The sequence below is a fragment of the Myotis myotis genome, unplaced genomic scaffold (assembly GCF_014108235.1).
Source record: "Myotis myotis isolate mMyoMyo1 unplaced genomic scaffold, mMyoMyo1.p scaffold_m19_p_5, whole genome shotgun sequence".
NCBI lineage: Eukaryota > Metazoa > Chordata > Mammalia > Chiroptera > Vespertilionidae > Myotis > Myotis myotis.
The window spans coordinates 32,381,408-32,453,496 of NW_023416357.1; positions in this window are offsets into that span (position 1 = coordinate 32,381,408).

A 72,089-nucleotide genomic window follows, 5' to 3' on the forward strand; every position below is an offset into this window, starting at 1 on the left:
TTGTTCTTGTTTCCTAGGTCCCATTTCTTCTGTCTTGGTTTACTGTCTCGTTCTAGTGTCATGCCATCTTGGGTGACTTTCTAAAAAATTAATGCATAAGAGGAAACCTGAGGCCTTGCACATTCCAAAATGCCTTTAGCCTAAAATGCCTTCACCTTTGATCAGTGGTTTACCTGAGTATACAATATTATGGTTGAAATAATTTTTCCCTCAGAATTTTGAAGGTATTCCTTCATTTCCTACTAGTTTCCAATGTAAATTTTGAGAATTCTGATGCCAATCAGATCCTTGATCTTTTGTAAATAAATTGTTTTCTTTCCTTAAAAACTTTGATCTAATCTCTTATTGTTGGTATTCTAAAATTTTGCACATGCTTTATTTGGGTCTTGGTCTGGGCACTAGATGTATTCTTTAGATCTGAAAAAATATGTACTTTAGTTCTTAGAAATTTTAAAAATCATCTTACTTTGTTCTTTCTTTTTCAAATTCCTGGTATTGAGATTTGAGCATCCTGAAATGATCCTCTAATTCTCTTTAACTTCTCTCCAATCTTTCTTACATTTTTATAATTCTTCTGAAAGATTTACTCAGTTTTATCTTTTAACCTTCCACTGAGTTTTTGTTTCTTCTAATATATATTTTATTTCCAGGAACTCTTTTGTTTTCTCTGATTTTTTCCTTTTTTTATGCCATGTTATTCTTGTTTCAGAGATACCATATCTGTTTTTATTTCTCTGAAGAGATTATATGTTTTTCAGGTTTGCAGGTCTATGCATGGTCTCTGTTTCCTACACATTGCTTTTTTCTAGTGGTTTTGGCCTCTGTCTTTCACTTTATAGACAGTCTTCCAATGTCTTGTGCTCCTTGTCTATCCTCTTTAGGGATTTTCTCCTGGACTGCTCAGATTCCCAGGAGAACAATCTTCCAGAGTGAAAATTCTCTTTTTCTTCAGTTTACAACCTCTGATCTATATAAAAGCGTCTAGCACCAAGTCAGGCACATAGAAGAAACACAACCATGAGATCCAGTATATTTTCATGTTGCCTTGGTGCAATTTTGAAGTTGGTTCCATCAGGTACTGATGGTAAGAACTCAAGAATTAGAAGCTCCTCCAGACACCATAGAAGTGGGGAGATTTCTTCCCTGTGAAGCAGGAATTCTCAATAAAGTAGTTTCACCTTTGGGGTTGAATTCTGCAATATCAGCAATAAAAATTCAAAGTTGTGTCAAATTTTGAACATATTCTATAGTGTCACATGTGTTATTTATTTTATAAACATGATCTATATCCTATGCCTTTCTCTCCACTTGTTATTTTTGAGTCACCCCTTTCCCTTTTGGTTTTTACTGTGAAGGTCTTTTTGTATTTGTCTCCTTCTTCCATCTATGGGCTTGTGACTTCTTTGTAAAACTCTCTGGTTTTCTTTAAGAAAAACACCATTGGGGGCTAAGGGGTAATGTGGGAATAAGGACACATCTGTAATAACTTAATCAATAAAGAAATAAAAAGAGAAAGAAAAACACCATTGAGAAAGTGTTGTGACTAGTCAATGACCAGTGACACAAAAAATGTGGCTGAAAAAAATGCTGATCCATTTAACAAATGTATACAGCTATTACACATTCAGAAGATTCCAATAGCCTCAAGACTTCAGGAGCTGAACTAACTTTTCAGAGTCAGTGTGAATATTGGGATAAAAAATTCTCTGAGTAAGCTAGCAAGTCCCTTGAAGCCCTCGCCATAAATTAGGTTAATATTGTTTTAAGGGAAATGGCCCAGCAAGATGACACCCAAAATTAGACTCTCTATAATAAACCAAAGGCCATTCATTATTCTAAATACTCTTAATGTTAAGTGAAATCTAAGAATTTATTAATCAGGATCATTATTATTTTTTAAATGTCCCATCCCTCTATCACTAGGAAGCTAACTAGAGCTTAAAATTATATGCCTGGGTACAAAGTTTGTGTACCCTTAATGACTATACTTACATGTCATAATTATATTGTCCTACCTGCTCTCATTATCTAGCTAATGACCTTACCACTCCATTGAAGTTCCCAATGTCTGTCTCTACTAGGCCTAGTCTGATTTCTTTGCCTAAAAAGTTCAAAGGAACTTGTTCTTTCAACAATATGTCACACAAGATACATTCAGCCATTCAACAGACATTCACTCAACAAACATTTATTGAGCACTTCCATTCCTCTAGCACTGTGAGAGGTACCAGGGCTACAAAAGTGAGCAAAAAAAAAAAAAAAAAAAAGACCTAAGTGCCACTTTTATGGACCTTATAGTCTAGGGAAATGTGGGCATTAATCAAATACTCACAAAACTAAATGTATCATTATAAAAAATATATAGTTGTTCAAGGGCACATCATTAGGGAAACTGTGCTAGGTTAGGAGAATATCATAAAGGAAAAATTTGGAAGGTTATTTGAAGGAGATGTAGGTGGACACTAGGCAAGGGAAAGGAAGAAGACCAAATGAAAAAGAAATGTCTCAGTACAAAGAACAATCTGCCGGGAGCAAGTATGCACTTTTGAGGAACAGAAGAAAGGGCAATAAGGCTAGAACACAGAGCCAGGGAAAAAGTTGAGGCACAACTGCAGTGGTGGTCAGATGGTCATCACCAAGGAGGGCTTTGGAAGGCAAAAAAGGACTTTGGTCCTAATCCAAGAGACTATGGGAAGTCATTGAATTGTTTTTCACAGGGAATGGTGCGACATTAAAACATTACATCTCGCAAAGGTCCCTCTGGCTCACTGAGGAGAGCAGATTGAAGAGTGAACGCAGAGACTAGTTAGTGAGCTACTGCTGTGGTCGAGAAAATAGCGATAAATGACAATGGGAGCTGGGACCAGTGTGATGGCCATGATGGAGTCGATGTAAGGAGAGAAAGGGAGATGACATCTTCATTTTTGTATTGTAGAACTGGATAGGCACTGGTGTCATTTACTAAGGTAGGAAATACTAGAAGAGGACATTTTGGTTTGGACAGGCTGAGTTTCAAGTATCTTTGAGTCATTCAGTGTAGATTTTGATTGCCATTTTGATATATGGGTCTAGAACTCACAGGATGCATTTGGGACATGGATAGAAATTGGAGAAACATAGTATCATGGTCAAGAAAGAGACTGGTTAATCCAATGTTTCTCTAGGCATATGAAATACCTACATTAGAATTCCCTGAAACTCTCTGATTAAAATGCAGATTTGAAGAGCCATCTCCAAACTATGGAATCAGAGTTGATGGGAGTATAGAACCCAAATCTTTATTTTTGAACAAGTGCCCCAAATGATTTCTCAAGTATCTATATTTGCAATCCATTGACCTAGAGGCAGAGCTGCCCTGAGGAGCTCCATTTACTGCCTCAGTAGAAGAGGGGGAGCCTGCAAAGAGGTACTTCCATGTGTTTCATTCTCCTTTACTTATTAAAAACAATAAAAAAATAAAGCTTGGGTTTCCATTTAGAGCTGATTAACTTTCTAGATTAATCTCACAATTCACATAAAATTAAAACTCCAGCTTCCCAAGGTCCACAGGAAAGTCAGCTCCAACTCAGCTAACTCATGCTGGTTACCATAGCATGGGCCCTTGTTCTTTGTCTCATGGGCTCCCTTCCCTCTCTCTCCTGAGTACTGACCTTCTGACTCTTCCCTTTCCCTAGAAAGATAACATTTCTAGTGAGCAAAATGTCACATTACCTTTGCTGAACAGGACATTTCAAATAAAATATTAGCAATAACAATTACCTCTAAGCCACTAATCCCTCAGAAGCTACTTTAAACCACCAAAGGATTTAAGGCAATTCCTTGAAAATATCTCAGGCTTAATAGATTATGGTGCTGGGCGATGAAATATATTGGCTCATGTTGCCTTAACTTGAATTATGTGGCATTTTCACCTATAAAAAAATTCATGACACAAACTGCTTCAGCAACTATTTAATGTAAAAATCAGGTTATAGAAATATATATAATAATGACTATGATAATAATAATGATGGTGATTATTGTGATGATCCTGCAGCACATATCACACTGTGGGTATGGCTACTTCTATAACCAGGGTATTATTGGCAAGAGAAACCAGTAGAAAACAAAACAACTACCCAAATGCTCATTTCCTCACATTTACCAGAGAATTTTGAAAGAATACTTTTCCCTGGCAGTGCAGGAAGAGCATGGATTAGAACAAATGTTCTTAACTCTGAGCTTTCATCACTCAAGCTGGTTTTCTTTGCCACAGCTGAGTTTCTGAAGACAGGCCATACCACATGCAAACAACAAGCTTTCGGGGGGAGCGGGGGAGAGTAGTATGTAAGATCCTCACTCTTAGAATTACTTTTGTGTATTTATTTTTAACTAATTTAGCAAATATGCAGTGCATGCTTCCCATTACCAGGAACTGTGCTGGGAGCTGCAAATTGAAAGAGAAACAAGATACAGTACCTGATCTCAAGGAGCTCACATTCTAGAACAGCGGTTCTCAATCTGTGGGTCGCGACCCCTTTGGGGGTTGAACCACCCTTTCACAGGGGTCACCTAAGACCATCAGAAAACACATATATAATTACATATTGTTTTTGTGATTAATCACTATGCTTTAATTATGTTCAATTTGTAACAATGAAATTGGGGGTCACCACAACATGAGGAACTGTATTAAAGGGTCGGGCGTGGCATTAGGAAGGTTGAGGACCACTGTTCTAGAAGGATAGACAAGGGAGCAGAACCTATCAGTGCAACAGTCAGGGCTATGAAAAATCTAAGGAGAGGAGCATGAGAGCAGATAGGAGGGGCACCTAACCCATTCTGGGAAGGTCAGGAAAGGCTTCCCAGGAAAGTGAAATATGGACCTGGGTTTCTCAATCTCATCCCTTATTGACATTTGGAAACAGACAATTCTTTGTTGTGGGGGTCTTTCATGTGAGGGTCATTGTAGGATATTTAGCAGCATCCCTGGCCTCTACTCACTAGATGTCAATAATATCCCCACCCAACTGTGACAATACAAATGTCTCCATGGCCAAATGTCCTCTGGGGGACAACATCACCCCCAGTGGGAAACCACTGACCTATACTAAGACTACAGAGAAATAGAATTTATTAGGAAAACTAACTTAGAGAGAAAGACATTAGGGATGCCTGCCAAGCAGAACCAAGACCATATACAAGAACTCAGAAGCAGAGGGTGTCATTAGACTGTAGAGATAGAAGAAGCTCACCAGGGCTGTACCGGAAAGACTCAGGGAGGAACAGAAAAAGATGAAGCTGAAGGGGAGGGAGGCCTGTCCTGCTACTGGGTTTGACTTTATCTTCACACCAGTGATGAGTTCCAAATAATGGGCTATAAGGAGGGTTAATGTGTTGTCAGAGGTGAGGGAGAGAGATGTCAAGCAGTCACTTCAGTTTTTATTTGATCAATACTGTGGAGAGTTGATGAGATGATGACTATAGGAGAAGGTGCAGAAGCTGGATGGACAGAGAAGTTAACCAGCTCAGTCTGGACTGTTGGTTTTGAGAGTCTATAGTCATCCAAGTGACTGCAAAATACAGGTTTTTGTGCAGTGTGTTACAGGGAAGGGGTGCCAGAAGACACAACATATAAAGTATGGGTGAATGAGACTGCCCAGAGAGAGTGTGTGCAGAGTGAGGGAAAAATAGGGCTCAGGACACTGTTCTGAGAAGTATAACCATTTAAAAGGTAAGTCCAGACATAGCGTCTAAGGCCCAAAGGAACCTGGAACCAAACTAAAGTTAGTCAAGTTTGCCACTGGCTTCTAGAGTCTCCTTTTCCAACACATGCCATCCCCATGAACACATCATTATGTATTTCCTCCCTGTCCCTAGTACATTTATGCCTTTTCCTCCCCTGCTCCTTCCTCCCTACAATATGCTCTCCAGGAATAACTTAGTAAGTCCATTCTCCCTAAATTAGGAAGCACAAACAAAGCTTTTTTTTTTTTTTAACTTATTCCAGATAGGCACATTTTTAAAGAAACAAAGCCAAAGAAATACTTATTTGTGAAATTTCAAGTTCCTAGAAAAAATATATTCTGGCCAGTTTTTATTGTGTAACAACATTGATATCTCCCTGGCTCACAACAAGTATTTATTTTGTTTGCTACTGGGTCTTCAGGCCAGTTCTGCTTCTGAATGCCAGCTGGGTTTAGATCTCTTCTGCAAGTCTCTCACTCTCCTATACCAGCAGCAAGAGGACTTGTTCTCAACATGAATGGCCAGAGTGCAAGACAGCAAGCGATATAATGCTAGAACACGTAAGGGTTCTGCTTCAGAGACACAGCCACCACAGATCAATGGCCAAGCCCAACATCAATGCAACAGAAAATACACTTGCCCTAGTCAGTGTGTTCAGTGGTTGGAGCATCAGTCTGTGTACCAAAGGGTCACAGGTTCGATTCCCAGCCAAGACATGTACCTGGGCTGCAGATTCAATCCCCAGCCCCTATCAGGGCACATGCAAGAGTCAACCAATCAATGTGTCTCTCTCACATCAATATTCTCTCTCTCTCTCCCTCTCCCTCTCCTCTCCCTCTCCCTCTCCCTCTCCCTCTCCCTCTCCCTCTCCCTCTCCCTCTCCCTCTCCCTCTCCTTCTCTCCCTCCTACTCTCTCTAGGAAAATCAATGGGAAAAATACCCTCAGGTGAGGATGAACAAACAAAAAGAGAAAATACACTTTGCCTACAGAGGAAGACACAGTAAGGTTACATGGCAAAGGGCTCACATGGGTCTTAAAAACAGGGGACATAATGCAATCTACCAAACAAATTGAGTATCATGGTCATTATTCCCCCTTTTCATGGGTCTTTCCTGGTCACACTGGGCTATGGTCATTCATGAGTTTTTTAGCTTTGCTTCAATCTACAAGCACAGGGTGTGTACTGCCGGTCAAAGGTGGGTGCCTGGCAGAGAAAGCGTGGATGAATTAGGGCAGACCCTTCTATGCAGTGGGTAGCCCACCCAACAGCCATATTCTAGTCTGTAACAAGTCAGTAGTGTCTATCGCCTTTGAGTTTGAGCAGCCTATGTAAATGGCATGGAATAAATACATTGTTAGAAATGGCCATTAAACTCAGTTCTGCCTTTTTTAGAAATGAATAAACCAACATGAATAAAGTGAAGATATTTGCCCAAAGACCCCCTAGTCAGTCAGTGAGAAGGCAGTACCCTTGCCCAGACCTCCCAGCCCCCCTCCATCATGCCCACTGAATCAGGCATAAACAGTGGCACATTTACGAGCTTAGACTTTTAAAACAGGCTGAAGGCATTGTGAACCCAGATCCACATCCTCTTGCAGAGGTACTTCTGTAATCTCTTGATCATGGCTCACCTAATGTTTATTTTCTTGGCAGCATAACATACAAATGAGTATCTCCTGCCACCAATTCTCCCAAGAGAAACCGAACCCAGCCCCTTGTGTCTCATCACTCACAGTGTAGTAAGAAACAGGGGAGATGGTTCAGCTACTTTATGTCCTTACATGACAGATGGGCAGCGTGCATCTTTCCTTGTGTAAAAATGTCACTGCGGCTACAGATATAGTTGGTGGCTGAAACTGGAAAATGATGCAGATTAGCTTTAACCTGGGAGGACTGACAGGAACTCGAGTGAAACACCCTGTCCCACATTCCAGGAGCAATTGGTCTCCAGTCCTGACAAGCAATTGACAAACAATGAAAGGAATATCTGGAGTACTTCCAGGTGGCTGATATTCAACTTGCTGTGATTGTTATGTATCCTAAAGAAACGGGCTTGAAGGCACTGCAACTTTTATAGATTTATATATAAAACAGATTGGCGAGATTATGAAAAAAAAAAAAATCACAATAACCAAAGGATAGTCACTGTCCCTTAATCTTTTCTAATAAAAAAATTTTAAAATATAAATACAGGCCCTAGGACTTTCCCTTTCCCGCTAATATAAAAGTATATGCATTTGTCTTTTCACATACTAAGTGATATATTTTGAGTGGCAATAATGAGTGAGAATAAAGATCAGTTTTTATTCTATATAAAAGAAACATTACATAGAAGATGGCGGCGGTATAGGCAGACGCGTCCCAGGTCGTGTCCCTGAGCAAATGGAGTGAGCAGCTGAAACTAGTAACATCCACCCCGAATTGGCGAAATTCCTCAGCTGGCGAGACAGTTTACAGCCGGGAAGAGCAGAACTCCCCTGGAAAGGTAAAAAAAACCAGGGATTTGGGCAGGAAAGTTTGCCAGACCTCTGAGCCCAGAGAGTCGGAGGGAGACCGCGTGGCAGACAGCCGCGTCCCTTGGGACAGGCACAGCCCCTGACGGGGGGAAAGGAGAACCGCGGGATTCCTGGCGCTGCCGGGGGAATTGAGAGCTCGGTCTGTGATCACAGAGGACTGAGCCTAAAGGGGGCAGCCTGAAGAGCTGATCAGACCATGCAGTCCCGGTAAGAGAAGAAGCTTACAGAAACCAAGCCTTCCCCGTTTCCGCGGCTGGCGTTTGTTTGTTTGTTTTCACTGAACCCTGTTCATGGGACATTTCGGATACAGACACTCACCTGTGCTGAAGAGAGGGAGAGTGTGCGGAGGAGTGGAATCTGGGGAGAGACTGAGGAGAGAAGGGGGGCCGGGAGAGGTGGCAGCGAATTGAGTGCTGAGACACCCCTGAGCCCACGTCTGAGGCAGCCATTCTCTCCGGAGAGTGAGACTCCTCCCCCCAGCCCCCAGGCAAGGAGCACAGCCACACCCAGATTCCACCCTGTAGGAGATCAAGGAGTAAAATAACCTGATCAGTCCCTGGGAGTTAACAGGGTCTGGCCTATAGAGGGATTTTCAATCCCAGCAACAACACAGCACTGGTAACTCTTACGCAGCCAGCTCTGGGCAGTGAACTTCCACTGGACAGAGAGGCCCTGTAGCCTCAGAGGCCAACCCCAGAACACTGCCACCCAGAGGCTGACCCACAAACTGACTCTTTGCTAAACACAAAATAAGGCAGTCTGGGAAACAAATGCGGCTTGCTTTAAAATAAGGACTGTGGTTTACAACACAGAGGAACAGTGTATCGCAGGGAAACTCAACACTCTCCTGAATACCTGGCAGGTCTAAGGCGAGCCACACTGAAGAATAGAAGAACCGAAGGACCTTCACTACTGCAATATTTTTTTTTTTTCTTTTTTCACCTTTTAACTAAGAAACCAATTTTTTTTCTTTTTTTTTCTTTTTTTTCTTTTCCTCTTCTTCTTCTTTTTTTTTTTTCTTCTTTTTTCCATCACCTGATTTTACCCTTTTAATTACTACCTTCTTATTTTTAACCAGTATTATTACTGCTACCATTTTACCATTTTTTTTTAAAGTGCCATTTTATTTTCTCTTTATTTTATTTTGGGATTAGTGTTCTCCATTCTATTTTCATCGTTATATTATTGGTTGTTCCTAGTTTGCATTTATCTCCAGGGAGCTGTTGCTGGAATTTGTTGGGATTAATGGCTGTTCTATAGGAGTATTCTCCTCATATAAAAAGTCTCTTCCCCTCTTCCACTTCATTCTCTCTTTTCGCTCTTTTTTTTCTTTTCCTTTCTTTTCTCGCTTTTACTTTCCCCCCTCCTTTTTCCCAATTTCATTTTTGCACTCATTTTTTTGGTCCCTAATTTTCTTTTCTTTTTTCTCTTTTCTCTTTTTCTCTTCCTTCTTCCTTATCCCCTAATTCTCTTAATTCAGGTGGTCACCTTTATTTGGGGTTATTAATATCGTGAATATATTTGTGTATAGTGCCTGGTACGTGGTGCCTTGTTGTGTTGTATTTTGTGCCTTTAAATCAACACAGCAGATCCAAGCAACAGCAACCTCCTGAGCACCACACCCTCTGCTGAGGAACAGCAGCTGTACGTGAAACCTCGCCCCACCAGCCAGAAGAGCCACCACAGCTGTGAACAGCACCCACCAGAGGAGTTGCTGCCAACTGAAGAGCAGCTGCTACCGCAACCGCCCGAAGAGCAACCGCAGACCAAGGAGTCACTGCCACCAAGGGAGCAGCCACTGAACGACTCAACGTCTAGATATGTCAGTGAGATCAAACATGGGTAGACAAAGAAACCCCCAAAGGAAAGAGAAGGAGGACTCTCCAGAAAAGCAGCTAAGTAATACAGAGGCATGCAACATGACAGAAAAAGAATTCAGAATAAGGGTCCTAGAGTGCATAAACCGGATGGAGGAAAAAATCGACAACCTCAGCAACAAGCAAGAAGAAACAGATGAAAAAATCGATAACATATGGAAGAAGCTAGAAGAAACAGATGAAAAAATCGATAACATATGGAAGAAGCTAGAAGAAACAGATGAAAAAATCAACAACTTAAGTAAGACCCAAGAAGATATGAAGAGTGATATAGCTGCAATGAAAAACTCCATTGAAAGTATCAACAGTAGACTAGGAGAAGCGGAGGACCGAATTAGTGATTTAGAAGACAAGGAAGCAAAACACACCCAAAATGTACTGCAATTGGAGAAAAAAATGAAAAGACAGGAGGAAAGCCTAAGGGAGCTTTGGGACAACATGAAACGAAACAACATACGAATAATAGGGGTACCAGAACAACAGAAGGATGAACAAGGATTAGAAAACCTATTAGAAGAAATAATATCAGAAAACTTCCCTGAGGTGGGGAAGAAAAAAGTCACACAAGCCCAGAGAGTCCCAAACAAGGTGAACCCAAAAAGACCCACACCAAGACACATCATAATTACCATGGCAAATGTTCAGGACAAAGAGAGAATCTTACAGGCTGCAAGAGAGAGACGGAAAGTTACATACAAGGGATCTCCCATTAGATTGTCAAATGATTTCTCAACAGAAACACATCAGGCCAGAAAAGAATGGACGGAAATTTACAAAGTGATGCAAAGCAAAGGACTGAATCCAAGAATACTCTATCCAGCAAGGCTATCATTCAAACTTGAAGGGGAAATAAGAAGCTTCACAGACAAAAAAAGGCTAAGGGAGTTTATCACCACCAAGCCAGCAATGCAAGGAATGCTAAAGGGACTGGTATAAAAATAAGAAATAAAAAGCTCAGAAAGAAAACAGCCACACAAAAACAGAAATGCCTACAAACAAGTACCTTTCAATAATAACTTTAAACGTAAACGGACTAAATGCTCCAAACAAAAGACATCGAGTGGCTGAATGGATAAAAAAACATGACCCATACATCTGCTGTCTACAAGAAACCCACCTCATTAGAAGGGACTCACACAGACTGAAAGTGAAAGGATGGAAAAATATCTTTCAGGCAAATGGAAAGGAAAAGAAAGCTGGGGTAGCAATACTTATATCGGACAAAATAGACCTCAAAGTGAAGGCCATAACAAGAGATAAGGAAGGCCACTTCATAATACTAAAGGGATCAATACAACAAGAAGATATAATCCTGGTAAACATATATGCACCCAATGCAGGAGCACCCAAATTCATAAAAAAACTCCTGGAAGATATCAAAGGAGACATCGACAACAATACAATCATAGTAGGGGACTTTAATACACCACTGACAGCACTGGATAAGTCCTCTAGACAAATAATCAGCAAAGATACAGCAATCCTAAATGACTCACTAGATCAGATGGACTTAATAGACATCTTCAGAATACTTCACCCGAAAGCCAGGGAATATACATTCTACTCAAATGCTCATAGGACATATTCAAAAATAGACCATATATTGGGTCACAAGCAAAGTATCCCCAAATTCAAGAAAATTGAAATCATAAAAAGCGTCTTCGCAGACCACGATGGCATAATATTAGAAATAAACTACAATAAAAACAACCCAAAATACTCAAACACCTGGAAGCTGAATAGCATGCTATTAAATATTGATTGGGTTACCAATGAAATCAAAGAAGAAATTCGAAACATCCTGGAAACTAATGACAATGAAAACACAACAATCCAAAACCTATGGGACACAATGAAAGCAGTCCTGAGAGGGAAGTTTATAGCTCTACAGGCCTATCTCAACAAACAAGAAAAAATGGTAGTAAATCATCTAACTCTACAACTCAAAGAATTAGAAAGAGAGCAACAAGAAAACCCCAGAGTGAGCAGAAGGAAGGAGATAATAAAGATTAGAGCAGAAATAAATGACATAGAGACCAAAAAAACAATACAGAAAATCAATGAAACCAAGAGCTGGTTCTTTGAAAGGATAAACAAGATTGACAAACCTCTAGCCAGACTCACCAAGAAGCAAAGAGAGAGGACCCAAATAAACAAAATCAGAAACGATAGAGGCGAAATAACAACAGACCCCACAGAAATACAAATGATTGTTAAAAAATACTATGGACAGCTCTACTCCAACAAACTAGACAACCTGGAGGAAATGGACAAATTCCTAGAAAAATACAACATTCCAAAACTCAATCAGGAAGAATCTAAAAATCTCAACAGGCCAATAACTATGGAAGAAATTGAAGCAGTCATCAAAAAGCTTCCAGCAAACAAAAGCCCAGGACCAGACGGCTTCACAGGGGAGTTTTACCAAACATTCAAGGAAGAACTAAAACCTATCCTCCTCAGACTACTACAAAAAATTCAAGAGGAAGGAACACTTCCAAGCTCATTCTATGAAGCCAGCATCACCCTAATACCAAAACCAGGTAAAGACAACACAATGAAAGAGAATTACAGGCCAATATCCCTCATGAACATAGATGCCAAAATCCTCAACAAAATCTTAGCAAATCGGATCCAGCAGTACATCAGAAAGATCATATACCATGACCAAGTAGGATTTATCCCAGGGATGCAAGGATGGTACAATATCCGCAAATCAATAAACGTGATACATCACATAAACAAATTGAAAGAAAAAAACCACATGGTCATATCAATTGATGCAGAAAAAGCATTTGACAAAATTCAACACCCATTTTTGATAAAAGCTCTCAGCAAGGTGGGAGTAGAAGGATCATATCTCAACATAATAAAAGCCATATATGACAGGCCCACAGCCAACATCATACTCAATGGACAAAAACTAACACCATTTCCCCTAAGAACAGGAACAAGACAGGGATGCCCCCTCTCACCACTCCTGTTCAACATAGTACTGGAAGTGTTAGCCATTGCAATTCGGCAAGAAGAAGAAATAAAAGGCATCCAAATTGGAAAAGAGGAAGTAAAACTGTCCTTATTTGCAGACGACATGATATTATACATACAAAACCCTAGAGACTCCATCAAAAAGCTACTGGACTTAATACATGAATTTGGCAATGTAGCAGGATACAAAATTAACCCCAAGAAATCCGAGGCATTTCTATACACCAATAGTGAACTTTCAGAAAGAGAGATTATAAAAACAATCCCGTTTACCATCGCACCAAAAAAATTAAGCTACCTAGGAATAAACTTAACTAAAGAGGTAAAAGACCTCTACTCAGAAAACTACAGGACGTTGAAAAAAGATATAGAGGAAGACATAAACAGATGGAAGAACATACCGTGTTCATGGATTGGTAGAATCAACATCATTAAAATGTCCATACTACCCAAAGCAATCTATAAATTCAACGCACTTCCCATTAAAATACCAACGGCATACTTCAGAGATCTAGAACGAACTCTCCAAAAATTCATCTGGAATAAAAAAAGACCTCGAATAGCTGCAGCAATCCTGAAAAAGACCAAAGTAGGTGGGATCTCAATACCAGATATCAAGATGTATTACAAAGCCACTGTTCTCAAAACTGCCTGGTACTGGCACAAGAATAGGCATATAGATCAATGGAATAGAATAGAGAGCCCAGAAATCGGCCCGAACCAATATGCTCAATTAATATTTGACAAAGGAGGCAAGAACATACAATGGAGCCAAGATAGTCTCTTCAATAAATGGTGCTGGGAAAATTGGACAGATATATGCAAGAAAATGAAACTAGACCACCAACTTACACCATACACAAAAATAAACTCAAAATGGATAAAGGACTTAAATGTACGACAGGAAACTATAAAAATTCTAGAAGAATCCAAAGGCAACAAAATCTCAGACATATGCCGAAGCAATTTCTTCACTGATACAGCTCCTAGGGCACTTGAAACTAAAGAGAAAATGAACAAATGGGACTACATCAAAATAAAAAGCTTCTGCACAGCAAAAGAAACCATCAACAAAACAACGAGAAAACCCACTGTGTGGGAAAACATATTTGCCAATGTCATATCCGATAAGGGCCTAATCTCCAAAATTTATAGGGAACTCATACAACTTAACAAAAGGAAGATAAACAATCCAATCAAAAAATGGGCAAAGGACCTAAATAGACACCTTTCAAAAGAGGACATTCAGAAAGCCAAGAGACATATGAAAACATGCTCAAAGTCACTAATCATCCGAGAGATGCAAATCAAAACAACAATGAGGTACCATCTCACACCTGTCAGACTGGCTATCATCAACAAATCAACAAACGACAAGTGCTGGAGAGGATGTGGAGAAAAAGGAACACTTGTGCACTGCTGGTGGGAATGCAGACTGGTGCAGCCACTATGGAAGACAGTATGGAGTTTCCTTAAAAAACTGAAAATGGAACTCCCATTTGACCCTGTGATCCCACTTCTAGGAATATATCCCAAGAAACCAGAAACACCAATCAGAAAGGATATATGCACCCCTATGTTCATAGCAGCACAATTCACCATAGCTAAGATCTGGAAACAGCCTAAGTGCCCATCAGTAGATGAATGGATTAGAAAACTGTGGTACATCTACACGATGGAATACTATGCTGCTCTAAAAAGGAAGGAACTCTTACCATTTGCAACGTCATGGATGGAACTGGAGAGCATTATGCTAAGTGAAATAAGCCAGTCAATGAAGGAAAAATACCACATGATCTCACTCATTCATGGATAATAGAGACCATTATAAACTTTTGAACAATAATAGATACAGAGGCAGAGCTGCCTCAAACAGATTGTCAAACTGCAGCAGGAAGGCCGGGGAGGGTTGCGGGGCAGGAGGTAGGGGGGTAAGAGATCAACTAAAGGACTTGTATGCATGCATAGAAGCATAACCAGTGGACATAAGACATTGGGGGATAGGGGAGGCTAGGGGACTGTCTAGGGCGGGGGGATAAAAATGGACACATATGTAATACCCTTTGTAATACTTTAAGCAATAAAAAAATAAAAAAAAAATAAAAAAAAAAATAAAAGAAAAAAAAAAAAAAAAGAAACATTACATAGATCTTGGCATTCCCTGGGAAAGTTTAATACCAGGATCCAGATGGGGGGGAAAGGGAGAGAGGAATAAAACCAACTAACATTTTTTCTACCTTCTTTTCCAAACCCCTATCCTTTAGCCATTTTCAGAGTTATTTATAAATAATAATAATTCGCATTGATAATAATGTCATTCAGCATTAACATCCTAAAGACAAGGTTTACTCACTTTATGCAGATAATTTATAGGGAAATTCTACTTCTGGGTGATACTTAGTGCTTTGGCAGTGTTATTTCATTATTTTCACTCACATTTATTGCTTCTAAGAGTAACTTGAAATATGAAGAAGAATATTAAATAAATTGCTTCTAAAGAGAAAATTGAAATATGAGCATGGTTATTATCAAAGAAAGCATAACAAATAGTCCAAGGTTTAAAAATGGGCAAAGGAAAGTACAGAGAGGAAGCAGTAAATAGGTAACTAAACAACAAGAAAATGTTTAAGCTCAGTAGGAAAGGCTATAGGGTATGGGGAGAATACGTCTATTTGGGAGCAGTAGAAACATGACCATACGCAATACTGATGTGGGAGCACTCGAACAACGCACTGCTGGGAAGGCTTCTAGAGACCAAGAGGCAGAGCTGGTTCAACCCATGCAGTCTAACCCTAAAGCCACACTCATGACTAGAGTGGGATGGAAAGACTGGGAAGATACTTTGGAATTAAGGTTAGTAGAACTGTGATAGATCAAGTGAGGGTGATGAAGAAGGAGAGGTAATTACAGAGTAAGGAAGGAGAGTCTGCAGTGACTCCCAGATTCATGATTCTGATCACAGAGTGGAAGGTGGTGTCATTAGGCAAGAAGGGAAATACAGCTTCTAATTTCCAAAGGCTTTCAAGTATCCCAATAAAGAAAACTACAAGGAAAAAAGCAAACTTTTAGAATGCTACCATAACTTGGCACGTGCATTTGTATTGCTTACTCATTTGGAAAGACTGCTGACAGCTATTTTAAATTTTCTCCCTCCCCAATACATTTTTTGTTATCCTGTTTCCCAATAATAATTATTCCCCATTACTCGGCTTTGGGAGTAGATAGTTTCAGATATCCACAATGATAAGGCAGCTCTCTCCCTCCTATGAAACCGGCCTCCACCAGACATTTCTAGATGACCAATGGAAGTATCACATGAGTGTTTACGAGGAGGCAGGCAGGAACAAGGATGTGAGAGTAGAAAAAAATCTGCTCCCATCAAATGGAGCCAACGGCTTATCTCTCTAAGCAGCAGGTTTCCTCTTCAGTAAAACAGGAATCTCCGTACATACCCCATAGAGAGTGATGAGGGAGAACAGTGCAGCAGAAAAGCATCCTCCATGTGCTTCATTCTGGGGTCAGAGATGACCTCTGCCGAGAGGTGAAGCCAATGGTTCCTGTGTGCTGTGTCATGTCTATGAACCTTAAAGCTCCCCAGTGCTCTGCCAAATCTTAATCCAGGATTAAATTGCCTTTTGCTACAACTTCCCATCTGAGCTGACAATTCAGACAGTTAACTACCTGATGGAGCATTTTGCTGAGTGGGTTGTGTTGCAAAATGAAGAACTGGGAACAATTTTGACTAGGTAGGAAGGAAAGCAAAAGGGCAAGTTAGCACCAAAGGGAAGATCATGCCCTGAAATATGTAAAAGCATGGCTCCATGGATGGAGATATATATATATATATATATATATATATATATATATATATATATATATATATATATATATAAAGTTCATTTGCAAAATTTGAAAGAATGTACAGAAATGAATAATATTTTGTCAATGTCTGTTTTCAAACTGATGACCGTTCTGGTCCAGGCACATGAAGCAATGGAATCGCAAACATCAAGAATTATTTTGTTCAGTATTTGTGTGCCCTCAATTCATAAACTGTTGCCAGTTTTGTATAGTAAACTTTATTTTTTATGTATTCCCATAAAAAAATCTAGTGGATAAATTTTCTTTGTTCAAAGCTTAATCTGGCTTTACCCATGATTTCAAATCAGTTAAAGGAGTGAAAATTAAGTGAGTTATCAGTTCTAAACTGTGTACACATTATTTTGGGGATATATAATCATCAGAGCACTTCTACTCAGAGTAACATTCTGCTCAGGGGAAACCTTTCAAATTAAAAGTACAAACTTCGGGTACTTTATAAACCTTGAGAAACATGACTATATAGTAGTAATGGCTACATTTTAATTATTAGCAAGTTATTCCATTTCACTTTGAGTCTTTAAACTTGTCAACTGTGTTGTTGAAAGTATTACAGATGTCTCCTTTTTTTCCCCATTGATCTTCTCCACCCCGCCCCCACCTCCCAACCTCCCACCCCCCGGCCTTCACCACACTATTGTCTGTGTCATGAGTTATGCATATATGCATGTAAGTTCTTTGGTTAATCTCTTCCTGCCACCTCCCAAGGTTTTCATATTTTTTGAAAAATTGGAAAACCCAGCAAAGCAGGAGGACAGGCTTGATTTCCAGTTCTATCCATGGCTTATGAAACTCAAAAAAGCTATTCAACTCTCATGTAACTCAATAGCTCAATTTGCAAAATAATAATAATAGAACTATGTTCTCTTGATTTAATGAGAGAATGTCCATAACTGTAAGCCCCTTATAGCAAAATGGGAAAATATAAAAAGCAAAATTTTGATTGTTATCATTGGAACTGGGGTCTTTATTACAGACTTGTATAAAATATGAAAGTAATAATCTCATGTTATTAGGTTATGTGAACAAAAGACTAGACATAGAGGGTCAAAATGAGCCATTTCCCACCTGTCAGGCACACTAAGAAGTTCAATTAGAATATGGCCTATAGACTAGGACTATAAGGGTGCTGACCTTTTTAAGCAGTTATCACACAGAGCACAGGATGTGATGCAGCTTCCATTCTGACTGGATAATTATATGAAATTTAACATCTCTCACTGTTTCCATGATTGAAGAGATTTGCAAGAATTTTCCAGGCCATAATTTCGACCTAACACAAACATTGGAGTTGCATGTTTTACTGCGCTTTTGGGGACCATTTCTAGGCTGAGTATTTACCAAGAAACATTGGGAAGTGTCTGGTCTTGCAGATCCCAGAGGAGATTAGAGCGTTCTTTCCTGACTTCCTCACCTCAGAACACTATTGCATTTCATATTGATTAATATTAGCAATATCTTATTAATACAACTTTGTTTTCCATTATGCTTCTACCCAAAGGGTCAAACACACTATATCAGTGAGTCTCATAACAGCTAGGAGAGAGAGAAACTATATTCTTGATTTATTTAAATAAAGAAAATGAGGCAGTAGAAAACAAGTTCCTTATGTATGCTCTTTACGTATTGATAAACATCATCGTGCTGGTTCTTTATGAAGTAGAAGGAGTTTCATAGTAAGAGAAGGATGCTGGAATAGCATTCTGGAAACTTGGTTCCTCACTCTGGCTCAGCCACAAGCTGGTCAGGTTCCTGAGGGCACCAAGCCAGACAGACTCATATGAAAGCTACAGACAGACCAAAACTGTGATGCTCCTTCAAACCTAGACCCTTCAAATACTTGTATAAAATTTAGGGGGAAGGCTGAGCACTAGGTATATAAAAGAGAGAAAGGAAAAATGCATATATCCTAGTTATCAAAACAAGAATGTGCAGTTTCTTGGTTCTACCCTCCTCAAAAGCAGTTTTGTGACCCTGACCTCCCAAGTATAATATAGTCTGCTTGACTATATTAAGAGACTTGGGGTAGATAGGAGAGGGGGTGGGAAATAAATGGAAAGATATAATGTCACACACTTCCCCCAACCTTTAGTTAGTCAGTTGGTCTCCAGAGGGTAGTTGTACATCATCCACTGGGTTGATCCCTTCCTAGTGCAGCAAGAAGAGAAGTGGGTGATTCCCTTCTGAAAACCAAGGAAAGGAGAGAAACGCTAAGCAAATGACTCAAATCACTCAATGCCTGGGCTTGACCATACAGGAACTCTTCCACTATCCTGAGGACTATTGAGCATCTCCACCTGAAACCACTGGGATGCAGAGCACCTGAAGCAGCTGGAGTATTTACAAAAACATGTTGAGGAGTAAATGCCAGCATTCCCACAATTAGGCACAGAAAAGATACACGAGTTTCCCCTGGGTAGTGTGGACACTATGGAAGACACCCGAGCCTAAGCCATTTAAATGGTATCCCTCAATACTCAAAAAAACTTTAAAATGGGCCATGTGGTATATAGTCTCCAATCATTCCTCCCATCTCCTTAAGCACCTCCCATCAACAGGTGAAGTCTATTTTCTTACTCCTTGAATCTGAGTTGGCTGATGACTTGCTCAGACAAAGAGAATGTGTTATTTTACACTTAAGTGAACTAGAAAAATAACAACAAAGTCCAAAGTGAGTAGAAGGAAGGAAATAATAAAGATCAGAGCAGAAATAAATAAAATAGAGTCTAAAAAAAAATACAAAAGATCAATGAAACCAAGAGCTGGTTCTTTGAAAAGATAAACAAGATTGACAAACCTTTAACCAAACTCATCAAGAAACAAAGAAAGAGGACCCAAGTAAATAAAAAATAAAAAAGGAGAAGTAACAACTGACGTCAACGAAATGCAAAGGATTGTAAGAAAATATATTACAAACAACTATATGCCAATAAATTGGACAATATGGACAAAATGGATAAATTCCTAGAAACATACAATCTTCCAAAACTGAATCAGGAAGAATCAGAGAATCTGGACAGATAGATTATACCTAGTGAAACTGAATCAGTAATAGAAAACACTCCCAACAAACAGAAGTCCTGGACCAGGTGGCTTCACAGGTGAATTTTATCAAACATTCAAAGAAGAACTAATACCTATCCTCCTCAAGTTATTCCAAAAAATTCAAGAGGAGGGAAGATTCCCAGCTCATTTTATGAAGCCAGCATTATCCTAATTCCAAAACCAAATAAAGACACTACAGAGAAAGAAAAATATAGGCCAATATCCTTGATGAGTATAGATGCTAAAATCTTCCTTTTCAAAAATATAATTTGTATTTTTTATTTTTCAAATTATCTTTTGTGCCTTTTAAGAGCACATAACATGTTTTTATATAGATTCTTAATACATTTCTTATTTGTTGCTATGCTAATGAAGTCTTCCTTTATTTCTTCTAATTGATATTATTTATACATATAAAGGGTATTTTTCTACCTTAGTTGTGTACCTACTGACATTTCTCATTTTTTCAAGTTAGAGTACAATGTAGAAATATAAATTAAGTTGAACTGGGAATCTTTCTCATGCATTTTCCAGTTTTCAATTATGACTTCACCTCATCTGGTTCTATCTCTGGGCATGAGAAAACACACTCTTGCATTTCATCCTAACCTTTACTGGGCTTGTTTTTTTTTCTTTATTTATTGATTAAAGTATTACATATGCATCCTTATCTCCCTATTGCCCCCCCCCCCCCCCCCCCCCGCTCATGCCCTCACTCCCCTGATGTCTGTGTCCATTGGTTATGCTTATATGCATGCATACAAGTTCTTTACTGGGCTTATTTTGAAGTGGCTTATGGACCAAATTTTTTGCTATACAGCGGAGGAGACCTCACTATGGTTTCTTCTATTTGCCACCCATTCTTTCTCATTTCCTGACGCTTCCTTTCTTTGCATTGATATTAAAATCTTCCAGGTTACTCACAGCTTAAATGGTTTTATCTTGGAATTTTAACCTTCTACAGCTCCCTTCATTGTCCCCAAATGTCTCATGTCTAGGTTTGCTCTCTGCCAATTCCAGAAAATGGCTTAGGTTGCCTTTGTTCTGGCTGCCAGAACCCATGTTTCCTGCACCTGCCAGGGAAAGAGAAACCACAATGACTGCCTCCTTGTTTACCTGCGGGTCCTCCCATGACTAGTCCCTCCCCACCCCCAAGAAGGAAGATATCTCATAAATGCCTTTTAAGTTCATCATTGGGCTCCCTTCCTTCCTCCAGAAAGATGCCTTGGGATCACATCCCTTGTTCAGAATCCAATTTTTAAAATAATAAAAACATAACTGGGTTTTAAAATAGACTTAAGACAGCAAAGTCTAACATATGTATGTGCTAGAAGTGATTACATATGTTATAATTTTTGAGGAAAAACAGAAAGCTTATCCATCCTCAACAGAACATTTCCTATTATCACCCCAAATCCTAAAATTCTGCCATTATTTGTGCACTCTATTGTGTTGGCATTACCTCCCCTCTGAAGATACTGTATTCCAACAGGGGTTACCTATTGAGTTCCCAAAGATCATAGTATGAATGAGTTTATCAGATCCTTTCTTCTTTTGCCAAGAACGATCAGAATAGTTTCAAATTATAGTACAAGACTGTATTAGTTACCTATTATTTATCAATTGCTGCATAATAAATTACCTCAAACCCTGGCAGCTTAAAATAGCACACATTTTTCTCACAGTTTCTGTGGGTTCAGAACTTGGCATAGCTGGGTCCTCATACGTTTTCTTATAGGTTGAATCAGGGTCTTGACTGGGATGTAGTTATCTCAAGACTTAGACGGGGAAGGACCCACTTCCAAGTTCATGTTGTTGGCTAGATTCAGTTCCTCACAGGTTGGTGGACTGCGGGCCTTAGTTCCTCCCTGGCTGTTGGCCAGAGACCACATTTGGTTTCTTACTACAGTGGGCCTCTCCAGCGTGGCAGCTTGCTTCATCACAGCTGCAAGATGAATGGGCAGTGGAAAGATGCTGCCTGTCTGGAAGTCACTGTCTTTGAAACCTAATCATGAAAGTGATACCCATCACTTTTCAGGGATTACACAGACATGAACATCAGGCAGTGGGAGTCAACAGGGGCCACCTTGAAGTCAGCCTCCTCATTTACCTGCAGGTCCTCCCAGGGTCCACACAGGGACAGTATGGATCCACTCAGTGCTCACCTGCTCACCATGAAGCTAGAGAGGCAGAGATCCCAGGTGTGCACAATTCCTAATTGGCTGTGAGGAAACCTGACTTAGAGACAATCCACAGGCCTCCCTTTATTTGACACATGCCCACTCTTCCCTCATTGACTAACAGGTAGTAACATGGCAAAGCTGTTGCTTTCTTTTCTTCTATTATCTCTGTCCTTTCTTTGGTGTAGGTGCTAATAAGCAGCAAAATCTCTCTAAAATTTAGGAGTCAAGGCCAATAAGGGAGCAAAGGGGCTAAGTAATTTATTTCATCAGCAGCCCTTGGATAATCTACATTGACTAAAATGTAATTCCTTTTTTTAAAAAATGAGAGCCAAGCAGACACCCCAAGCCTACTCAGAGAAATAACATTGTAAGAAAATACATCCTAATATATAATAAGCCAGGAGTTGTCATGACTGAAACAACCAAATGGACAACTGAACAGCAGGCTGCGTGGGGCGACCAGGCCGGCAAGGGGGGGGCAGTGAGGTATGACCACACGACTGAACAGCAGGCTGCGTGGGGCAACCAGGTTGGCAGGGGAGCATTGAGGGGCGACCAGGCTGGCAGGGGGGACAGTTGGGGGTGACCAGGCCAGCACAGGGGGCAGTTAGGGGCAACCAGGCTGGCGGGGGGGGGGCAGTTGGGGGTGATCAGGCCAACATGGGGGGCAGTTGGGGGTGACTAGGCTGGCAAGGGGGTGTTGGGGGTGACCAGGCCAGCAGGGGGGGGCAGTTGGGGGCAACCAGGCTAGAAAGGGGGGAAGTTAGGGGTGACTAGGCTGGCAGCAGGGGGCAGTTAGGGGTGACCAGGCAGGCAGGGGGGAGGCAGTTAGGGGAGACCAGGCTGCTGGGGGGGGGGCGGCAGTTAAGGGCGATCAGGCCAGCAAGCAGAGGCAGTAAGGGGCAATCAGGACAGCAGGCAGGTGAGCAGTTAGGAGCCAGTGGTCCAGGATTGTGACAGGGAAGTCCGACTGCTGGTTTAGGCCCAGGATTGGCCCTAAACCAGCAGTTGGACATCCCCTGAGGGGTCCCGGATTAGAGGGGCTGCAGGCTGGGCTGAGGGGACCCCCCCCCATGCATGAATTTCGTGCACCAGGCCTCTAGTAGATAATAATTTGCTAAGCTATTTATTACATGCCTGGCTACAAAGGACACAGACTATTTAATATGGAAAAGCAGAATGAAAAGTTTACATCAAACTTCATTCTAGCCACAAATAATGTCATATTCTAGACGTTCTCTAAGCTTTTATCATCCCAGATAATACACCCATCAGGAAAATAAAAAATTTTGAATTGAAATAGTTTCTAGCCCTTTAACAATTTTAATCAAATGTTTTCTTTAGAGTACAAAAGCTATACCTCAGATGGAGGCAGAAAAAAGAATATATTTATTATATTTGTACTTCCATCCATATAATTTTTTGTTTTCTTTGTGAATGATGTAACCTTCTAAAGATCCTTATTTTCCTCTACATGTGTTATGACAAGACTAGAAATAGAGTATTAGTTAATTCATTTCCCCTAAAAAGCACAGAACTCTCACACACTTTCTTGTTGAAGACCAATAGTATCTTCAATTTTCAGATGAAAGGAGAGACCTAGTGTCACCCAGTGAGGGAGGCAGAGGGCAGAAATTCTGACTCAGAGTCCTGGATGCAAGGCCTGGGCAGAGAGGCTGGTGGGCTAAACTAGACAACATAGATAAACCATCAGTAAAGGTGGGATTTGTATCTGACAGCAACAACTGTGTTGGGGGTGGAAATCGGGCCCATATATTTCCTGTTTCTCCTATTTGCAGCTTCTGATCACCTCTCCTGCATATTTAATGCTTGGAAAACTTGAAACCAGCTCAAACCTTCTAGTACCAGACCTTCCTTTTTTCCCCAAGCAGGAAGAGTGTCTGTTCACCCTTCCACTCCCTCTCAGCTGAAGTGTGGCTCCACCTTTTCCTCCAATGGATATATTTGCCCCACAACCTGATCTCTAGAAGATATATTATTATTCTAAATAAAGTTACCACCAACCTATTCCAATTCCATGAAACCCCACCCCACTCTGAGCCAAATCACACAAAAAGTTTATTGGAAAACAGTAGGCACTCTTGCTTGCACATCCAGAAAAAAATGGGGGAGGGGGGCAATGTGTTTTAAAACATCCAATTTGGGCACTGCTTAGTGTGTAATCTCATCTAAATGGTTCTCAATTTAACATATGACAAGATGGAAATTCAGGATTCTTTTCATTTCCCAAAGACATGCCTATTCTTTTGGGATACATTCCTGGTTTTCTTTTCCATAATCATTTCTGACATATTACTTATCAGACTCCCAAGTTCCCTCTAAGAATGGAATTAAATAGTCAGCCTCCATTAGAAATGCTATGAAGAACCAAACAATTTTAAGAGCCTTACTCTAGATGTCACAAAAGATATGTGTTGTAGAATCATTGTTTCAGGGTTTTGAAGTGTTACAAAGTCTAATTATCAATATAACTGAACATATAAATAAGACAATGATTATAAAATATTACCTATATAAAATAAAAGCTGTGTAATGCATTGCACAGAGATAGCATCTTTTACTAATAAGAGCAATTCTACTTATACACACACACATACACACACACAAACACAAACATTCACAAATCTCAAGTGGATTAAACAAGAATTCTTTGTAGAAACTCTGCAACACACTTTTTTTTGCACAGGCATCTCTAAATTAAAACTGTGGTTCTATTTGGATACCACCAAGTGGCCCCTTATTATGCTCTTTATTTTCTTTTTTTCCATAGAACTTACTTCTAATAAATTGTGAAGGGTAGCAAAATATACCATCCCCAAATATGCCACTTTGGCATAGGATTATTTTGAGCTAAAAGCAACTGAGGAGAAACAAATGTATGCAAAGCTATCTGCCCCCTCCCAATTTGCCCAAAAGCAACACATACAGGGGTCACCTTCTGTACCTCGCCCATCATCTTTGCTCTGCTCATGTCTGTCTAACTGCCCATCATAGTTAGCACTTAGAATTTGAAGTGGTAATTATTATGAAGTTAATAAAGAATTAAAAAACTGTAAGAGAGTATAGGAAGAAGAAGAATATTAAAATAAAGGCACTGAGATTCAACTGAGAAATGTAAGAAGAAGGAGAGAAAAGGAGGAGGAGAAGGAAAAATCACAGAAATGGGTGAGGCAAGTAAAGATTATCACCAGTTCTTGTTCAAATACTTTGGACGACTAAACTCTTCAAACATAACTCTCTGTATGGAGATAATCCTTTAAAGGATAAGTGAGCAAGAAAAATGAGGGTGAGCCTGGTAAATTATTTCAAAGCTCAAAAGCCAAATTTTATGGAAGAAAATCATTTGATGTAGATGGTCTGGGACTTTTTATTAAGTGCTGGCAAGAGCTGTTGCCCTGACAGCTAACAACACTCAGCCCGTGATTTATTCAAAGATCTGGTGCCGCAAAGATACTGGCAACTTGCACTTCATGCTGCCCAGCACTGATTTTAGTCCACACTGGAGGGCCACCTCCAGCGCTTAATGTCACCATTCATCATTCCCTCTTCACTGAGCTGCCTCCTTGAGTTCAGAGGCAGCAGGGTCTAGTATTGGTGAGCAATCCTGCTCTTTAAAATCTGTAGTTCAAGGTAAAAAGCCACATACTTTGTGACTAAGGGCGCACAAAGGTACTCAGCTACAATGATGGGCTTTCCAGCCACCAAACAACTCTACATGGGGAACTGGTGAGCCACCTTGGTCCTGAGGGTGACCTACTCAGTCACTATGCAATGATCAATTCTCAGTAGTTCCCTTAGTCTTCTTGAACTTACCCTGACCTTTTACCGTGTCCAGTTATTTTAAAGGACTGTCAGAAACTGTGCAGAAAATTAGAGGTAGTATTTATAGACTTTAAATGAGCTAATCTCTCCTTACTTTTATTTATTCCAAAACTAGGTAGTTCTGTGGTTCTTTCTTTTCCTTTATTGGGGCAGGGGGCGGGGGGGCGGGGGGCTTATTTTCACTTGTATGTATTTTTAACTGAAAGACCCAATAGTTTCTTTTTCTACTAACTCTCAGAAATGCATCAAGGGTATGAATAAATCTGAGCTCTGATCTGACCTTTATCTTTATGAGCACAATAATAATTTATAGGACTCGGTCCTAAGTGTGACATTTCAATGAGCCGGGTAAATATCATTACCTGAAGCCAGGATACAAACTGGGGGCAGGAGAGTGCGGGCATTTTCCCGAGGAGAATCATTAATCTGATGGTAGGAACAATCCTGAAATCAGCAAAGGTTTCACTCATCAGCATTATGTTGGTTAACAATTGACAATAAGGCAAAAACAAAACCAAAGGGAGAAAAATAGGCTTTCACTTGGCTAAAGAACAAGGAAATCTCTCATCTCAGGTTGATTGACCACTGAACAGCCCCGATGCATGAATAATCACTCAGGCTCACTTCCCTCTTTGTGCTTGTGGAGGGAAGGTCAAGGAGGCCAGACAGGTTATGAATGGAGCAAAATCCCCATGGGGATGAGGGTCAGAAGAGGGGGAAATTTGGAAAGAAGAAAAGGGAAATTAATTTATGGCTCTGCTTGTCTTCAGAGCCCAACCAACATATAAATCATGGAAGATACTTGCCATTCAGTGCTCTGGGAAGGCAAGATATCAAATGTCCTTTCTTCCTACCTTCCCAAATTCCCAATGGCACTTAAGTCTGACTTTTCTAGACAACATGTCTTGTTGCATGAGCAGCCTGAAGGAGCAGGTCACCAGGTGTTTTTTACCTTCCTCTTCTCTGACTTGAAGGAAACTCTAGACTTATAAGAACAAGTAAACAGCCCCTCAGCCTGGCTGGTGGTCATCAAATTCTTTTTTTATAAAGAATGAAGTGTAGCCCTAGCCGGTATGCTCAGTGGACAGAGCTTTGGCCTGCAGAACAAAGGGTCCCAGGATTTGATTCCGGTCAAGGGCAAGTACCTTGGTTGCAGTCTCCTCCCTGGCCTGGGCCGTGCTCAGGACTAGTGCAAGAGGCAACCAATCGATGTGTTTCTCTCACATCGATGTTTCTCTTTGCCTCTTCTCTTCTTCCACTCTAGCTCTAAAAATCAATGGAAAAATATCCTTTGGTGGGGATTAAAAAAATAAATAAATGAAAGAATTAAGTGTAGAAACCTTTGAGCTAGCTGGAAATATTTAACAGCTACATAATATATATGTTTCTTCCTATGTTTGCCTATTTTTGTTAGTGTAGGTGGCTAGTTAGTTATTAACCAAGAAAAGGAGCAAATGGAATTGGGCATTAAGTCTGACTAACTAGGAAGTTAAAGCATTCAAAGACTCTCCAGGAGACAGCTGCATCCTCTAACAAACAGACCTTAACTCCCAACAGGCAGGAAGAACCTGCTTTCTAGTCTCCTTGGGGGACACCCAACCTATTAGCTGTATTACCTGGAGGAAGAATAAAACTGTAGGTGAAATTCCTTTGCTGAGAGCATGGGCAGTGGAAGCCAGGATGGTGCAGGGGGAGGGCCTTCAACTATGAGGCATGCGCAGTAGGAGCCAAATTGATGACAGAAAGGGGAGGAGTCTAACCTGGGAAAATCAGGGGAAAGGATCAAATAGGATAAGGGCATGGAACCCAGAAGATCCAAGAAAGGGATTGGTTAAGCAGGGGTGGGCAAACTTTTTGACTCGAGGGCCACAATGGGTTCTTAAACTGGACCGGAGGGCCAGAACAAAAGCATGGATGGAGTGTTTGTGTAAACTAATATAAATTCAAAGTAAACATCATTACATAAAAGGGTACGGTCTTTTTTTTTTTTAGTTTTATTCATTTCAAAGGGGCCGGATCCGGCCCGCGGGCCATAGTTTGCCCACGGCTGGTAAGGAGAAGTCCCAGTATAAATCCATTAAGAATTAGGAAGAAGATTGGTTATTTTGAAAGGAAGCTTTCTCGTTCCCACACCCAAGGAAATACAGTCAAAGCTTCACCAAGGCCCGGGGCTGGTTGGTTTTCATGTGCTCTCTGTGTAGCAGCTGTGGAGGCCGGAACGCAGCCGGGAGCAACTCTGGACTACCAGAGCTGAGTGACGGCATCACAGTTCTGGATCCTGGCCCTCACCAGGCCTAGGACTTTCTCCACAGGAGACAGAGCCGAGCCACCTGGTTGTAGATGAGACATCGGGCACTGGGGGGCAGTTCTTTGTTTTCAATCTAATACAGCCTACCACTATGCCTCAAGTCCTCCTATGCATAGGTCTCCACAATGCATTTCCCATGACTCTGCGAAAGAGTTTCATTTCCAACGGCAACATTTTCATCCTATCACAAGAGGCACAGCGTCACTCCCATTTCCTGTTTCTTGTCAGTTTATCCTGTCTCTAGCAGAGAATGGAAGTTCTCCCTGTATTACACCTAAATGATGTACAGAAAGCAAATTCTCCAAAAACAAAACCTCTATTTTAAAAGAATGCTAAAAAATAAACAAACAACAACAAAAAACCCCACACATGATATGTTCTGATAGAAATTTGAGCTTTAATAGGGAAATTGCTCTCCTAGAGTCTAAAACCATCTTCATGTTGCAGAGTAACCTCCTTGGTTCAGTAGTTTCTGCCTCTAAAGCTTCCTTTCAAACTAGCCAATCTTCCTCTAAGCAAGCTCTGCCCCCTCCCCACGACAACTTCAAATATCATGCTTTGGTAGATTTCAGAAATATCTTGACCAAGTTTTCCTTTGTAGTGGAAGAAAAAGTTTGCTTTTGTGAAATACATTCATACACTTGTCTTGCCCATAACCAACAGATTAAATACACACATATCACTTGCGAGAGTTCCAGCTGTTTAGATTTTCACCCAAACATGTGAATAAAAACCGCAGGCAAAACAAGTACTGTCTCTCATACCTTTTATGGATTAACAAATAGCCCTTACCCTGCTGATGCCCGTTCTTAATTGGACTATGCTGTGAGGAGCAATTAAGCCTAAATGGCCACTTGCTGAGTGCTGGTGAACGAAATGCTGCAGCTTGAGGCATTTGCATTCTCCAAACAGAGCACATATGCTTTGCTTTGTGCCCATAAAGAAAGGACATTTACTTATTTTTGTGTGCTTTACAAGTGAAAGGGGGCCATTGTTTCATGCACTAGGTGGAAATTACTTAAGGAAATTCTTTAGGCATAAAATAATTTTTGTAACTTTTGTGCAAAAATAAGAGATGTGGCAATGAAAGAGCTTTGTTCCTCCATGAAAGAGCTTGGTAACTGTGTGAGAGAGGCCTCTCCCCTCCCTCCACTCCACGGTGTGTGCAAAGGACAGATCAGAACTGGCAACATGAAGCAATGAGACAATTCCCTGAACAAAAACAGACCCTCACCTAATTGGCATGTAATGGGGGAAGAGAAGTTTTAATAAAGAATATTCAGATGGATTATTTTTCATTGTGTGCTTGTTCCTGAAAATGGAGTAGAGCAAGAATAAAGAGGTTAAGATAGGTCTGATCTGCCTCTGTCAACAGAGAAAGGTTATTTCAAGTAGCCCCAAGATGTTTGAGAAATAGAGTGAAGAAATAAAATGGAGTCACTATAGTCAATCTGCCAAATAACTAAAATCAAGTAGGTTGAGGCATGATGAAATACTTATATTCTTGTTCTAACTAGTCAGAGAGTGCAAACTTTTGAACTTTCCAGTCCTGCATCAATGCCTGGATATACATCAGACCTCCAGATAACCCTCTGATTAACTTAAATGACTTGAAGATCCAGACCACCTGACATTCACCTGACATCCATTATCCAGACCACTGAACATGACCAGACCACCTGATATCTGACTGATAACTGTCCTGGACCAATCCTAGGGCTAAGAATGCAGAACTGACTATTCTCAAAAATATACTTTTTACTGTAAGTGTTAACGTTGAACAGCACCAGATGTTAGATCTCCATCCTTGAGTTCTGGCTAAGAAAGAATTCAGAGCCAAGACTCAAATACAAGTGTAAGTTTATTTAGAAAGTCCACAGAGGTAGAAGTAGTAAGCCATGGAAGAAGGGAGCCAGTGGGGCTGCATGAACTCAGGAAACAAGTTACAGAGGTGAAAGAAGGGCCCTTGGAGCTTAGGAGAAAGAAAGGATACAAGAATGTGCCTGAGGGGAAGGTGAGAGATGGGGAAAGGCACATGTGTGCTCAAGGGAGAGATAGAGCATATATTGGGTCCTTCCTCTTAAGGGCTTTTATCTGGAGGTCTCAGGGAAGGATCTCAATAGAATATTCATCAGCTTTCCAGGTGTGTCCTTTCAGGGTTATAGTCTCCACTGATTGGTCATCACCAGGGCAGGGGGTCAACAGTCATCATAACTGGTCCTGATGTCAGCCATGATGTTGCCCTTCCTGGCCCCTTGCTATTTTTCTGGGCCTGGAGCTAAAACAACTGAGGCCTCGATATTATCTCTAGGGCTTAATGCTTATGATAATGGTCGCGAAAGGGAGTCATATAAAGCTATTCTCTAGCCCACTTGTTCCTCCTCTAAGGGGGTCTACCACATCGATATGCTAGGGGAGGAAAGTAAGAGGAGGATCTGAACTGAATGACCAGAGATAAGAAAGGTCAGGTGTCTAAACCGCATGACCAGTGATATGCTAGGGGAGGAAAGATTACCCTGGGGTGAGAGCCAACCTTACAATTGTCCATTGCTAGGCATCCGGGCTTTTGCCCTGGTGACCTTCAGTAACTGGCCTATCATTCTGACTTTGCTCATGTCTGTCTAACTGCCTACTATACCATAAGAACTCGTAACTTTTCTTTCTTCTTTGGAACACTTCCGGAGTTTTGCTTAGTAGTGTTTCTGATTGCAAACCCTAAAATCCTTGAATAAATCTTTATCATTTATTTTTAGCCAAAGCCTCCAGACTCTTTTTGAGTTCATTCAACACATTCCTCAGCAATGGGAACACAAGCTTTTATTGGACTAGGTTACTGATATATGTGTTGTTTTCTTTTAGTATGGACAAGGGCCAGAGGAGATAAGCTGGTTCTCAATTGTGTTTAGCACAAAGTAATTCTTATGCCAAAGGGGCATACTTTGGTACCCATCATTCTGGTACCATAGGTGCCCAACCTTGGAATTGAAAGAAAATGAGAGTCAAATTGAATGTGAGATAGAAGAAGCTTTACTGGATTTTGAAGTGATGGGATCAGGCCAAGATATTATTGAAATAACAAGAAAATAAGATTTGACTGGGATGGTTTGAAGACTGAAGAATGTAAAGAAAGATTTTATATTTGGATTTTTTAAGTTCAACCCATTCAACAATGTGGTTACATTTATTTTGAATCATTTTCTGATCCATTGGATTTATATCTTCCAAGCACTCTTATATACTGTATTGCCTAAATTCTGGCATTATTGAGATTATATGTGCTTTTAAACTTGAACTTGCATGGTTAATAAATTATTTACACTTGGTTGGCATTGCTTCACCATCTTTTGGCATTGAATATTGCTATGAAGAAGTCTAAAGTCAGCTAGACTTTCCCCTTCTTTTTGACTTAAATTATTTTCCTTCATGCCCACATAAATCTTTCTTTATCTCATATTCAGTGACTTTCTAAGGATATCGCTGGATGTTGGTTGTGTTGTGCCAATCTTTACTGGATCATGCTTACCCTTCAATGTGCTTATTCAGGCTTTTATTGAAGAAAACTTTTATATTATTGAAATCATTTCTGTTCCATCTGTTCTGTTCTCCTTCTCAGAAATGTCAATTAGCATATATTGAACCTTTGCTTTTCTTCTATATCCAGTACCTTATCTGTAATCTTTTTTATGTCTTTGTTCTTTCCCATTTCATTTTAGGTAAGGTTGTCAAACCTACCACTATATATTTTTACTTTTCAGTCCCATTTATTCTTTCTGTGTTGTTTTTATATTCCATTTCTGTTGTTTTTGTTTCCCATGTTTTCCTATTGCCTTTTAAATTTTCTCTGAGATTTTCTATTGTTCTTTGAAATCTTTTTCTGACTATAATATTTGTTTTGGGTAACTTCTTTGAGACTCTAGGAACAATTTCTTTGTACCCTTTCCCCAGTTCTATTGGCAATTTTTCTCTGGTGTATGTTTTACATCAACTTTGTTTCTCTCTTTCCCACTCCATTATTATTATTATTATTATTATTATTATTATTGCAGAATCTATCCACAGGGCTTCAGTCTGATTATTAGTAATCTTTGAATCATTGAATAGCTTGCTGGTTCTGTGTTAAAAAAATGAAATCACCTGTGATTTTGCTAGAAAATGTGACTCTCACTCAAACTTTATTTCCTATGCCCTGGGGCACTTCTCTCAGCTCCAGGCCAACAGGAACTTCTGTGGGGCATTACTCTTTTCTTCACCTCACCTTTGAAATCCTCCCTCAACCTGGAGTTTAGAGCATTCATTGAAGGTTTTTGAAGAAAATACTGAGAACTGTATTTATGCATGAGTAACCTAAAAGTCAACACAGGCATATAACATAAGAGAAAAATGAAGGCAGTAAAAACAATTACTTTAGCCCATGAGTTTTAGTATTCCCTCCCCATCCAGCAACACATAAAGCTATCTTCACCCAAAGTTTTAGCTTCTCATTTTTAGGAATAAAAATGTGTGGAATTGCTCTCTGTCTAAGATTAGAGGAGTGAGCACAGTGTCCTTGTACCAGGCTTAGAGAACAACCATACTAGACCCCTCTGCAGACTACATTAGGGGTATCTTATTGCTTAACATTGGCTATCCCAGTGCAAGCATTCCCCGGGTTTCTCTCCACCTGTACCTCCAACTTTCCCTCAATTGTAAGAAATTGGCTAGGTGGAATTTTCCCATGGCCAGCTTGTACTATCTAGAATTATACTCTAGAAAAAGTAGAGAGGGGCACAGAGGAGGAGGATTATGTACTATGTTTCCCATGGTTAATTTTCCACTTCATCAATGCATTAGAACTGCAGGGAGGGGTGATGATATTATAACTTTCTCACTAGCAGGGAAACAGTCGACTTATTGAGTGACATTTCCCATGCAACACTCAAAAAGTCCCAGAAGGCAAAGTGGATAAAGAGGAAGACCATAAGTGCAGACTTCAATTTACCAATAACCAGAGCCAAGGTAAAAACCCAGACTGACTGACCCACAGGCTAGTGCTCATCCACTAAATTCCAGGCTATTCCTCCCCATAGAAAAATGTGAATAGATAAAGGAAACAAGGATCCATCCTTATTAAATGATAAGAAAAACAAATCAATATAAGCCCCCACGCAATTCTGAGTAAGGGAAAACTCATACACCACAACTTGCTTCAATCAGATGTCTTGTAGAGGTGTTGTTATTCTAACATTCAAAATGGGAAGAAATGATAAATTTTGGCTAAAGACTGGTGAATATAAAGGTGTATGCTCCCCCACACACACACACACACACTCTAAATTCACTGACTCTCTCTCCTTCAAATTCTCTCCATGAACCCTGGATAAAGAATCCAGAGGTGCTACACACCACCAGGTCCAATTTGGAATGTCAGGGATGTATCTCTCCTGCTGAACCACCAAGTTGCCTGAGATTTCTCCAGGAGCCAGGGCAAGCATTAATCACTACAGGGAGAAACTGGAAGAGCTCAGGAGGCCAGGGTCTGGAGCAGGAGTGGGGTTTCTAGGACAAGAACTAGGATGCAAAGGATTGCAGCAGGAAAGATGCCTGAGAGTAAAGAAAGATCCCAGGCTTGCAGGGGGGATTCCTTCTACTCCTACTTTTTCCTCTCTTTCCCCTGGAGCCCTCTCTTTCTCCTTGCAGTAGCAAGAACAGGAGGTATGGCAGAGGTCTCCTTCTTGCAGAGGTCGCCCTCTTGTAGCTATGGAAAAATACAGAACAGCAAAGTCCTCTTGGAATCATGCAAAAGATATGACAAAACACAGATGATGATTTGACCAAAGTTGACATTTAATTAAAATGTCATCAATGAAGAAATGGTTATGAATTAAGATAGCACAGAACACAACAAAGATCTGATTGTCTAATAAGACTCACACACACATCAGAGAGCTTGCCCAGTACCAAGCTTTACTAATAATTTCAAAGATGCAAGTAATAAGGAGGCACAGGTACAGCAGGGCAGGGATCCAAAACCCCTAGCTGCACTCCCTGGGGGGTTTTCTCCCTTTATCGGAGGTACCTAAATAATAAATGAGGTCTCTAAGGAAGGTATACAGCCACCTTACTCACCCAGGAATTACTCAGTTAAGGAAACATCTCCATTTTATACTCATATATTTACATAATTTACATGACATTTTCCAGAAAGCCATGCTCTGTAAATCCATAGATTCTAGGTTTGTTTACCTAAGAAATTCTAGACACTGAAGTACATTCTGCTAAAAGCATTCCATGGACAAGGATTCTTCTGCCAGTAAAAATCATTTAGCTTGCTGGGAAATCTGTCATTAGTTGTGTTTAAAGATTAACTATTTGACTTGCCATCTTTCTTACCTAGAAATACACCCCCTCACCCCAGTGAAGGAAGAGAATGCATATTTCAAAGCATATTATGCTACATCCAGGTACTTTCATGGAATCATAAACGTTTACATTAAAGAGGGTACTACTTTTGTTATTCTAATCAATGACAAGTATATAAGCTACAGGGATTACATTATTATTTCAACTATGTGTCAACTTTAGAAACATCCAAACATGTAGAGAATTTTTATAGGTGTTTACTTGAGTCAAACTTGATGACATATGCTGGGGAGCAAGATCTCAAATGCTCCAGAAAATAAGTTTTGCAGTTACTCTTATGCATTTGAAATTAAGAAGGAAATGTAAGGAAGATTACATGAAGAAGGGAGAAAGCAAGGTAGAGATCAGATTACAGGCTAGTTAAGATAGAGCTTTAGAAGGAGGGGTGTAAAAGAGGGCATTTCAATGGTGTGTTAAAATAGATTCACAGAAACAGTGCACAGGGCTTGCTCACAGCAAAGACAAGCCTTTTAGTAAAGAAGTTTTGGCCTGGAGCATGACTACCCAACATGACCTGCCCAGTTAGGAATTTATGGTCAGATCTCCCTGGGAGGTTACTTTGTAAAGAACCCCATTTTTTAAATCCACATATGTAAAAATATCACAGAAAAACTAAAAGATAATTATATAGAAAAATTATGAATATTTTAAAATGATTATTTCTAGATCTACAAATTATAGATGATTATTTTGGTTTTTACATTTTCAGTATTTTCCACATGAACTTTGTATGACTTTCAACCATTTTCTTTTTAATTAAAATGAAAGCATGCAGGAAAATCTAGGTAGCATACTAGACAGAGCATAAAATTTTAAAGCAAACTGATTTGGTTTCAGACCCTGGTTCAACTACACACTGTTATGAGATCTTGGACAAACTAGCCCGTTTCCTCAGCTGTAAAGTGAGACATATAATAGTCACCTTTCAGGGGTGTTGTGAATTATAAATAGAAACATCAACAATGTTATGAACCTCCTCAGACAGGCTCTGCCAGCTAGCCGCCCATTGGGGGCCAATCAGTTACTTGCCTGGGTAAAGCCTCCTTGGCAACCTCTATAGAATTGGGCCAACCAACCACATGCTCAGAGTTGCTCCATCTTCCTGCCATTTTCAGATTTGAATGAATCCCAAGACCTAGGATCTCACGTTCCAGCAGTAGCTGAAGTGCAAGGAAATTAACTTTCAATTGGACAAAATTTAATGTGGAAAAATAGATATAGAAGAAATACAAGAAAATAAATTGCCCCCACCTTCAGTTCTCCAATTAATGACTCTGAGGCATGGTTTCTCTCTAGAGTCTTTCTAGAAAAGCCCCACATAGTTTTGCAAACACACCTGCTGACTGACCTGCCTTGTCTCTCTATGCTCACTACCAAGCACTAGTCAATAAAGTCACTTTGCATTGCTTCGTACCTCTCTTTACCTTTTCTTCACTTTTGCTTCCTTGGGTTTGTACCTAAAAATAAATGATTAGTCCTTAGCACAGAATTTGTACAGAATATAAGTTAAATTATTATATAAAATTGTTATTAATATTATTATAAAAACTTATAATGTACATTCCAAATCAAGCCATGGTAACATTAAAAATGAAGAGTAGGAGTTAGGATGTAAGTAGAAAATAATTTATTCATGGGTTAATTAGGTTCTAATACTTTTGTCTGGCCCAAGGAGGATCCAAGGAGACATGCATCAGAACTGTTTTTATCTGATATGTGGCATGCTGATACATTAGCGACACAGAAAGATGGAGACAAGCAGGGTGGCAGGGGAAGGCTGGACACGGCAGCCCAGGGTCTAGAAGTAAGTCCAGAACTATACCTGGTCCTCTGGGAATAGCTGTGGAAGCTGGTAGAAAAAGCAGAATCCATTACTCTCCCCTGTGGATTCATGGACCAAGCCAAGTTGACTGGGATCCCAGTCCTCCTTTATGCAATAATGTGTCAGATAGGGAAACTGAGATAGCAATCCACTCTTTAGGGGAAGCCACCATTCCAGAGCTCAGGGGTGCTCTACAGTGTACCTCCAGCCCACCAGCCAGCATGCCTCAAGCAGCACATCTAATCATAGATCTCAATGGTCTGGGCTGCTAAGCTATCTTCCCAACTTGTCGGATTAACTCAGGGTAGGGCTGAGCTTGCAGACAGAGGCATGAAATGATTCACATGTGAGAACTGAGAGCCACAGAGGGTGATAAATAGACCTATGTCAGAAGAGCAAAGCCAGAGCACTTACTGAAGAGGATGATGGAGGCCAGAAGGCACAGCACACCATAACCAACATCCCCTTCAAAGCCTTTGTATCCTTTGTGTTGTAAGATCAGAGGGTCCTCATTCATGCTAGTGCCAACTTCCTACAGGGACATTTTAAACCCAAGTCATAACTGAATTCTTGTCCAAAATAAGTCAATTAGGAAACTAATGGCCGACACATCCCAACACCCCTCCTCCCTTTTTTTTTAATAGATTCTCTAGGGTTCCCTATCTTTTTCATGCAGAAGCAGTGTACTATAGAAGAAAACTTCTGCCAGTCTTCCACTCCCAACAAACATTTCAAAATTCGTATCATTTGCATCTTTTCACATCAGTATATCATCCATCTCATGGCTTAACATGATGATACGATGCTGGAGGACATTATTATTTCATGTTTCTATTCTGAGAAAGATGTCTCTCTTCAACTTAACTACTAGCTGACAAAAATAATGTTGAACATCTGCAAGAGATAAAACAACTTGAATCCAATTTCCTTTCACATAGATTAAGAGCCCCATTCTCCTGTCATTTATGTAGCATATAACTCAATTTTTTTGCAATATTTAAATGAGAGGCTAGTTTTTCAGGTCTGTCATGCGGATGACATAAATTTTTTATTTTGTCCCTTCCACTGATGTAGTGGATATATGAAACCCTGTCAAAATGTGGCAGTTCAGAAAAGAAAAAGGGGAATCACACACTAAAAGACAAAAAGACCAGTAATAGGGAGAGGTTGCAAGAAAATCTACTCTTTTAAGAATGCGAAATAAGTAAATCACTCAGTGAGGTGTTCTATCAGTTTATGTGACTTTCTAATGGAACCTGAAGGCACCTGCATGAATCAAAGAGTAAATGGCCCATAATTTGTAATTAATTTAATGGTCAGGATACCTAAACAGAGATGTAACAATTGTCACTAAAATAAAGAGCAGTTGGATTGGTTCAAGCAACTGGAATGTCCAGGGGTCATTCTGGCTTCAGATAATGGTTGATCAAGGACTTATTCAATGTCACCAGGATCTACTTCTTCTCTTTAGGCTCTATTTCCTTTCAGTCCCTGACATTCTTTCTTCAAATGGAAGACATTTGGCTACAACAGCTCCAGGCTTATGTAATAAGTTTAAAGAAAGTCAACTTGTTGGACCTGAAAATGGATCAAGTGGGGAAAACATAAAACATGCTGGGGTTTTTAAGTAGAAGAATTTTTTAAATATATTTTTATTGAGTTCAGAGAGGAAGGAAGAGGGAGAGAGAGATAGAAACATCAATGATGAGAGAAAATCATTGATTGGCTGCCTCCTGCATGCCCCACACTGGAGAATGAGCCCACAACCCGGGCCTATGTCCAAAAGGAATTGAATTGTGACCTCCTGGTTCATAGGTCAACACTCAACCACTGAGCCATGTCAGCTGGGCTAAAGCAGAAGAAATTTAATTCAAGGAATTGGTGACATGGGTGATGGAAGAACTAAAAATCAGATGGAGGCAATCAAGAAATTAGAACTAGCAGAAGGTCACTACCACTCTTGGAGCTGGTAGGACAAAGGGAAAAGGTGGTGTTATTGGAACCCAGAAACATAGATCAACTGGAGGAATCCAGAACCATGACAAGTCTGCCAAACAAAAACTAGAGTCATAGAGGAGAAATAGCCACTTGTGGAGATATTGCCCAAGGTCGAAGGGAAAGTGAAAATTTCCTTGGCTTCTTCCACCTGCTCTCCAATCTATGCCTTCCAGGGGACAAGCCTAACTGGAAGCCACTTGGCAAGGCAGCATGGACTATGTAGTTGCCCATAATACATACTCCAAAGCAGGAAAAGAGTGGGGGAATATGTCTGAGAGCACTCAGGCAAATGACCAACATGGGATTTAGAATACAATTATTTTCATTTTTGTCATAATTACCTTCAACCATAATTTGTTGACTCTCCCTTCCTTGATCAATAAAGGATACTGTAACAATATCTTGGGCATATTTCCTTAATTTACTGATCAATTTCAGTTATTATACTTCTGTTCAGTACTCAAGCAGCATGAGTTGGCACACTTCTGGGCTTAAGAGGTTACTTTTTACCAGAATTCAACCAAGACCATGGTGAATTCTCAACCAGCATACAGGGAAGTAAATATTCAGGAAAAATCTCAATTATTGATGGACACATTGTTGAAGCTAAAGGGAGCTCCTGGCCTGCATGCAACAAGGGCTAGGGGACACCAGCTAGTGGGGGCTGGTGTCAGTCACATGCTGGGCCAGGGGAGAACTCTAAACTAGTGATCAGTCAGGGCTAGCTCCTGGTCTACATACCATTAGAGGCTGGATCAGGGGAACTCTCGATAGGTTTGTGCTGGGGATGGAAATTCTTGTGTAAGTCAGTAGTACAGGGCTAAGGCGATGGCACATGTGACTAAGGGACGAAGCAAATTATATACAAGGGACTGAGGAAAAATATATACAAGGAACTGAGAAAATAGGGATTGAAGATAATGGGAGGCAGGATTCTCACTGTCTTCAAATATGGAAAAAGGAAAGGCCAGAATAAACCATGTGATATGACTTTATCATTTGGAGGTGTCTGTTTAAACTAATGGTTTTAATATATATGTATAGAAAACCATAGAAATAGCTATAGGTGTGTATGTGTGTATACATCTATTTTCTAGCTCTGTTGAGAGGACCTAGAACAGTGATGGCGAACCTATGACACGCGTGTCAGAGGTGACACACGAACTCATTTTTTTTAGTTGATTTTTCTTTGTTAAATGGCATTTAAATATATAAAATAAATATCAAAAATATAAGTCTTTGTTTTACTATGGTTGTAAATATCAAAAAATTTCTATATGTGACACGGCACCAGAGTTAAGTTAGGGTTTTTCAAAATGCTGACACGTCGAGCTCAAAAGGTTCGCCATCACTAACCTAGAAGCAACACCCGCATAGCAATGAGCACACCTAGCCCCCAGATCTTGGTTTTTAAATAGTATTTTCCACTGAAAAGAACCAGGTGATGTTGGAGAAATAGCTGACTCCACGGCTAGAACAATGAAAGTACAGATAAGCCTAGAACATCTTGTACCAGAACATAAGGAAGTTCTCAAAGAATGATAGGAACATGTTAAGAGGATATAGGAGCCAAACTAAAGAGGTTCCCACTAGCCAAATCTGGGACAATTGAGCATTAAAATAAATAATAATAGTATTGGATCATAACACATTGAATAAAATAGGAATCCATGAATCCACACAAATGTAAATAAGTACATAAGTAAATAGGATTTTTTTAAAGTCTACCTTACAGTAAATTGTCAATTAATAAATGTAGAAGGAATGATGGAATTAGATAAAATTCTTATTTGGTGATCATCATGATAGTAATTGATTTAGGCAGAAATTATCCTATATAATAAAAGCCTAATATGCAAATTGACCGAACAGTAGAACAACCAGTAGAACGACCAGTCACTTTGACGTGCACTGACCACTAGGGGGCAGATGCTTAATGCAGGAGCTCCCCCCAGCCCGCAGACCCCAGGCCATCCAAGGCTGGTGCCAACAGGGTCCCCCCAATCGCCCTGCCGGTCACCCCACAGATTGGTCCTGATCACTGGCCAGGCTTAGGGACCCTACCCATGCACGAATTTGGTGCACCAGGACTCTAGTCAATAAATAAAACACGAGAGTAAAAAATTGATGAGGAACAGGATATTTACATAGTCTCAATATAGCACTCCACAAAACACATTAATTTTATAGCAGAAAAATCTGGCTGATAGAATCCTAATCACATGAAAAAAGTCAACATCACCAGTAATAGGACAAATCAACATCATGTGCATACTCTCACTTCTGGGTTATGCCTGAAAAAAAAAATCATTATGTTAATATAATCATGTAAAAGAAGTACTGTATACAAATCCAAATTTAGGGACGTTCTACAGAGTAATGGTTTGGACACTTCAAAATTATGAAGACCTTGAAGGGCAAGAAAAGACTAAAGAACTGTTTCAGTTGAAATAAACTAAAAAGAAGTGACTAAATGAAATAAGTGATTCTGGTTTGGATTCTCAACCTGTAAAGAACATTATTGTGAAAACTAGAGGCCCAATGCACAAAATTCATGCAAGGGTTTTGGCCCCCACTGCCACCGCAGCCCCCTCTGCTTCGGCTCCTGCCTGCCACGGCTTTGTCCAGAAGGAAGGATGTCCAAAAGGATGTCCAGTCTAATTAGCACTTTTATTATTATAGACTAGAGGCCTGGTGCACAGATTCATGTACATTGAAAGGAAATTAATTAGAAGAAATATTTTAGAGGCCAGAGAGGAACCAGGGGAGGTTGGCCGACTGGGGAGAGACCATGGGAGGGCTCCAGGGTATGTCCGGCCCATCTCGCCCAGTCCTGATCGGCCGGACCCAAGCAGCAAGCTAACCTACCAGTCGGAGCATCTGCCCCCTGGTGGTGAGTGTGCAAAATAGCAACTGGTCAAACAGTTGAACGAACAGTTGGACACTTAGCATATTAGGCTTTTATTATATAGGATGGGTGAAATTGTAATGAGATCTCTGCATTAGCATAAATTCAGTGTTAATTTCCTGATTTTGATGGATACATTGTGGTTTTGTTAGAGGATATCTTCTGTTTAATAAATATACACTGAAGAGTTTAGAAGTAATGAGTCATTTGTTTCCTATTCACTCTCAAGTAGATGAGGATAAAAAAAAGTGTGTGTGTGTGTGTGTGTGTATGTGCGTGTGTGTGTGTAAAAGAGATAATTATAAGGCAAATGTATAATGTTAACAACTGGAGAATTTAGATGAAAGATATACAGTTCTCTATACTATATTTGCAACTATTCATCCTTCCCTATGTTATACTTTTAAAAGGATCCTACAATAAAATTGCCTGGACCTTTGACCTGGCATTGAGGATATTTTAATTTTATACCCATGGCCTACTCTTTCCTCTCAGTTTCTGCATGTCTTCAAAGGATTGGCCTTCAGGGGTTTCCTGTGGCAGCGCAACTGGTATGTAGGAGTAGGTCGAAGCTTCGTGAGACCTAAATCTTATGCAATTTGGGGAACATTCCTTAAGAAAAAGAATAAAATTTAAAATTTTATGTGAAAGTGAATACTTATTTAGAAAGGACTCAAGCCACTGAAGGGCACTGAAGCTCAAACTGCATTAGCCTGGGAGTGAATCAGCCTCTACTGGAATGGGGAGGTGGACCAGCTCTGCCGCCTGGATGTTGTCCACCCTCAAGAGACATGGCTGAGCAAATTAGACTAGCTATACACTGGGCCCTTAGGGAGAGAAATGTTCTTTCTCTTTCCCTATTGCTTGGATCTTTCTTACCCACAGAGAAAAAACTGCACTAACTTTGGTTTGGGCCTATGGAAGAAAGCATGGAGACCACTCAACCTCTCATTTGTTCTAAGCCACAAATGTCTGCCTCCAGCTTTAGCAAATGGACTAGAAGTATAGCCTTGTAACAGCTAAATAGAAATAAAGTGCAATGAGAAGCAAGTAAGAGGCTACCATGTGGTCAGGTCTAGGTCTCCAGGGGACCATATCAGTTTTTGGTTGAACACCTTAAGAGTAATAAAGATCATGCATTTACCTGATATTTGAGACCTCATGGGGGGGGGGCAGGGCCAAGAGGAAGTTAGCTATTGCAGGATCTCTTTCCATCAGCCACATAATGTCCCATAAATATCCATTACTCATACTAGCCTGTGTGTCGAGATTGAAAAAATGGCTCTCACAACCCCTTCCCCTCCGACCCTCCCTCTTATATAGCAGTAACAAGCAAACAGAGGTTCTTGTTCTTTCTAAGAAAGTATGTTGTTTGTGCTTACCTGTGCAGGAAGGAAAAAAAACAAAACTGAAAAACAGGGGGAAAATGTAACTAGATAATCAAACTGGAAATACTGCTCCCTCCACTAAGCATTTCACCAAGATGAAACCTGCTTCACTTTTATAATACAACTCATCAAATAACCGAGACAGCTCATAATATTATCCATCAAGCTATGGTAGTGTCCTTGGATGCTACAAAAGAACATGTGTGGGAGATTGCCAATTTGTTATTTTTAGTTCTTGAAAAATTTGACAATGGGGGGAAATTTCAAGAAAATCACCCAGTCCCCAGCCTATCTATAGAGCACTTAAAGCACATCTATCAGAAAGAAGCACCAATTATATCCACAGACATTGCAGGTGACCAAAAGATATTTCCCAGCCTCCTCCCATCCATCCTTCTCACATGGGCTTATAGAAGAGCCTCTTATACATGTCATCTAGGAGTATGAAGCCTGTCGGGTGGGAGGAGCATATTTCTACCTTGAGCTTTTGCATTTGTGTCCCTCTGGTGGAAGCATTCATCCCCTGATACTCATATGGTGGGTTCCTTCTCATGCTTCAGATCTCACCTCAGGTTTCATCTCCTCAAAAGACTCTTTCCTGCCACCCAATCAGAAGTTATGCCCATCCCCAACCATCACTCTCTGTCACTTCACCCTATTGATTAAATTCATATCCCTCACTGCTATGCATGGCTACTTATTGCCTGTCTCCCCCTACCAGGTCTGTATTTTTTCCTGTCCATCACTGTATTTTCAATGCCTAGCACAAGGTCTGGCATGCAGTGGGTGCTCAATACACTGTCAATTCAACAGCTGAAAAAAAAAGGGGATGTGGAATAGAGACTCATGAGCTGAATGAATGAAGAGGTGGTTGATCATTTCTTTCAAGTACTTGGTTCCTCCAAAGGGACTTATGATTGGAGAACAAAGTCTGAAATAATTCTCAGGATGAGAAATTACAGTTTCAATAAAAGTAACTTACTCTTTCTCTGTCTAATTTGTTCAGCCAGCCTGAAATCTCTAGGAACACAAAAAAATATGAAAGGACCAAAAACACTTTACTGTGGTATCTGAGAAAGTGTGTTAGTAATGACAAGAACTCATGATAAACAATCTGTGGTAAGAAAGTTGAAAGGGGCCTGTAATATATATAGAACTCCTATCCAACTCTAGCTGCTCAAAAAAACAAAGCAAGGCCCTAGAGCCACCAACCATGAACTGATGAGAGTCCAGGTAATTCCCTAGAAGTCCTATAAGAATTTGGACCAAAGTTGTTAGATGGGATTCAATGACTGTAGGGCCTGATGGACCAGGAGGGCCATCAGATTGTTCTGATTATTCTACATTGCTCTGTCATTGGAATTTTTGCCCATTTTACCATGCCTAATCTGTGTCCTGTAGGAGCAATACTTATTGAGTGAGCACTTTGTGTCAGTAAGGTGCTAAACACTCTATCCCTAACTTTGTTTTAATTAATTCCATTCCAGATTTTGCACAAGGATTGTTGGATCGGACACATACAATCTTAGAACTGGAGGCTAAAGCACATGCTACAATAGTTATTTATTAAGCAAGCATCCCCCCAGACCAGTGGTTGGCAAACAGGCTTGCGAGCCACATGCGGCTCTTTGTCCCCTTGAGTGTGGCTCTTCCTAAGCCTTAGGAGTACCCTCATTAAGTTAATAACAGTGTACCTACCTATATAGTTTAAGTTTAAAAAATTTGGCCCTCAAAAGAAATTTCAATCGTCGTACTGTTGATATTTGGCTCTGTTGACTAATGAGTTTGCCGACCACTGCCCCAGACCCTGTAAGACTCAAGCTGGGAGTTAGTTACGAGACTAATTACTTCAGGCTGTGGGACACTACCCCAGATGACAATGAGCTGCTCCAAGCAGTGTTCCAGTCAAATTGGGTCCTCAGTTGATGCTGATCTAAGCCTGGGAAGAGCAGCTGACCTGAAGTTACACTGGAGGGAGAGACATAGAAACTCCCCTAGGACATGAGGCTGCTAAACTCAGATTAAGCCTCTAAACTCAGTCCAAATTAAGGGAATTAAAATTCTAGCTCCAAAAATTCTGAACCAACTGGTGGGCAAAACAGTATGCCAATCTGATTACCTGATCTGTGTCCTCCTTCCTCCCTTCCTAAAACCTCATTTTATGTTATGTGGGTCTACAATACTCAAAGAACCTTTCATTTAAAGTGCTGGTTGTAGATGCATTTTCTACCACCCTAATTTTTTTGCACCACACTTACTCTTATCCAAAACACCTAAAAGCCATTGTTGTTTTAGAACTTAGAGCTCCTGACAGGAAATTCATTTGACCCATGAGATAACCTGACTATAAAACGTTTTATCTGTCTCTGAAAGGCACTATGTAGGTCCCTAAGATGGGTCTGTAACACTTGCAACCTCCAGCATGGAGAACAGGGTGCTATTTGTGCTGTGTATATTGAGAAAGGCAGTATGGTACAATTATTGAGATCAATTTTAAAAGACAGCGCCATACTCACAGGTGAGGTGCATTAAGATGCAAATTACTCTCCACAGGGGTGGAGTGCTACTAGTTATAGCTGAAACCAAACTCGATGATCTCATTATACCTTTTCTCCTCGCTCCCTTGGTTGCTAGCCCTCTAGCTAAACATGGTGGGGCATCTGTTAGTTCCCCAAAGAAAGAATGTCTTGGGAACCCAGGGTGTGCTTGCAAAGGTCACCCTTCACATTTTGCAAAGCTGCTCCTGCTGTTGCCAGTGTTGGAAACTACATTGTGACACCCAGATAGTGTAAGCCTCCATTTTGCAAAGTTTGTTGCCAGGTTCCCCATGTCAATAATGGCGCCAATAGAAATCTCTAGCTTGGGATTCAGGACTAATCCTTAATGAGAAAGCATACAACTCTGAGGTATTCAGGCAGATACTGGACTTTAAATGCACTTAACCAATTGTAGGTAACTTCCATCTGAAACAACTGTGATTAGGATGAGGCCAAAAAAAAAAAAATGTGGCCTTGAATAAATTTTGTGTGCTGGTTATCTAAACAGCTTAAATTCACTGATGAATTGGCAGCTTTCTACTTTACTGCATCCTATGAATAACTAGACTCAAATAAGATCTAGAAGCTTGATGTCTAAGTTAACATTTTTGAAGAAAATCAAACAGTTGTAGTTAAAAACATAATATTTCCTAATAATCCAATAAATTTTTTAATGTATCTAAACATAGTTATTTTTCCCTTTCTACTTCTTTCCCTTTATGATTTCATGTAAATATTATTGGTGGTAGATAACTTTATAACTTAATCTTTAGTTACAAAATACTTTCATGGGTCCATGACTCAATCTGAAGAAGAATTTACATTTTCCAGAGTTGAAGACAATGACTGTCAGGACTTTGGGGCACCCCTTTTGGAAGACTGGGAACAACCTTATTCTGAGAAAGGCTATTTTCATCTAGTTAGGCAAAAGCATAAGTTATTATTGTTGCTCTATGGGAGTTCCGTGGATGCTGAGTAGCTAAAAGAAAGGCTGTGACAATTATTAAGCCATTATATTATTATTCTAGAGGCCTGATGCACAAAATACGTGCAAGGGCCTTGGCCCTGGCCTCCCCACCCTCCACCACTGCTGCTGCCGGCTGGGGCCTCTGCTGCCTGCTTCTACCATGGCCTCCTCCCACTGCGGCTTTGTCCAGAAGGAAGGACTTCTGGCCTAATTAGCATATTATGCTTTTATTGTTATACATTATTATAAATATAATATGTATTATTGCATGCATTATTGTTATTATTATTTTGAGTTCCACACCCATTTATATGGGGGTGGGGAGGGTCTCTGCAAGCCACATTTCTCCTCTGTCTGCTGGCTCCAGGTTAGATCCTACCAATAGGGGCTGCTAGAGATAAATTGGGAGGCTCATTCCTATTTGCCTGCTGGCTGTTCCTGTCCACATTCCTGTCCACATTGCTCCCTTCACCCCAGGCTGCCAAGGTTAGCTCTAGCAGCAGTTATTTTCCATGTTCAGCTCCTTTCCACACCCCCAGAACCAGCTTCATCACACCCTGCTTGGTGCTACCAACAGCAGAACCCCAGCTTCCTGAGCGCCCCCTTCTCTGAGGTTCTGGATGTCAGAAGCTCTGCCTTCAAGTCCTGAACTAAAGCAGCAATTGGTTGATGCCCCCTCCTCCAAGTTTCTAGATTCTGATCATTCCATCCTCTCCCCTTCTTGCAGTTATTATCTCTGAGATCTGAGTGTTCTCTTCCATGTTTTTTAAGTACTGCAGCACCTATTACCAATTTCTTATATTACATTTTCTCTATTAAAACAGATAGTGTGGCCCTAGCCAGTTTGGCTCAGTGGATAGAGCATCTGCCTGCGTTCTGAAGCATCAACATTGATTCCAGTCAAGGGCACAGACCTTGGTTGCAGGCTCCTCCCCAGCCCCGGCTCTGGTTGGGGCTCAAGCAGGAGGCAACCGGTAGATGTGTTTCTCTCACATCAATGTTGATGTTTCTCTCTGTCTTTTCCTCTTTCTTCCACTTTCCCTAAAAATCAATGGAAAAATATTCTCAGGTCAGGATTAACAACAACAACAAAAAAAACCCAGCCAGTATGTTGTCCCTCTTCCCAAGTCCTGGTGGCTCCTTGAGTGTGATAGTATAATAGGTATCTTCAGGCGGGACAGGTACATAGAGGAAGGAACAGGGATTGTGTACGGTCAAATAATTTTAAGAAACACCAAGTTAAGCAAAGTTTAACAGATTTCTCTGCAACAGGACTTACCAGAGCCTGTGAAAATGCTACTGTGCATTGCAAATTTCCAAGTGAAAGATATTTCCCAAACTTAATTGAGCATGGAACCCACTTAGTATGAAGTATGTCGTGAGATTAATGTTCCACAGAGCAAACATTCAGAAATGCTGGACCCACATAATAGGTCCAGGAACTCCAAGAAAAACTTCTTTAGTATCAATGTCAAGACGCATCATATCCTGCACTGTCCTGCCCAATAGAAGGTACTTCATTAAAACAGAGTAAAAGCCTGGGAGATGTGCTATAATACATTCATTTCAGACCAGACTCCCATGGACAGAGCAAAGTAGAGAATAGAGACAATTCTTTTAAAAAGATAATAACATTTTGTAAATATTCCAGATGTTTAGATAGCTAAAAAACTGATCATGCCTTAGCCAGATAGAGCATATATATACAATTGTTTAAATGTTTAACATCAAAGGGAGTTTGAGGCATAAAGAATTACCATATGAAAGCCCTTTGTGGCCAGATTCACAGCCAAAATTAAGTAGAAAACTGTCCAGTGAATGCGGATGCTGGCAATAGGGACTACTCATTGTCTTCTGTTATACCTGCATTCCTATTATTGTTCTGCGTTCCCATCATCATTTCCATCATAAAAATCCTTTCCAAATGCACTATTAATTCTCTCTTTTCTGAACTCTGATGGTATTTATTTTTTGCATCCCTAATTCAGATATGTCATAAAGGCATTCACATTGTTGTGAAACATAAATGCTGTGTCTCTAAGTGAATTGCAAATTCTTTGATAGCAAGAACCATGCTTTATGGCTACAATAACCACAACATCTGAACATGATCTGAAAAATAATTTATTTCTGATCTTATTCATTTGAAAAGTTGTATACTAAATGAATACTATTCACAGATTTCTAGGACAGCAGTCGGTTAGGAAGTCAATATGAACACCTATTTGTTTTAGAACTTAGTGCCTTGTTTATAAAGGTGCTCAGTGGATGGCAGTTGATGATGATTCTCACGGAATTAGATTGAGATGCCATTTGCAATCTCAAATGCAACAGTCTAAAGGTGTACTCATCTGAGCAAACATTTATTAAGTTCCAATTATAGAAAGAATAGGTGAAGTAGTGGCATGCAAAGAACAATGATTTGTAATCAGTCAGAACTCCATTCTTTAAGCCCCCACTTACTCACTGTGTGACCTTGAGCAAGTATTTGCCTTTTCCCAGCATCAATTTCCCTGCCTCTAAAAGAAAGATAATAACTAGTTCAAGTACATATTGTGATGATCACATAAAATAAAATTTTGGTACATTTCAACATTTGATACACAGGAAGTTCTTAACAATTGGTAGTAGTAGTTGCTGTTGCTATTATTTTTAGAAAAAGCTTGTACCTAGGAGAGTAGAGATAACAATCACCCACCCAGCTTGAAGGTATTTACCTGCCTGATCCAGTGTCTAAAATGCAAAACAGAACTCATTCCTCTGTGTTTAAGGATTACTCCCTCTATAATGCCCAACTCATTAATCTACTATTAGTATTTACTGCTTAATGTGAATTTGTTTATCAGCCCTAATTGCTAAATGATGCATTGATTCACTCTTGTAATAATCATGCACTAAGGCATTACTATGTCCCAGACACACTACAGAACAACATGCTCATGAGCTTTGTCCTCAGTGGACTTAAAGTCTCATAGCAAGGCAACTAAAAGCTGAAAGGATAAAGAACATCAATGAGAGCTTTATCTACTCGACCTTGTTGTCTAGAATTGCCCTGGTTGACTTAGCAGGTAGAGAAACCATGCAAATAAAATATTTAGATAATCATGAAGTTTTAAAAAAAATAAATCAAGATCTGGCTTTATTATCCAGAATAATGAACAGTTTTGAATTCCTCAAAAAGCTGTGCAGCTTCTGACCACTGTACATGGAACAATGAGACAAGTAGGACTGTGGGGACATATGTTTTGGCCTTCTGATGGCTCCTAAAAATATAAGCACATCAAAAATTGGGGATATCCTTCTCAATATGGCTGAAATTTTCTTCTGAATAATAAAAAGGACTTTGTAAGTATTTTCATTTTAAAAATATAAAAGGCAACAGCAGACCTATTGCAAGACTGAAGTGTTTTAGAGTTTATCATTTGCATGCAAATAATGAGTAGGATAATTAAGCAGTCTTGAAGGACCTATATTTGGCCCCTTTCTCCTATCCATTAGTTTTGCATTTTTAACGCTCTGTAATTCAAATTTCTATTAATTTAGACTGACCTTAACCCCAAATTAATAAGGCTTAACTGTAGTTTTTCAAAGCCTTTGGGGATGATTTAAGGACACAGATACTTTTCTCCGGAATTATCTGGATTCGCCCTCAAGTCCACCATATAATGGCAGTCCTCTCCTCCCATTTCACTTCGGCTGCCTCCACATATTGAGAAATTTGGGGCCACTTTTCCTGCCCAAAGCCATTTCCTCCTTCCACCAAGAAGAAGATCAAGTTATGGTCTTAAATTAGAATTAATCGCCTGGCGTATTTTATAATTTATGAGAGTGTTGCATCTGATGTGAGATGATCAAGTCTCATGATCTATGTCTGAGTTTGCAGTTTATTGACTCAGAGTTTGGATATTTAGCTTCTAAAAATGGATTTAATATGGCCAGATTAGTTGGCCCTTTTTACGAAGGCCATCCCGACTTGATACCCAATAGTGACAGAGGCCCTCCTAATCCTTAAATATCCCTTTAATATTAAGGCTGATTCGAAGCTGTATGTGTGCTTCATCAGAATTACAGGGGCAACAATTCCTTGTATTTGTATAATGCTTAATATTTTTCAAAGCCCTGTTGTTAAATGTCATACCCTCCCAAACCGGGTTCAGTGATAGGAAACTGAGAAGAATCTCATTTTCCTCATTAAAATAAAGTAAAAAATGTTAATACCAGAGGAAATGGAGCTGCCAGTCCCTGGGTTCCACATTCATTAGCAGAATCCTGCTAAAAATTGCTGAGACTCACGTTGCGCCAAGCAGTCGTGGACAGTCAAATCAGTCTTGCTAGCTCTCCTGAGCGTCTCCAGAGAGCCCACTGCTCTTCTCTTAGCTCTCCTCCATTGCTACACAGCGGACTCTGTCAGGTACAGGCTGTGAGGAGCAACAAGCCTCTGTCTCCCCTCAAGCAGCCCCTTGCCAGCTATGATCAGTGTCACTAGGCAAAGCCCTCTCAACTGCTCTCCGAATCTGAAAACCTCCTTGGTTTTTTCCTGTGCTCACTGCAATCAGTCCAGAAATGTCAGGCCCTCAAAGTGGGCACAGACAGTCGTGATTCTTCACCTGCTAAGTGGTTCTGGGACTTGCCACAGTCCTTGAGATCTAACAGAACACAAGTTCTGCAATCACAGCTTTGCTGAGGTCCCAGAAGAAGTCAGAACAGGCTCCCCCGGCAGACGCGGGACCCACGGAGATGCCAGGAAGCCGAGCAGAGAGAGCAGCTCCGCAAAGGCTCCAGTAACATTTTACCAGTTTTCACATTTGCCCGATTCTGCATGTGACACTGTATGTGTGGGACCTCGGCCCAGCTCCGGAGGCTGAAAGTGGAGCATGCGTTTATGTGCCTTTGTGCCTTTCACCTTACTATCCCCAATCCAGGTTTCTTTAAGCGGTGACACTGCTTTTAAAATCTAAGCATGTTTGCCCCAACCGGTTTGGCTCAGTGGATAGAGCATCAGGCTGCAGACTGAAGGGTCCCAGGTTCGATTCTGGTCAAGGGCATGTACCTTAGTTGCCGGCACATCCCCAGTAGGGGGTGTGCAGGAGGCAGCTGATCGATGTTTCTCTCTCATCGATGTTTCTAACTCTCTATCTCTCTCCCCTCCTCTCTGTAAAAAAATCAATAAAATGTATTTAAAAAAAATAAAAATTAAAATCTAAGCATGTTTTAAGACAGTGCTATTCTATGAGATGCCTATATGGAATAGCTCCAATCCTGTGGTGTCTTGCTCTCTTCCTTCAACAACACCATTGATGCACCTAAAAAGTACCTGTGCTCCTCAATAATAGCACAAACACTCGTCCACTCTTTTCATAATTCCGGCAGGAGACATGCTAGTCTTTGGTGCCAGTAGCAAAATACTTACAGCTCCCTGCCCTTCGGGTATCTGATCAGATATACTGTCCTGCTCTTCTCTGAAGTTAAGCATAGCATGGGAATTACTAAGTAGAGTGAGAGCAGATGTGACTTGTGTCACTTCAAGGGCAAGCTCTCATCACCAGGGTGAGACTTGCCACATTCTGACCCACAGCTGCAGAGATGGTGGAGAGGCATGTTGAGCCACAGCCTCCATCAGCCTGGGCCTGAATGACTGTGATGCGCAGTCACTGACATTGGACACATAACATGAATAGGAAATAAAAATATATTGCACTGTGCCACTGAGAGCGTTGAGTTGTTATTGCACCAGACACTGACCTAAGCTGACTGGTAGAGGGAGGGACTGGCACTATCTGAAAACCAGCCCATGGAAACTTAGTCAAATGACTCATCCATGCAGGAAGCTGCCTGACCTCCGTTGAGAAGAGGGTGCAAACCAACTCAGCAGTCCCAATTTAACCAGAGAAAGCAGCGGGTAGTTATTGCTGCCACATGCCGAAATATGTATAAAATGTGTGGCTTGTTGTCAAGATACTTCCTGAAAGTCTCTCTCATTTTGGAGAGGGCGCACATTACACATTTTCTTCACTACATTTTCAGAAACAAAGGAAGAGAAAAAAGGATCCTGCCAAACAGCATTTATATTTAGCAGGCACCATATGCACGTGTGCGGTGCAGAGCACAAAGACATGTGGCAGTCCCGCCAGATTGAAATCTGCAGGAGAGAGAGCAGGAGATTTAATATATAAGTGTGAGACTCTCAGTAGTATAAATGTAGGCATTTCCGAGAACAGAGTGGCTCTTTGTGCCTTGACTTCACAAGAGTCTTCAGTAGCCACTGCAGAATATTCTAGGAGAGCTTAATCTTCAGATGTAAGGCCATGAGTGAAAGGAGGGCTCAGTGGGCAAGTGTCTTTGAAGTGGAGTGCAGCTACTGAGGCCCTGCAGGTTCAGGCTAATTCACTTTACTACATCCCCCCTCCCTCTACTCACTGTGGAGCTAGGTTCTGAATGGGAAGTTTTCTCCTCAGAGTCACAGAGGAAGAAAATATTTTGAGGGGAGGATGGTGTCTCCCAACATCAAAGCCACACATACAGCTACTGAGGGCTTCCTGAGTATAATATAAGAATGAGAAAGAATGCAAATGAGCATGAGAATGAAGTGCTCAGGCCCTGAAGAGGGAACTGAAGCTAGGAAACTACACCTGAGGTAAAAAAAAAAAAAAAAAAAAATAGCAGCAAACGTGAATATACAACTGGAAGCAGAATGGTATAATAACCACCCAGCCACTGCGAACCAGGGGGTGACCCTTAGCAGAAAAGGCCATTGCCCACTTCCAGGTTCCACAATGAGGGGTTTTCCCTAAACATACCTAGCTGTCCTCAGCCCTTTACTCACACCACCCCTGCTGAGGGCAAATGATTTATGGGTGAATTCATTTAGAGGGAAAGCATGCTTAGTTTAGCAATGCCATTCCTCCCCTTGGCCTGCCCCGGCCCAGTGCTATAGTGACTGGGTTGGTAAGTCTACGTATTCATCTTGTCTAATAGATACAAAGTCACACCCTCCCATCTGATTTCTATCAGTAAGCATGGTAATATTTTGGTTTTCAATCTGCCTACTTCTTTATTCCTCAAATGAGAGTCATTGGTGGGCAACAGGTGTTAGACTAAGTAGATTTAGCCATCACTACCAACACACCTGGAGTAACTAAAGTGCTAAAAGTGTGTGTTTTGTGACCATAAGGCAATTACGCAAAGGTTAAATCCTATTTAAAACATAGTGTGTTCCAAAGCAATATCTACTTTTAGCCTTTGAATGATTGTTTTAAAGTTTTAAAAATTGTAGGCATACCCACATCTCCTGATTCATAGAGCTGCTAAGGAGCCTCTCTGAGAAAGACTTGACTCCAGCCCACCATACGGATCAGACTGATACAGCTGTGTTTTGGGTTGGTCCAATTCAACCAGGGGAAAATGGGCCTTCTGAGAGGCTTTACCATGAGAGAGGAAGAGAAACTAGAGCCAGCAACAGATCCTGATTGCTGATGGTGAGTGGTCCTTCCAAGAAAGCACAATGGCTGATACTGAAACTCACCTAGACATAGCCCCCTGGAGGTATGGATGTACACTGGTGGAAAGGGGCTACGTGTATAAATCTTAAGAACTATCACGTTAATCCCTATAATATAGGGGGATCGAGAAGTCTTCATGTGGGACTTCCTACAACCAAGCATGGCACATGGGTAGCATTTTTTATTCTCAAATGCAAATAAAGCATTAAAAATCACCAGCCTTGAGACATAGCAGGAAAGATCCATTTCCATAAACAAGAAAATTTCCAGCTCCAGTGGTGTTCAGGTGGCAGCAATGGCAAAATCCAAAGTGATGGGGCAGAGGTGTACTTAGCCCTGAGAAGCACTCTGTGGAACTGCTGCTCCTAAACTTACAGAGTTGCAGCCCACCCAGACTGCCTCATGCAACAGCCAGAGCTCATCACTGGGGATATGAGAGCTACTTCCTGCACTTGTCCCTATATTCCTTGGAAACAGTCCAGTGGCACCACCTTAGTCTTTTGGAAAGTAACAGTTCATAGAAAATTCATTGATATCTATTTAAACCAGTTTGATAATTATTTCAATGCTGAACTTTTTCTCCATTATGTCTTTGATTCTACCTTTGTTAAAAGTGCTCCAACTGAGCCACCACCCATGTTTGACTCACATCCTATCTAATAAAAGAGAAACATGGTAATTGGCGTACGACCGCTACCCTTCCCATTGGCTAATACGCGAGATATGCAAATTAACTGCCAGCCAAGATGGCGGCCGGCAGCCAGGCAGCTTGAAACTAACATGAGGCTTGCTTGCTTCAGTGACGGAGGAAACCAATGCTCCCCGCCTGCTTTGCCGGCCTCTGAGCCTGCAGTTTAAGAAACATTGTAATGAATATAGAAGCTAAACAAAACCCCAGAAACCTGCTTTCAGCGAGGCCAGGATCTTAGAGCTGGATTATACAGTGTTTCAATTATAGAACCGAAACAAACCAGATACCTTCTTTCAGCAGCAGAAGCCTCAGAGCTGGAGCCAGAGCTAAAGCTGGCCCAGAATAAAAAAAGAAAAAGAGAAAAAGGAGCAGTTGGGAGCTTCAGTCAGCCTGAAAACAGCCCTCAGCCCCTCACCCAGGCTGGCCAGGCACCCCAGTGGGGACCCCCACCCTGATCCAGGACACCCTTCAGGGCAAACCAGCCAGCCCCACCCATGCAACAGGCCTCTATCCTATATAGTAAAAGGGTAATATGTCTCCCGGCACCGGGATCAGCGTGACAGGGGGCAGCACCCAAACCCCCTGATCGCCCTGCAGCTCTGTGTGTGACAGGGGGCGGGGCCACAACCTCTCTATAGGCCCTGCTCTGTTCCTGACAGGGGAAGGTGCCCCAACCCCCTGATCGGCCCTGCTCTGTGCATGACAGGGGGGAGCTCCCCAACCCCCTGAATGACCCTGCTCTGTGCGTGACAGGGGCTCCCTGACGGGCCCTACTCTGTGAGTGACAGGGGGCAGCACCCAAACCCCCTGATTGGCTCTGCTCTGTGCGTGACAGGGGGTGGTGCCGCAACCTCCCCATCAACCCTGCCTTGAGTGTGATGGGGCGGTGCCCCAACCCCCCCAATCAGCTCTACCCTCAGCGTGACTGAGGGTGGCATCGCAACCTCCCGATCCGCCCTGCTCTGTGCATGACAGGGGCGGTGCCCCAACTCCCCAATCAGTCCTGCTCTGAGCCCGACTAGGGCCTGCCCTCTGCCATCCAGGAGCGGGCCTAAGCCAGCAGGTCGTTATCTCCTGAGGGGTCCCAGACTGTGAGAGGGCACAGGCTGGGCTGAGGGAACCCCCTCCCCCACCCCGAATGCACAAATTTTTGTGCACCGGGCCTCTAGTGGTCTATAAAGCAGAAAATCTGAGCCACCACCTCCCTTGCCCCAGCATTCTTTTCCCCACTTCCTCTAGGCATCTCTCAACCCCAGAAGTGAAGCAGCATAAGTATCCACTCAATGATAAAAGATTTCAGGTCACACATTAACACTCAGTCATACCTTTATAGAGGCCAGCCTTAAGAGGAAAGAGAGTAAGTGAAGGCTTACATGATGAGAATTTAGAGATGCCAGTAAAAGCTCCCCTGATGACACAGTGCCTCCTACTCCCTGACCAATACCTGAAATTCTATGGCTAGAGATTCATTTATTTGATCTTAAGCTTGATCCCCTGTTAGAATGCAAAACAGAAGAATACATGTGGCAGGGACAGCTGATTGCCTACCCAATATCCATTCTTCCCTACTTTCATACTAACAAACCTAATGTTATTATGGACTAGAGGCCAGTGCACAAAATTTGTGCATGGGGGGGGGGGGTCCCTCAGCCCGGCCTGCACCCTCTCCAATCCGGGACCCCTTGAGGGATGTTTAGGGATCAGGCCTAAACTGGCAGTTGGACATCCCTCTCACAATCCAGAACTGCTGACTCCTAACTGCTAACCTGCCCGACTGCCTGATTGGCCCTAACCCCTCTGCCTGCCTGCCTACCTGATCACCTCTAACCACCTCTGCCTGCCTGATCGCCCCTAACTCTTCTGCCTGCCTGCCTGCCTGATCATCTCTAACTGCCTCTGCCTGCCTGCCTGATGCCCCTAACTACTCCCCTGCCAGCCTGCCTAACCACTCTCCCCTGCCAGCCTGATCGCCCCTAACCTCTCTCTCCTGCCAGCCTGATCACCCCTAAGTGCTTTCCCCTGCCAGCCTGATCGCCCCTAACCACCTCTGCCTCAGTCCTGCCACCATGGCTTTGTCCAGAAGGACGTCTGGAAGATGGTCAGTCAATCTGGTCTAATTAGCATATTATCCTTTTATTAGTATAGATAGGAATGTGTCTGGATAAAAGACTAAGCAACCAGCCTCCTTTATAGCCATGGACAGTCATATGACACAGTTTTGAACCAGGAGTCATCAGGTAGAGCTTCTGGAAATGCTCGTTAAAGTAGGCTGACTTAGCTCACCTTTCCCCCTTCCAACTTTGCTGCTTTGTTCTGTGTGGAATACAGATATGATGGTAGGAACAGAAGCAGTTATCTTAGAACCATAAGGAAAAGGCAATCACAGAGACCTTGAGCTGCTATACCAAAACCATCACTATTGGCTTCCAGATCTCTCATTATATGAGAAAAATAAACACTTACCTGCTGAAGCCACACAGTGGTATCTTTTTTATTAGTAGTTAAGTGCAATTTACTTGATGCACACACACACATAATCAGAACCACAATCAGAAACAAATTTTGTCCTTCAGTGAGTAAATGTATCAATCTGTTCCTAAACATAGTTTTTTATGGGGGAAAAGTGAATTAAAGCATGTAGATAATGGGGGGTCACAAGATAAGAAGAGAATGTACAAAGTAAAGATTGGAAAGAGAAAGAGGAAATGGGCATTCAATGCAATGGATAAAAATATGCCATGTTAATATTCCTGCCAAATACTCAAATTGAGGCAGAATATTACTTAATTAAAAAGACAATCCTATTAATAAAAGCCTATGTGGTTGTGACACCCTCATGCCGTGACACCCTCACACCCTCACACCCTCACACCCTCACGCTGTAAGGAGCTATCAGAAGGGCTGTGTGCACACATGAGTGGGTGGGGCTTGACACTGCATGTGCAGCATGAAGGCAGATTCCGTGGCTCTGGGCAGTGAGGCTGGGGGTTCCACGGCTCTGCACGGTGCGGAGGTGGGTCCCGCAGCTCCAGCCTACCTCTTTGGGGCAATCTATTGAGGAGCCCTGGATAGGTGGACAGGGCCAATCTCTTTGGGGCAATCGATCGCGGGGCTCCCACAGTGTGAGAAGGCACAGACCAGGCTGGGGGACCCCCCTTCCCCCCCCCCTCAGTGTATGAATTTCGTGCACCAGGCCTCTAGTCTGAAAATAAAATTGTAGAAGATGAATGCCAGCTCAAAGAAGCAAAAAAAAATAGCTCTGCAAATATACATTAAAGGAAATAAAGAGAAGTGTAAGGATGTTGGGTAAAATGACATTCACTCCTCTCTCCCTCTTAGACTGTTTCTGCCAGCCTTTTTTTTCAGAGACAGTGAAGAGTTCTCAATTTCCAAAGAAACTTCATTGGTCAGTAACAGAGACTTTCTATATTCTATTATTTTTTGTTAGCTTTTATCCTTATGTTTTTTAGTTTAGCTATTCTTATAACCAGATCATTAACAATCAGAAAGCTTCTGCTTGTGAGGCCAGAATCCTCAAACCTTTGGTGATTTCTTGCTGCATTTGACCCAAAGTCAAATAACCATTTAGTACCATCACCCAAACCACAAAAACTTCCTTTAATCGTCATCCAAGTTCATTTCCTATGATCATTCCATGTCTTTTTGTTCAATGTCAATTCTGAGTTAGGTTTCAGAAACTAGACCCATAGTAAAATAAACTTTAGGAACAAACCAAGCCAGATACATACTCCCACTCTTTTGACACTCTAAGCCAAAACTATGACTGAAGTGGAATTTATGTTTTGTAGTTGAAGAACCAATCTATTCCTATAGGAATATTTGTGTAACAGATTATGGTCAATGCTCCAATAGATAAGAATTATTTATTAAGTCTATGAATTATCCATTTAATGGATAAAAATAGATGTTCAATTAGTTTAATTCAATTCAAAGTACATTGGTATGCTTATTCCTAAATTATGTTACCTGAAATTTCTGGGGCATTGAATGTGCATATATTTTATGAAATACTGCATAGCTGTACCTGGACTCCTGACCCACAGAAACTATAAGGTGATAAATGTATGTTGTCTTCAGGCACTACATTTGTGGCAATTTGTTACAGCAATAGACAACTAATGAGTTCTGCTAAGTATCACTATACTTACTTTTTCACTCTGGAGGGAGGGTAGTTATAGATACAAAATCAGAGTAATTTGTGAACCTGCTTCAAAGGGGACTAGTGGCCCTCAAAACCTGGTGCACAGTGGTCATCCTGGGGTCCTCCAGAGTCCTACAGATCACTCTCCTTCATATTTCCTTTTCTTACTTACGTCCCTCTTTTAGTTGCACACCTTTGTCAACAGTTTTCTTAGAAAGTATGTCTGGGAAATACATTTTTGAGATCTTGCATATCTAAGATGAATCCATTCTATATTTTTTGATTGGTAGTTGGCTGGATATGATAGTTGGCTAGATTAGAAATAATTTTGAAGGCATTATTCCAACAACCTTGCTGTTGAGACATTAGAAAAAATTATGATTTCTATGACTTTTTATATTTGCTTTCCTCTGCTGTTTTTTTTTTCTTTTGAGGTTTTATCTATATGACAGGAAACATGGTCACTAATAGCTCCAGAGTCTTATATCTTACGGCATTAGTCACTGGTGAGAGTCTGACTCAGCTCTCCAAATTCCAAACCCCCCAAATCCTGGGCAATGCGTTGACTAGCCAAGTTAGACTTAGGTGTCCATTCTTAAATCACTCAACTAAAGACAGGGAATCAGAGTCACTGCACAATGATGCTAATTGTGTAGACAGTAGGGGAGGAGGGCAGCTCCAAATTATGGGCACTGATGCTCAGAAGGCAGTCTCAAGATGTTCCTGATAGTAAACCTTCCTTTCCAGATGTAGGATATGGATGTTGGATGCTTAACAATAGGCGTCACTCTTCCCTGAGACACTGGGGACAGATTCTTCACATTCTTAAATGACATTTGGCCTCCAGATCTTTCTGGGCACAAAGTTCAGTTAGAGAATAGACAGCCCAGAGCAGCAACTGGGTTGAATCACTAATGTCCGTTTTCCAAACTCGTGGAGTACCCTCAGTAAAATCTCGGTAACTACTTCCAGGTGACAAATATTTTTAATAAAGGACAGGTACAAACATACAGATTTACCTTAATGAACTTGATTAGTAATTAACCTATCCCCAATTCACCAGATAACTTAAAACCTTCTATTTCACTGGCTGTGTAGACCTGACTCAAAAAGCCTGTATAGAAAATAATGCCTATTCCTAAGTGGCTGGTGAGCTCTCTGAATGCATTACAATTTTGTGTAGAGTAAAGGAGACCTTCAAAACTGTAAACTCTGATGTTGATAAAAGTGGGAGGAATATAATTTTGTGTCAAACTTCTTTTACTCATTTTAATGGAATGCTAGCTGCTTAGGTCTTTCTGAATTCCTCTTAGCTTCTCCCAAGTTATTTAGCATTTCACTCACCTTTTGTTCTGTTCTTTATTCTTCTTCTAGCTATTGCTTTCTTTTTTTAACTGCTGTCTCTTCAGCTTTTGGTTGAGATAGTTATCTAAACAGAAAAGCAGAATTTCTTCTAAAGAAAGCAAAAATCTAACTCACAAGTTGTAAAAAGTATTTCACACTATTTTTTTATAATTACTTTCATTTTCAGTATTGGAGCAGCTGAGGAAAAAAACTGCTCTAATTGTGTAATTTTCTGCAAATACTCTGGGACAAAAATCTTGGTAATTAGATTTTTTTAAACTAGCAAGTTTTCACAATTGGTTAGTTTTTAAACTATTTATGCTTATGCGTCAGAAATTTTCAGTGGATGTACAGTGTATTTTAAATGTTTTGCATCAGCTTGTAGTCTCAAATTTGATTTAACTTTGGATTTTAAAATAAATTGGCAACTCTGATTATACATTGTCTCCACTAAACAGACCTCTACTAAGTTTGTAGCGTGTTCATCCCCTCCCCACACTATGCTGTTGCCATGGAGCTGAAATCTTGGTATATGTAGCTCCACCCACAAGTGGTTCTGTCTCCCAGAGTGCTTTGCTGTTACTATGGAAATGCCTGCCCATTAATCTTGCTGTCCTTTTACTATAAAGCACCTTTAACTGTCTCAAGCAATCAAGTGATGTTACCTACAGCAGGGAAAGGAAGGAGAAGACTGCTTCCCATTCTAACTGCAGCACTGATTTTAATCAAGATTTAATCAAGGAGCAGAAGAAACCAAAGCTACTTTAACAGCTTTCTTTTAAACTATACAAAGCAGGCTCCTGCTTGATGCATAGGCTCCTGCCCTTGTTCATGCCCTTGCTTGATACCTCTAAAAAAGCTATATATTTTTAAGCTACTTTTGTATTTAATATACATTACAAAGTAGCAAGTGGAATCAGTAGGACAAGTAGTCACTCATTTGTACTTCTGAAAAGAATGTAAATGCTTATTACAAATGTATTTTGGGGAATAGTCATGAAAAGAAAAAAAATGTGCTTGCTGACTTGAATAAACCCTTATCATTCTATAGAACTTGAGGGGTAGTACACATAAGTCAAGAGAAAATTAGCTAATGAGTTAAAGATAGTCTTATAGCCCTAGCAGGTTATGCTCAGTGGATAGAGCATCAGCCTGTGGACTGAAGGGTCCCAGGTTCGATTCTGGTCAAGGGCACATGCCTGGGTTGCAGGCTTGATCCCCAGTAGGGGATGTTCAGAAGGCAACCAATCAATGATTCTCATCATTCATGTTTCTATCTCTCTTTCCCTCTCCCTTCCTCTCTGAAATCAATGAAGATATATATTCTTTTTTTTTTTTTACATTTTTAAATATCTTTTTTATTGATTAAGATATTACATATGTGTCCTTATCCCCACGTTACCCCCTATCCCACACCCCCGGCTCATGCCCTCACCCCCCCATCCCCCCCGTTGTCTGTGACCATTGGTTAGGCCTATATGCTTGCATATAAGTCCTTTGGTTGATCTTTCCCCCTTACCCCCACCCTCCCCTACCTTCCCTCCAAGGCCCGACAGTCCAATCAATGCCTCTCCGTCTCTGGATCAGTCCTTGTTCATCAGTTTATGTTGTTCAGTATATTCCACAAATGAGTAAGATCATGTGCTATTTATCCTTCTCTGACTGGTTTATTTCACTTAGCATAATGCTCTCCAGTCCCATCCATGCTGTGGCAAATGGTAAGAGTTCTTTTCTTCTTCCTCTTCTTAAAGAATACCTTTCAGCATTTCATATAATGCTGGTTTGGTGGTGATGAACTCCTTTAGCTTTTTCTTATCTGTGAAGCTCTTTATCTGACCTTCAATTCTGAATGATAGCTTTGCTGGATAAAGTAATCTTGGTTGTAGGTTCTTGCTGTTCATCACTTTGAATATTTCTTGCGACTCTCTTCTGGCCTGCATGGTTTCTGTTGAGAAATCAGCTGAGAGTCGTATGGGTGTTCCCTTGTAGGTAACTGACTTTTTTTCTCTTGCTGCTTTTAAGATTCTCTCTTTGTCTTTTGCTCTTGGCATTTTAATGATGATGTGTCTTGGTGTGGTCCTCTTTGGATTCCTTTTGTTTGGGGTTCTCTGCGCTTCCTGGACTTGTAAGTCTATTTCTTTCATCAGGTAGGGGAAGTTTTCTGTCATTATTTCTTCAAAAAGGTTTTCACTATCTTGCCCTCTCTCTTCTTCTGGCACCCCTATAATTCTGATGTTGGTACGCTTGAAGTTGTCCCAGAGGCTCCTTACACTATCTTCATATTTTTGGAATCTTTTTTGTTTTTTCTTTTTTGGTTGGGTATTTTTTGTTTCTTCGTATTTCAAATCTTTGACTTGATTCTTGGGATCCTCTTGTCTGCTGTTGGATCTCTGTATATTATTCTTTATTTCAGTCAGTGTATGCTTAATTTCTAGTTGGTCTTTTTTCATATCCTCCAGGGTCTCACTAAATTTATCGGCGGTTTCCATAAAATTCTTGAAAAACCTTATAAACGTGATTTTGAACTCTATATCCAATTGTTTGCTTTCCTCCATTTCTGTCATTTGTGACCTGTTTCTTTATCTCCACATTTTTTATGTTTCCCTGTGTTGGTAGAGTGGTTTTGTGTGTTAGGTGTCCTATAGGGCCCAGTGGCTCAGCCTCCCCAGTTACCTGAGGTGGACACTCTTGGTGCACTCCTTTGTGGGCGTTGTGCACAGTCTTGTTGTAGTTATGTCTTGATTGTTGTAGGTATCACTGGGAGGAATTGACCTCCAGGCCAATTGGCGTGAGAATCAGCTGTGTCTGCAGTAGGAGAACTTCTGTGCTGAAGACACCCTTCTGGGGCAAGACTTGCTTCAGTGGGGCTTTGGTGCTCACTGAGTCTGCACCCTGAGTGCGTCCCTTATGGATCTGAGGAGTTGTAATCTGGATGGTCCCACTCTGACCACTGGGTACACTGGCTCTTGGATCTAAGGAGGTGCTAATTTAGCCTCTGCCTGAGGTTACCCAGCAGGAGCTACAACAAGATCTGCAGATTCCCCTTCCTTTTTTGGAGTTTGGAGGTGCCCAGATGAGGCCCAGCTGTGAAGCAATGCAAGCTGCTGTGGGGCCTTGGGCCTTCTCTTGGAAGTTCTGGGTCTGTCTGGCCCAGCTGCAATTTGTTAGGTAATTTTCAGGTTGCAAAGGGCCAGGGCATTCATATGCAAAAGCCTCTGCTGCAGCCCGGGTGGGGCGGGGTCTCAGAATCAACAGGCAGAGCAAGCAGCTATGGCAGATCCTCAGCCCTGGCCTAAGGGGCCCGGGGTCTCAATGTCCCGGTAATTGCTGCAAGCATCTCTGAGGGAAAGCCGCCCTCAAGTTCCGAGTTCTGCCTGCTGCCAGACAGTCTAGTTTCTCCCCGTATGAGTCCTGGGTCCCCAGAGAATTCCTGGAACCAGAGTTCAGAGCAGTAGGGAGCTTGTGACTCCCTCCCGATTCAAAAAGACAGCCGCGTCTTCAGGTGCCAGCCCCTTTCCCTGCGCGCGCACTTGATCCTCCGTACCTCTGCACTTTACTTCCGCAGCTCCTCTGGGTCTCAGTGTGCTTTTCTCTTTCCTTCTAGTTGTAGAATTTCCACTCAGCCAGCCTTCCTATAGTTCTGGATGATGTCCGTTTTGTCTTTTCGTTGTACTTTTGAAGTTGTTGTGGGAGGCAGCAATTTCCGGTGTTTACCTATGCCGCCATCTTGGTTTCTCTGAAGATATATATTCTTATAAACTTTGCTTCTTTCATCTATTACTTTTAGGTTAGGCATCTATGAAATTTTGAATTTGACTGTATGGTCACTTGTACAAAGTGAAAATAGGACTTATTGGTAATTCTGGAAGGGTTTTCTAGGTTATTAGGGGAAAAAAAACTTTTTTTAAACAAATAAATGTTGGCCTGGTCATCCTGGATCTAGATGACACCTGTGAAAAGATTAAACTGGCCCTAACAAATGGTGTGTATCCAATAACTGTTTTTAGAACTAGGAAAAGTTAAGTGATATAAATATATGATGCCTGCAGCACAAAACAGGCTATTTTCCCTGTGAAAATAATCAAATGGTATTGAAGGTGAGGAAATCAGCACAAAAATCAGACCCACAGGAGCAGGAGTGATTGTAATTCTGGATCATCTAAACAAAGCTCACTGTTCCTTTGGCACTCTGCTCTGATGGAAAAAAAAAAATAGAATGAGGCACAAAATTTGAAGAGGTTTCTTCAAACCTCTGATAGGAAAGAATGTATGTCCATAAGCCTACTACTTAAATAATGGTGAGAAAAATCTTCCCCTAAAAAAGCAGATCTTGGAGATAGATTATAAATGAGGGGGGGGGGGAGGGGATCAGATTGTAGGATTTGTCAAGACAGTCATAGAAAACATAAAACAACACTTTTGGCATTTGAACATTACACTTCCAATAACCTGATTGGTTAAGTCTGAGCACTGCATTACCCCATCAGTTGTATTTTTTTTATCCTTTTGATTTAGTTTCCCATGACTATCATAACAAAGTGCCACAAAAAGGTGGCTTATGCCGGAGTCCATTCATTGTCTTCACTAGCTGAGTTTAGACAGAGACCCCCCAAAAGCTAGTAACCTTTGAAGTTCTAGCAAAGGTCAGAACTGTGCACCACCCAGTTAATTTAGGTAATAATAGTTGAAGCATCCCCACCTTAGTTCCCTTAATTCCTTAGATACTTATGTAGATCCTTGTTGATTATTGTTAATCAGATACTCTGCCTACTCCCGGAAATCTATTGATGAGCTAATCAGATACTTTGTCTATTCCTGGAAATTGTTTGCTGATCTGTGTGTCATTGAAACCTCCTTACCCTAAGGGCTACTCCAGATCAATAAAAGATTGGAGCAGCCTGAGCAGTGGAGGAAGTCCTTCGGGACTTGCCTGCCTGGTCCCCCAATATTGCAAAATTATCTCGTGTCTTTTCCTCTCATTTGTTGTGCAGCTCCTCTTTCAGATACCAAACCCTACTCCACGCAGAACGTGGAGGGAGTCTTACTCGACCGGCTTACAACAACAGAAATATATTGTTTCACTGTTCTGGAGACTAGGAGTCTAAAATCAAGATATCAACATGGTCATGCTCCCTCTGAAAGCTATAAAAGAAAATTCTACCATTCCTCTTCTAGCTTCTGATATCTGCCCTGAATTCATATATATATATATATATTCGATTTTTTACAGAGAGGAAGGGAGAGGGATAGAAAGTTAGAAACATCGATCAGCTGCCTCCTGCACACTCCCCACTGGAGATGTGCCTGCAACCAAGGTACATGCCCTTGACCAGAATCGAACCTGGGACCCTTGAGTCTGCAGGCTGATGCTCTATCCACTGAGCCAAACCGGTTAGGGCTGTCCTAAATTCTTGACGTTCCATGGCTTAGCAGGGGTGGGCAAACTTTTTGACTGAAGGGCCACAATGGGTTCTTAAACTGGACTGGAGGGCCGGAACAAAAGCATGGATGGAGTGTTTGTGTGAACTAATATAAATTCAAAGTAAACATCATTACATAAAAGGGTACGGTCTTTTTTTTCAATAGTTTTATTCATTTCAAACGGGCCGGATCCGGCCTGCGGGCCGTAGTTTGCCCACAGCTGGCTTAGAGCTACTTCATTCCCATCTCTGCCTCCATGATCACATGGCTATCTTCTCTAGTGTGTCTTCATGTTGTCTTTCCTCTGCACATCCCTATGACCAAATTTCCTTTGACTAATAAAGACACAGTCACATTAGATTAGGAGCCCACCCTACTGCAGTATGACCTCATCTTAATTACATCTGCAATGATGTATGTAACGAAGCCCCTGTTTTTAAATGAGAACACATTCTGAGGTACAAAGGACTTCAACATACCTTTCTGAGGACACAATTTAACCCATAACACCTTCTTTCAGAAATAGTATCAAGAAAAGCATACAGGAAAATTAGTGGATAATTATGTCAATTATTAAAAATCTTCATCATTTTAGGCCATCTGAGTTCCTTCAGTTTTTGGAGTACAAGTTAATGGAATCATAATTATTAAATTCAATTTACTTTCACACCCAGTAGGATACATGTAAAATAAAGATGATGATGATGATGATGATGATGATGATGATGATGATGATAATGATGATGATAATGATAATGATGACAGCTAACACTTACCGAATACTTTATTATGAGCCAGGTGGTATTCTAAATATTTTACACATATTAATTCATTTAGTCCTTCTGACCATCTCAGGAGAAAGGTTGCTATTACTATCCCTGTTCTACAAATAAGGAAACTGAGACACAGAGAGTTTAGTTTAGTTGGTTTGGATCAGAGCAGCCAGCAGAAATGCCACTGCAGCATCTCCATAAGTCTAGCCCACTCATCTACTCTAAAGGCCTGAACGTGATTGCACTAAGCTTCCTGATTTAGAGAACAATTTTACCCATTCAATCCTCAAAAAATGAATGCAGGAAGGAACCACTTGTACATCTTACCTCCCATGTGAAAAGGAATGTGCATATACCTGCCCACAATGGTCTTCCTGCGAGGCAATGCAACCAGTATCTTGATTTGCCCAGATGAACCTCAAAGGCCATATTATCTTCAGCATTTCTTTCTTATTTTTATGCCTGTAGAATGGGTCTATTTACTACTAAACTTTTCAGTATTTTTACATATAGAAATATGATTTAGTTCCCCAATCCCCTCAAAAAAGAATTCTGGGTCAGTGGCTTAAGAATAATAAGCCAAAAAAGTTTATGTTATGAGTATTATTTACCTAGATATGTGAGCACCAGGGTGATTTAGAGCAATTAAGACATCAATAGAAACAAATCTCATTCTCTTGAATGAATTAGAGGAGCATACTGATTTGACTTGTTTATCTGTCCATGTATTTAATTAGTTCCACAGACAATAACAAAACAAATTCTTTGCTATATGCTTATCAGATCATCAATGTCCTAGGATGACTTTATGTAAATGTAGCATCCTCAAAAATTCAAATTTACATGAATGCACTTGTCTTACCACTAGAGCCCGAGTGTTACAGACAGAAACTCATTGTGCAATGTAAACATTTTTCCAAAAAATTTAAAGCCTTAACACATTGTGGGCATTCAGCAGTTATGAAATAATAATCAAGTTAATCAATTAACCAGAAAATTTAAATTAAAAGCAATCCCATACCTTAGGTAGAATTATAGAGGTTAGTGCCATTCTCCATGTCTTGAGACATTTCCCTCTGGAGAGATCAGAAATGAAACCTGCTTTATATGTTTGCCTTCCCTACCCACTCTCTGAGAATTTTGAGAATTCGTGATTTACATCCATAGGATCTCACATAGCATTCCCTTTGATGAAGGGACACATTTTGCAGCAAAGGATGCATATCAATGGTAAGGGTTCATGACCACAGGGTCCATTTGTCCTACCATAAGCCAGCTCGTCCAGAAGCAGCAGATCTGACAGAATGCTGCAATGACCTATTGGAGATTCAAATAAGACAGCAGTCCAGAGACAGAACCCTCCAGGTTGAGGAGCTCCCTCTGATGCACTGTGCCCACATCTGATATATGGTGCTACACCACAATTGCTAAAACATATGGGTCTCGGGATGAAGGGATGGAAATAAAATTGGCCCCTCTCACCATCACTCTCAGTAATTCACTTTATTTTTGTGCTTACCATTCCTACAACTTAGGTTCTGCTAGATTAGAGGTCCTGCTTTCCAGTGGAGTTACCCTTTCACCAGGGGTAAGTGTTCTATTCCACTGAGCCTGCAGCCACAACTGCCACCTGGTCATTCTGAGCTCTTCATGCTTGTATACCCACAATCACTAGCCCTAGCGGGTTTGGCATGAGCTCACAGACTGAAGGGTCCATGTTCAATTCCAGTCAAGGGCATATACCCTGGTTGCAGGTACCTGGGCCCTGGTCAGGATGCATGCAGGAGGCAACCAATCGATGTGTTTCTCACATCAATGTTTCTCTCAGTCTCTCCCTCTCCCTTCCATGCTCTCAGGAAAAAAAAAAAAAAAAAAAAAAAGCCAATGGAAAAAATATCCTCGGGTGAGGATTAACAAAAAAAAGGAAGGAGTCATTATACTGGTGGGAGAAGTCTCTCTTAATTATCCTGAGGTGCTAGAGCTACTGCTACATAATAGGAGCATGGAAGAGTATTCACTGAGGTGTCTCTTGATGCTACCATTTCTGATAACAGTGATGAATGAAAAATTGTCATAATTATGGCTTAACAAGGGCATGATAACCAGGGAGTCAGACACTCAGAGATAAAGGTCTGGGTTATTCCATCAGGCAAGCAATTTAAAGCAGCAAAAGTGATGTCTAAGGGAGAGGGAATCTAGAATATGTGGTAGAAGAGAAAGATGATAAATATTGATTGCAGCCTGGAGACAACTGCAATTGCCAGTACTGTACCTGTTCTGCTAACTTTCTTATATAGTTTTAATGAGATTGTAGCTGACCATGACCTTGAAGAGGTCATGTCACGTAGTGGCAGAATGGGTTTAAGCAGATCTGAGAGGGCAATATAGCAGTCAGTATGTATGAGATTTCTTTCAAGTGATGCCTTGAAGAACTAGAGATCCACAGATCTTTGGGAAATGCTGGGGTGTTTTTTTTTTTTACAATTTATGCAATTTTGTTTTGATGATTTAAAGGTGTATCTCTAATGACCCAACTATATCTTCATTAAACTACTGATAGACAGACACTTTTTTTAATTATCTAAATTTTAAAAGAATGAAGAAGAGAAGGAAAAGGAAGAGAAAAAGAGGATAGAGGACGGAAGAGAGAGAGAGAGAAGAATTTTGAAGGCAGCAAAAATTTACTGCCAAAATTATTGTCCCACTGTGGGTCCTCAGTAAATCTAAATAACTGCTTCAGATACCTAGAAATCACACTGCTTCAAGAATTCTGGTGCCCACACTTTGAAAACGAACTCTCTCTGGCCTAGTAGAATATTATCATTTAGAATCTAGTGTTTTCTTAGAATGTGTGTCTAGATTTATACTCATTACAAGGATTACTCTAAAGTGATGGGGTCACTTAGTTGAAAAAGCAACCTCACTCTAGTGAATTCTAACATTTGAAGAGATCAGCATGACCTTAAGGATTGTAATGATGTCCGTCTTTCATTTAAGGCTTTTCTGTCTCAGAATAATTTAACTTGTAAATATGAGCTTGTTTGATAAGGGTAGACTGAAAAGAAATGTGCATTTGTTAAAGTGCAGAGTGAAAGACTCACTTCTGAAAAAGGGATTTAAAAAGAACAGTTCTCTCTTTCTCTCTCTCTCTCTCTTCCATAACTTTCAATAACTCCATAGTAACTATATATATGTATGAATGTCCCTAGTCTTCACATTTCTCTGACTCAGAGCTTAGTGGTCTTGGTAATTGTTAGTTCTTTTCAGAACATTACTTCTTCATTTGGTTTTTCTGGCAACAAATTGCATGACATGTATCCATAAATATACTAATTTATCTGTGTCATTTTTTTAGTTTTGCTTTCTTCTTGGATATTAGCGCCCTAATTTTTTCCAACTCCTTGCTCATAATAAATTCCAGAGCAATGCAATATGTTACATCTTCTACACAACTTAGAATTTACTGTTTCACATCTGTCATTTGAAGATAATGAGGATTCTTCACTACAAAATGACTAAACAGTGCATCCTGAAAAAAGCAAATGATGGATTTGTTCTCAAAACACAAAGAGAAATGTCTTGAAAACACTGCATCTAAAACAGTGTCAGGAAAGTAACATTAATTAAATCTTCACATGTAATATATGGCTTATCCTACCTAATTTGCTCTAAATTCCATAATATTCTTAAAGGCACTGTTATGTTGAGCCATTACTGCTTCAATTTTATTTTATCAAGCCAATAATAATGATGATGGTGATAATCAGAGTTAGATTTGATTGAGTGCTCACTGTACATTAGGCGTGGGCCCAAGGGTTTGCATACACATCTACAATTCACCACTTCTTCCCATCTGGACACCACCACCTTGGTCCAAGCCATCATCGCCTATAGCTTAAACTTCTAGAGTAGCCACCTAATTAGTTTCCTTGCTTTCATTCTTCGCTCTTTATAATTATTCTCTACACAGCAGCTGGAGTGATCTTTTACAAGTATTTTAGAGTAAATCACGTCTCTATTTGAAACACTTCCCAAAGCCTCCGACTGTACTTAAAATCCATTCCAAGCTCCTTTTGGTGACCTTTCAAACCATACTTGCTGACCTCTTGGATCCCATCAGCCACACTGGCATTCTTCAGACGCATCAAGCTCATGCCTGCCTCAGAGCTATGGCACTAGCTATTTCCTCTGTCTTGAGCTTCAGATCCTAAATGTCACCCCCTCAGAAAGACATTCCATGATGACCCTGTCGAAACTAGCCACCCAGTCACTCTCTACCCATTGCATCATTCTATTTGAAGTCTTTGCAGAGCACTCACCACCACCTGGTATTATCCTGTTTTCCTATTTGTATCCTGTCTGATTCCTCCTCCTGGCATATTTGTTTCTTGTCTTTTCTGTTCCCTGGTACGCATACTAGGTCCTCTAAAAATATGTGTTGCGTGAATAAATAAATGAACAACTTAGTGAGCTAAAAGCATTATATTTCAAAGGAGAGGAACAATATATTTAAACATGAAGAAACAAAGTCTTTGAAAGGCTAGGCAAGTTGCTGAAGCACAAAGCTTTTATATGATAAAACCACAATCTTAGCTCTCGATTTTGAGTAGTGAGGTTGATAGAAGGGGGTAGGTGGGGCAGGAAAGGTAAGGAGGCCATTGATCTCTATTGTAAAATTAAAAAGAAAGTTGACATATGCCCTGACTGGTTTGGCTCAGTGGATGGAGTGTCGGCCTGCGGACTGGGAGGCCCTGGGTTCAATTCCGGTCAAGGGTATGTGCCTTGGTTGCAGGCACATCCCCAGTGGGGGGTGTGCAGGAGGCAGCTGATCGATGTCTCTCTCTCATTGATGTTTCTAGCTCTCTATCCCTCTCCCTTCCTCTCTGTAAAAAAATCAATTAAAATATATATATAAAAGAAAGTTGACTTATATCCACCAGGCTCTCTTTGGCAAAGACAACATCACCAGACACAGAGATGGCACTGTTCCATAGAGGAAAATAAAATATTCCAACAGTGGCATATTCAATATTTTTTATTTGGTGACAATATCAAAAGGGACCCCTCTGAGCCCTTTTAAGGAAGGCTCTGGATCAATGATTCTTATCCTTTGGGAGTCATAAACAACTTTGAGAATCTGATCAAATTAAGCACTCTTTCTCTAGGGGAAAAGGGATATTTACATACAATTTCAGAAATTCTTAAGCCCAAAGTGTAGTTCTGATATGAAAGGAACAGCTCTTTTTTTTCCTCAGCAACACAAAAAGGAGTTTTTTGGCCCACTCTTCTGGGCAGGGCAAACAGATGTCCTCCTCTCTCTGGAGAAGCAATTGAGCAATGATAATATCCTGAAGGCTGAGCCTTCCTTAACTTTAAAGAGGAAGCCAACTCATTCAACAAATATTTGTGAACACTTATGATGTGAAAGGCTCAGAAAATACAGGAGAGCAAGGTGTGGTCCTTGTTTTTAATGGAACTCACCTACCCACGGGGTAGGCAGACACATGCAGGCAATTTCAGTTAGAGCACCATGGAAATACCACTCCATCTCCCATTGCAGTAGGTGGTGAGCATCATTTAATCAGCTGTAGAGTAAAAGACATCCACAGCATCAGACTCAGTCTGGCCAAAGGGTTTCTACATGAGGTCAATAGAACACATTTTCAAATATACTTTTTAAGTTTTGTTATATAATATGTATGATTTAGTTGAATTATACACACCATCTGGAACCTATACTGCTATCATACTCAAAAGCCAACCTCGGAAGGAATGGGAAAAGGCCGGATGAAGCTGCTTGGAACAATGTGAT